This window comes from Colossoma macropomum, unplaced genomic scaffold (assembly GCF_904425465.1).
Source record: "Colossoma macropomum unplaced genomic scaffold, Colossoma_macropomum, whole genome shotgun sequence".
NCBI lineage: Eukaryota > Metazoa > Chordata > Actinopteri > Characiformes > Serrasalmidae > Colossoma > Colossoma macropomum.
Window position 1 is genome coordinate 63333376 of NW_023494792.1, and position 67080 is coordinate 63400455.

At 41.2% G+C, this 67080-nt stretch overlaps 1 protein-coding gene across 1 annotated transcript; it reads right to left on the bottom strand.

Annotated features, from left to right (window-relative positions):
• Positions 1-18334: 18334 nt before the first annotated feature.
• Positions 18335-58863, bottom strand: LOC118811400 (protein bicaudal D homolog 1-like). The gene is made up of 7 exons (XM_036575572.1): positions 58648-58863; positions 37372-37584; positions 35729-35881; positions 30892-31365; positions 25788-26924; positions 19894-20045; positions 18335-19170 (listed from the first exon to the last, which is right to left on the bottom strand). The coding sequence occupies exons 1-7, from the start codon at positions 58861-58863 to the stop codon at positions 18393-18395; spliced, it is 3123 nt and encodes a 1040-aa protein (XP_036431465.1). The 3' UTR covers positions 18335-18392.
• Between the last annotated feature and the right edge of the window lie 8217 nt (positions 58864-67080).

The window sequence follows — 67080 nt, forward strand, 5'->3', positions numbered from 1 at the left end:
CCTCATCTGTCTCTTTCAGCAGCAGCACAGCGACAGCAGGAATCACATCCGAGGCTGACGCATCCGAGGAGCTCACGCTTCCAGTTTTCCGTCTTGTTGGAGTCGTTTGATTGGCTGGTTAAGCCGTAGCTGTATGCCCTCTAAAGCCAGACAGACACTGTGTGATGTTAGAGATCTTGTTCTTTGGTGACTCTCACTGTCCGTTTGAATAGACCATCGTGTTCAGACAAAGCTACGATTTATAAACTCACACTGTACGAAACGCTCCGTCTGACTGACCTGCTACGGGAAACGCTCCTGCTATGGGGAGCGCAAAAAGCCACAGTAGATCACATGTGGCTTGAAATTTACACAAAGAAAGGCAGCCAGATGCTAACGGTAAGTTACCTCAGCTAACGTTACTGTCTGAGACTTTTCAGCTTTTATCTTTCAGCCTGAAAACAGTCAGTGTAGAGGTAGTAAATGGACACCAAGCATGATGAACGATGCTCAACACTCAATTTCAATCAATTTATATGAGTAGAGTGTAAAAATGAACTTGTACCTGGTGTTTTTGGGCTACTGGCATTCTATAGCAGCGCTCTGGTTGGCTGTGGCCTCAATGTTTCTCCTTCACTGCGTTTGCTCATTAGCACAGCAGCTACATTCGGCTTACGGCACACCGTATCAGCTGGTATTAGATGTTGATACCGATACGTTTATATGTTTTGGAGTAAACGAGTTTTGGGGCGATATCTGACACCAGTACCGGCATCGATGCATCCCTGATGTCTCTGCAGTCAGATGTGGAAGGTGTCTTTGGCAGTTTGTCGTATGGCTGTTATCAGTTATAGGCAAGGAGCTAAAATAGGTCCAGAATCAGTAATCCCTTCCAATGTCCACTGCACTGTCCATAGTTCAGTTCCTTCACGTCAGATCTCTGTAAATAGACGTCTTTTTTAGGACTTTTCCTTCTCTGACGACGTGAGAGTCTATATATTTACATCCACTCCTCTACGGTGAAGCAGAGTAAGGTAGAGGGCTGTGAAGAAGTGTTTACCCAGTCCTGATTTCTTCTGTTTTTTGCGTATTGGTCACACCTTATTGTTTCAGTTTTCAAATGAAACTCAAAGCAAGACAAAGGCAACCTGAGTAAACTGCTCAGTTTTTAAACGATGCTTTCATTTACTGAAGGAAAATGTTATTCAGAATCAGCTGACCTGTGTGGAAAAGCAGTTAATTAATCAATTTAGTTGATAATTGGGATCAATTAAACTAGGCACACCCAGGCTTGATTACTGCCAGCCTTGCTGAATCTAGACTTCACTATACTGGTACCAGCACCTTTCCATCGAAGCGTTCTTTTTTTTATACATCATTTTAAAGCATCACACCGTCCAGCAATGCTATGATGCACTGACACTGTTAGAAAGCTTGAAATCTCAGGATTCGATTCCCACAAACCATTTTATGATCCGTTATGAGCAAACGGCAGCAAATCTGTGTGTCCTCACCTTCAGAGCCTCGCCGCCTCAACAGAGACACCATAATCCAAAACATGGTCTGATAACACGACAAGAGTCAGAGATCAGTTTAGAGATCTATGAGTCAGGAGGAAATAAACTCCTCTGTTCTAGACAGTTGTTTCCATTCAAATGAGACCAAGATCATGACTGTGGCCCAAAGTATGTGGGAACAGCGCCCCCTTTATTTTGGGTATGCTGTTTCAGGCAATACTGGGGTGACAGTTAACAGGTTAAACAGAACTTTCCAGCAGTGTGAAAAAGGCTAAACGGTCTCAACCAGCAGCACACTGCACCAGGAAACTTCAAACAGATGAGAAAGTTAATGAAATGTATCAGTCTGGAACAAATCTGTTCCTGATGCTCTGAGACTCCAGAGAACCTCAGTGAGAGCCATTATAAAGTAGAACACTTGGAACTGTGGTGAATCTTCCCAGAAGTGGCCAGCAGCCTAAAATTCCTTCAAAAACCTCTGAGCAACTGCAGGCCTTCCTCACCTCAGATAAGGTCAGCGTTGATTATCCCATCAAGAGACTGTAGGACAAATAAGCCACCCAATGGACACCCAATGGAGAGCTAACTGAGAGGAGCATGAATTTTCATCTCACATGTGTCAAAATGCCTCTCAAGCCTTTTGGAATGTTCTGTGGCCTGAGAAGTTGAAGGTGGAACTTTTTGGAAGACAGGCGTCCTGATGCATCTGGAATAAAGCTATCACAGCATTCAGCATGGTGGTGGTAGTGTGATGGTGAAGGGATGCTCTGCTGCTTTAAGTCTTGGGTGACTTAAACCATGAATCCTGTTCTCCAACAGATGATCCTGCAGGAGAACGTCTGGTCATCGATGATCTGAAGCTCCTTCACTGCGACTGTTCATTAGCGTGGCAGCTACACTCTGCTTACATCACACAGTACCAGCTGGTATCAGATGCTGGTATCAGGGCATTTTTATGAGGTCGAGTAAACGAGCACAGTATTAGGCCGATACCTGATACCAGTATCGGTATCGATGCATCCCTACTCTGACGCTTTTGCAGTCAGATGTGGACGGCAGCTTTGGCAGTTTGTCGTACAGCTGAAGCTCAAGCAGCAAGACAACGACTCGAAAGTCCAGGTCTGATCCACTCAAAAAGAAACACAGTCAAGGCTGCTGGAGAGGCTCAGTCAAAGTCCTGACTTAGATGCTGAGGCAGGACCTCAGATGGTTGAAAGCCCCCCACTGTGGCCAAATTAAAGATTCTGCAAAGAAGAAGAGTGGGCCAGAATTCCTCCACAGCGATGTGAGCCACTGATCTCCAGACTGCAGCCCAGAATATAACTAAGATATGTTTAAAGAATATAAAGCAAGTAGGTCTCTTAGATCCATGGATACAGGTCAGCGAGTCGAGCCCAGACTCTAAACGAAACGCAGTGAAGCAGCATTTAACTGCTACAACTGGAACAAACTCCCAGATCTTAGATGTGCCCGAATATCTACACCCCACCGTCTTTAAAGGTTCTACATACGACATTTTAAACATTAATATAGCAGCAAACAACTATTTTCTATGTAAAGACGTAGCGGTGTAACAGCGTCCTGAGCAGACAATGAAGCCACGCCCCCTCAGTGTTCAGTGTGTGTAATCTGAGATTCTCTGTTTTTTTGTTTTTATAGCTGGTCCACCAAAAATTCCTCAAAGCTGACGAGGCGGAACTTTTCACATTATCCCGTTCCACCTTAAAATGGGCCAGAGGCGCCTGAATATAACTGCTACACCATTTAAGGTGGAACAGGAAAATTCGAGAGTTTAGCGACAGGCGGGCAACATTAACTCATATTTGCTGTTTCACAGAACCAACAGGTCAGTATTGATTTGTCCTGTTTTCTAATGTTTATAATAGCAGCTGTTTAGCAGCAACTGTAGCGACCGTTAGCTAACCCACAGCCTCGCTAACGTTAGCTACATCGCGCTGTGCTGATCGCTCCAGTGTTGTCCTGGTATTTTCTGTACGTTTGCAGAGAGTTGCACAAAGATCTAAAACAAGTTTGCTAGTCCAGTGTCGTTTGACTTGGCAGTGCACATCCCTGAATTTGGGGGGCGGAGCTTCTGAAGGTGTGCTGAAGGGAGGGGTGTGTTTGTTTTGCTATTGAGTTCAAATATCAACAGTCTTTCTCCAGAATCAAACTGTGGGCCTAATTTCTTTTGCTTTTCCGGCTTTATGACCTTATATTTCTTTTTAATTATCTGCTTTATTTCTTTTGCACATTGTATCTTTCAAGCACTTTTATTGTTTTTCAGTTCTAAGCACTTTATTTCTCTTTTGATGTTCTTATTGCTTTTATTTATGTAAAGTACAGTGAATTGTCTTTGTGTATGAATAAACTTGCAGTTATTAAGTTTGGCAGGCAATTACTTTTTTAACTGCAGCAAAACTTTTTCCTTCGATAAATGAAATGATCTTTAAACTGTGTTTTTGTGTTTACTCATGTTCTCCTTGTCATACCTTTATAATCTGGATGAGGGTCTGAAACCACTCAGAGTGACGCATCAGGAGGGGCCAATATTTTTTACATTTCATCCATCTGCAGCACTTTTTAACGGGTTGAGATTAACAGTCGTGGTCGCTGCCAGTGCTGGAATGCTTCGTTGTCTGGTTGTGCTTACAGATTTAAGAGGCGGAGGTGAAAAACAGAGCTGTGAACACTGTGGAGAAACAGGACGAGAGACGACGAGTGTAAATAAACCGTCACGGTTAGTGCGAAGGCATACAGAGGTACCATGCAACATATTCAGTGAGATGTGAGACGGACAGAGTGATGAAGCGTGTTTCAAAGAGAGGTAGATCACTGCGGTGAGGCGATGTGTGGATCTGTAAAGCTCGAAGGACAGCTTCTGTTCTGACACAGTTCTCTCATATTTGAAGGCATTTATGATCGTGACTCGAGTCTGGATCTGTATTTGGTCTGTTGTACAAGGCTCAGAGACTGGATTAAGAGTGAGGGAGGGTTGGCGCTCGTAGATTAGAGGCAGGGAAGCTGGGGCAGATTGTGTAGGCCACAGGAACAGCTGCATCTGGAACAGAGTGTCTCAGTGCCTTCTGCAGTGCTGCCTCCACAGGACACCTGCAAACTGAGACAACACACCAACAAGGTAAATACCAGGTGAAATGGATGTTTGGCACCTGATACCTGCGGCGCATTTGGTAACTGTGAGGCTGTAAGCAAAACGCGGGAATGGCGCCCCCTGGATTTACGTTTTTAAGCGTCCGAGTGTCACAACCATCTACACTGCAAAAAATGACATCTTAAATCTAGTCGATATATCAAAAACTTCTCTTTCTGAGACTTTTGTAAGAATATTAGAAGCTTATTTAACTCATTTCTTTATGTTAACTTGGTTAAGAGGAAATTCCTTCTGAAGAATTCTTAAACTCTTAATTCTTAGAAATGAGTGCTGTGTCTGCGCTGCACTGTCCGGTCTGTTTACTGTGTCTAATGTCTGCTTTATTTACTGTACTGTTAGTTTAATATTTGCACACTCACGTCTGCACGTTTGCACTTTGTCTGTACTGTCTATTTTGTTCCATGTTGCACCATGTTGGTCCTGGAGGAACGTCATTTCACTCCGCTGTGTATTTGTACATAGATGGAATGACAGTAAAAGCCTCTTGACTTGAGGTTGGATGAATGAGGCCCTATGTTATTTATGGATAGACGTCATATTAAAATGATGTTTAGTAAATGCAGGAACCCAGATAAACTTAATCTAACCTTACAGTCTGTTTAAGGAGCTGTGAGTTAGTTAACATGAAACTCTTTCAGCTTCATTATTGAAAGAAAAGCAGCTCCACTTCCAGATGAGTCAGGCTTTATATGCTCCTCACGAACACTGCTCACCCGAATCATTCTGACTGATTTACTGCCGCCGACGTTCTCACTGCAGTTTGTCGTGAACGTTTAGAGATGATTTCCACTGATACATGAACCCGTTTCTCAATAATTAATTATTTTAGGCTCATTGTCGTTTTGTCTCGCCGACTCTTAAAGACTTACATAGAAATACATCGATCAGGCATAACATTATGACCGCCTCCTTGTTTCTGTGCTCATTGTCCATTTTATCAGCTCCACTTACTATATAGGTGCACTTTGTAGTTCTACAGTTACAGACTGTAGTCCATCTGTTTCTCTGATACTTTGTTAGCCCCCTTTTACCCTGTTCTTCAGTGGTCAGGACCCCCATGGACCCTCACAGAGCAGGTACTATTTGGGTGGTGGATCATTCTCAGCACTGCAGTAACACTGACGTGGTGGTGGTGTGTTAGTGTGTGTTGCGCTGGTCTGAGTGGATCAGACACAGCAGTGCTGCTGGAGTTTTTAAACATTGTGTCCACTCACTGTCCACTCTATTAGACACTCCTACCTTGTCAGTCCACCTACAGTCTGTAACTGTAGAACTACAAAGTGCACCTATATAGTAAGTGGAGCTGATAAAATGGACAATGAGTGTAGAAACAAGGAGGCGGTCAGAATGTTACGCCTGATCAGTGTAAATAAATACATAAATAAATGAAATGATTGTGAACGGCTGTGAGGCATATCAGTCATACATTTGCAAATGGTCAATTGTCAAAATTACTACTAAAATTAAAATAAAGTTGAGTTTGCTGCTCTTATTAACAATGATGCATTTACTGCTCAACCTCATCTTCCAGATTACGCCACAGTCTGTTTACTCTGTCAGCTCACTGCAGAGCACAGCCGCACTCTCTCTCTCTCTCTCTCTGACTGCTTTTGATTGGGTTTGTATGTGTATTTAAGTGTATGAGAGACTCTTCAGCTGTTAAACTGTTAAATAAAGTAATAATAGAGTTTTAAATTGCTCCTGTTGATAATGAGTATAATGTTTTTAATGTTCTGTATGTTTATCAGTTTGGAAGCTGCGAATGTAAGAATTAATGTGCCAGATTCATGCAGAGTCAGATTAGCGCATCAATAAGAGTGAATAGCGTGGAGTAAACACGTTTATAAACGAGGATTACCGGAGTGTTTTACCACTTGCGTGATGTGGGGCGTGGCCACACTTTTATCTCATTTACATATGTCGGTAGTTATCCATAACACGACACCATCCCACAAAAAAAATCTGAACTCTGACAATAATTTACCTGGAAAAACCTTCTAACTGATGTTGTAGGAGAACACAATAAACTGAGATTGGATTTTATGGAAGAATTCAATGCTAACATATGAAAATGAAATTTTTACTCGTTTTACTGGTCAAAATTTAATATTTAAATAATTTAAACTTGAATTCCTTATATCAAGAATTCAGTATTTATGTGTTTACCACAAATTCCTCAGATTAAGACAAAATAGGAAATAAAAACAAAACAAAAAGATGTTCAATTAATTTTTAATTGTGTGGGCCATATATTAAACTTTAAGATAATGATTTTTGATCATTTTTTCATATGTCATTTTTTCTACTATCAACACTTTCTGATAAAGAAACTTTGTTCAAGTTTGTTAAAGCATCAGTCAGAACTTCTTACCTGAAAATTGCAGCTCTGTTTCAGAGAAATTCTGTTTTCTTTGTTTTTGTTTTTCTGGCAGCCAACCAGAGCTTCGCTTGGTGGGTCTTTAATATGTATGACCTCATTTACATGTTGATTTTGATTGGCTCTGGCCCAGGACTGGTGAAACACCACTGCGTTAAAAGACACCAGAGCGTTAATCTCCACCACAGTGACTTTATGAACAGCACTTCTTTAGTGCGCTGCACTGCGTGGTGTCGCGCTGTCACCACCCTGTTTTATCAGTCTGTTTCTAGAGGTCCACACCTACGCACGTTTTAACTCTAACAAGTGGGTTGACTTAGCAGCTCTAATGTGATTCCCTTTTGCACATACAGTCACCGTCAGCGCCAGACTGAATCTGAGACTGTAACAAAAGCAGAACCTGTCAGATTCAGAATTTGTTTTTAATAACTTATATTAAAATGCCTGAATAAGTGTGTTTGTGTTTGAGTGAAGAGAGCGAGCGCAGTACTGTAGTGATTACCTGCTGTGTGGAGCATCAGCTGAAGCTCAGCTATGTGGAGGCTGGCGACACTGAGGCAGGAGGCTGCTGACGATCTGAAAAACACTGACACATTAGAGCTCTCACAGACAGGGGGCAGTGTGGAGCTGAGGGACTCACAGCATCAGCAATGCAGTAAACTCTGCTTACCAGACCCAGAGCACAAATAACAACGCTAAAGCCGGAGTTACGCTACACGACCTTCACCCCGGTTTCAGCCCCGAACTTGAGTCTGTCTGAGTCTCAGCCGGTCGGCTCTGGTCTGCAGATTTTTTGGGTCAGTCTGAGTCGACAGTTAGGGAGAGAACTGAGTCGGGTGTGAGTGACCCCAGATTTATTCATCAAATGTTTTTGCAATGTATGAAAATGCAAAAATGTATTTGATATGTTTAAAATGCCTTTATCAGTATTAGTTATTATCAGTATTAGTTATTATCAGTATTAGTTATTATCTGTGTTCAGTTGAGTGTAATGAAGGTTCCAGATGTAACTAAACGTTCTTCTGTGATCTGCACTGTACTTTACATTAACCATGTCCGTCTGCAGTCAGACTCTCACACACAATGTATTTCACATAAACAAGATATCAGATCATAACTGCATTTTCACAGAGTATCAATACCCACAACACTCGCTTCTGTCCTGTTAAAGGATCATCTGATCAGATTTAAAATGAAGATACTGGAACACAAATTCATCTCTAAAGGTATCAGACAGTGAAGAGCATCAGACAGGATTCTGGATATTTTCATACATTTTCAGATGGATTTGATAAAAACATTTACACAGTTATTTTTGCACAATTCTATGTGAAATATGTTTCCATACATTTTTAAATAGATGTGTGTGATATATTTGGTTAATATGGAAATATATTCTGAAATACATGTTAGTGTTTGGAATGTATTTCAGCATCGACTGCAGTGTGTTTGAAACGTATTTTAAATGTATAAAAATATATGTTTATATATTGTTTCCATATGGAGCGCAGAATTACTGCCTCCTGATCGGATTTAAGACCAGTCAGAGTTACTCAAACATGCTTGAGCCGACTGAGTGTGATATAATCGTATAATATAAACTGAACAGACTCCTCCAACAGCCAATGAGAACTGAGAGCATGAAATTAGGAAATACAGCAAGTAAACAAAGAAGATTAAGGCATGAGCACAATCGAGTTTACGTACATTAAAAACTAAAACACACTACACTAATCACATTTTTACATCCACAACCCTCACTTACACATTTATGTGCTGCTTTTATAATAATCTATACCCATAATCTATACCCACACATATAGACTGACATCTTGTACATCTTCTATCCATATCTTGTATAATCTGGAATATCTGGAGTATTGCACCATTCCAATGTAGTTTTTGTACAGTAATATATGTTATGAAATAAATGCTCTAATATGTACAGTTGTACACATTTTCATATATACAATTAGTGAGTCTGAGGTAGATAAATGAGATGCAGGTACACAGGGGATAGAACAGAATATATATATTTATTTATGTATATATGGAAATGTGTAAAACTGTACATATTAGAGCATTTATTTCATAACCTATATTACTGTACAAAAACTGTACATTGGAATGGTGCAATATTGGTGTATATTATGGTGTATATTGTGTATATGTGTATATATTTAGAGTCTAATGTATGTATATATATTATTTTTGTATATTTAAGTACTATAAGGGGGCTACGCACCTAAGATTTTCACTCGCCTTCACACCTGTGTAAATATGATGTGACAGTAAACGTGATTTGATTTGATTTTACTGCACAACAGCGGCAAAACCAGCAGCAGCTCCATGTGTGTTTATTTGCGTCTCCTATTAAGATGAGAATGTGTGTGTGTTCATACGAGTTTGGTGAGTTCAGTTCGGTTCAGCAACAGCTTAAAAGAGTCGTGTGAGTCATGACATTTCAGTCGCCCAAAAAATCTGCAGAACCCAGTCTGACAGTGTGAGACGCGCAGACTGTCTATGATCTATCAGGACTTTAAAAGTCGTGTAGTGAACCCGAGGCTTACTGTGTTCTGTAAGGTGCTTCTGGGATCTACACATCTTGTACTGAACATACAGCACTGTGCAAAAGTCCAGGCACCTGAGCCATTTACCATTTATCTGTGCAGTGAGTGTGGTTTAGCCAGAAATCACCATGTATGATTAGAATAGATATAGTTAAACATTAATACAGTAACAGGTAACAACAATTTCTCCATTTCAAAACAGTAATTCACATCCTGGGAGCTGGTCTGAAGAACAAAGACACCTCCAGTCATCACAGGGACTTATTAAACTCCATCAGCAGCACCTGATTTGCTCGAGGAGAAAACAAACACATAAAATATCCACTTACTGTACTCATATTATTTGTATGTATTGGAATATTAGTGTTTTTGAGCAAAATAAACACTTACTGCCCAGATAAGCAGCTTTTTAATTATATTTCTCTCAGATGCATAAAACTGTTGCACAGTTTACGGACCATTCTGCTGAATTAGTTCAAAGTGCGGTTCAACAGTAAAAAAACAAACAAACAAAAAAAAAGTCAGATCTTAATATTTAGAAGGATTATGTTTTGATCTATTTAAACTCAAGACATGAATCGAGATGGTAATAAACTAAATATAAACAAGATCATCATTTATAGGGTGCTTCCTCTGGGGAGGGGTCTGTCCCAAACCCTCGCCCCTAAATTTACACTTCTGAAAATAATACTACTTTTTTTTGCATTTTTTCATTTTTTAAAGATCGTTTTGAAATCTTTGAAAGTGAAGTTGAAAGATTCAGTGTAACTTTTAAATAAATAACTATTCTAAAAAATACTGTCTCATGTTTTTAAGTCACTACTGAAACACAGAGTTTTAGTCTGTAGGTGGACCCTTTTTTTAGCCACACCCCTGCATTTTATCCCTGTCCCTCATGGCCACATGGTGAGCAGTTAGATCCCATTGTTTTGAAGTAAATGAGTCCCAAAGTCTGAAAATCAGTGTGGAACATTAAGAATCGTCATATTTTCTGCAGTTCAGAACTTTTTAGTGTTTTAATGTAAAATATGATGATTTTCTGTGTGAACAGCTGTTCAGAGCTGTGTTTGCTGGTCATGAACTGCTGAGTTTCTGAGCTCAAAATGAGCTAAAATCATCACTGAAACAGTCACTACTGACACATTTGGTAAAGTTTGGTAGAGTTATGATTGTTTTGGTGGCGACAAAATGGAATGATCAATCATTAGTTTTAATAAAATAAACACTGAATCAAAGCAAAGATCTGTTAAAAGTCCCAAATGTGTTTCAGATCTGACTCTGAATTCATTCAGCAGAATGACTCACAGAAAAAATAAATAAATAACACCAGTATTCACAAAACTGTAATTACCGCAGATCATTTATGTGTTATTTACATTATATATGAAGAAGAATATACAAGACGTTGACTGTACACTGTACTACAGCGTTATACGGTTGTCCTGTATGCTGTGTGGACACATGCTTATACTCAGTAAATACAGACAGCAACAGTCTGTGATAGCAGATAACAGTCTGCCCAGGAAAAGAGCCTCTGAAACTGTGTTAAATTACAGTAAGTGATGGAAATAATACATAATAAACAACAGAGAAGGCAAAGAAACAGCAAATGTAAGACTGAAGTTGCACATTAGTTTCATTCTGAGGATGAAAATGACTGTAAAACCAACACTACAGGGACCTGCTGAAGCATTTGACAGGACTGACGTTCCCTACAGAACCAGGCTTGCAGTAGCCGTTAAATGGAAATGTATTGGCGTGAGCGGTGAGGGACATTTTGGGGTTCGGGGTGCGTGTGTGCCAGGCCTCAGGGGGATAAAGGTGCCACAGAGAGGAGGTCCGAAAGGTTTCTGTCCTAATACGCCAATCAAAACCACACAATCTCTACCTGAACACACAGAACCCTCCATCAAATCCACTACAAATCAGCTCCAGGCCTCTGTTCCTCCTCATTACTGTCCACCATGAGCAGCACAAACCACCACACAGTGATCTCAAACTCATACGCTGTCATAAAGCTTCACTCTTCCCACATTAGTGCAATAAGGAAACTGCGGGTGCAGTCCTGCGTAAGGCCAGCGTTTATCTAAGGCCAGGGAGGTATGTGTAAAAGCTGGTGTCTGCAGCAAGCTAGTCCGTTACGGCAAATTTCTTCTATAATAGCCTACAGATTCATCGCTGTGTCTAGATCAGGGCTTCAAACTGCTTTGAGGAACAAAAATAAAACTGGAAATGTTACTTTTCTAGGAGCAAAACTAAAAAAACGTAATCTTTCCTAATTGTTCCAGAACAGAAAAGCTCAACACAACAAGTATTTACTTGTTTAAAACTGCCTCCAAAGTTTAGTTTCACAGTTTAACAGAATTTCTGTTAATTTTTTCTCTAATGCTTTTCTGTATACAGTGGGATCCAAAAGTCTGAGAACTTATAATTATTATATGTTATTTGGTGGTGTGTCCCTGTTTTGCTTTAGGTACAGTGTGAACACGTTTGTATATAAGACCCCGATAAGCAGATCAAATCCACCTGAGAGTCAGACTTCACTGGAAAACATAAGACTTAAAAATGTGTACAAAGGCCTTTGGGAAGGGGAATTCCACCAAATTTGGGAAAATTCCTCCATAATTGAGTGTTTGAGATTTACAGTGGCGGTGATAGGAACCAAAGGTCGCCATGACTACAACACAAATATAGACATTTTATTTACTATCCAGAACCACCAGTGAACCTACACGAGTCTTCCGAGTTTATATGGAATGTTGATGATGGAAAATAGTGGAAAATCTGAAATAATAAGTTTTCTTTGGGGACTATTTTGCCTCACAGCGCCCTGCATGTATCCCTCCACCATGAATGGAGTTTAAGTTCTCTAAACTATCATAAAACAGTGTCTCAGTCATCAGGCAGTGAATTCATAACCATTTCATGTAGGAACTTTCTGTGAGGGAGCTTTTAGAGGTGGACGTCTGGTTCCTATCACCACCACTGTGAACAGTTCTGACTCTAAGTTTCTCTCTGAACGACTCTGTTTACATCTCAACCAGTTAATTATGCAGAAATTCCTTTTTAACATGGTCACTCATTTGCTTAAACTTGATCAGTGGCCAGAAATAGTACATAATTCGTTTTTACTCATTCTTTGTTTTGAGATTTATTTCCAGGTTCAGTGAGGTCTCAGACTTTTGGACAATGACTATGCTCATGTGTCATATTCTGAGGAACCATTTAACCAGCTAGCACTAATTTGGACAAATCTTGACCATAAATAATTAGTAAATAATTCATGTTGCAATTTTCTGATTCACAAACAAGTTCCACAGCCTTTATGTAGAGACATGACCTCATCAATATAGAAGCAGCTGCTGGGTCTGATCGCTTTCAGCCTGAGCAAAAAGATTTGTTTTAATTTTACTGTTTTTTTTTTTTGGGGTGGAATGGAAAACATTAAAATATTAACCAGCCGTTTAATATTTATTAATAGGCGTTCTGTTTCTGAGTCCTGGTCTAGACACCAAGGAGCCGTCAGAGATGTTCTCTAGCCAGAGCACTGTGTCTTCCGTGGTACTGAGGAGAACCCTGTGTCGAGGCCAGTAGGAGCGCACTGTGGTGCACGTAACATCATTAGTGGACTATGGCGAGTTGAAGAAGTGGGGGGGGGGGTTTGTAGGGTGGGTTCCTGTCAAATGCTTCAGCCTCCGTGTGCGTTCAGACTGGACAATTGCATAATCACAATAGCTCTGATATGATTGGAGAAGGCCAGAGAGTCTTTGGTGCATCAGTGGGATGTTATCACACAGATGGATGCTAATAGTCCTTTTTTCTGAGCACTAACAGAAGGATGTAACGGCAGCTTGAACACATTGCCTGGCATCACATTGACTGGCATGAGACCACAAAGTGTGCCGTCCTTCACCGAGCCTCTGGCTCTTGACTCTAGAGCGCGGCACTCTGCCAGAAAACGCAAGCTGGAGGGGAATCAACATGAGCGCAAAGAAAGGCAGGTAAAGCCAAAGCCAGAAGCTCCAGTGTGGAGGACGCCACAAGCAGACACATCAGTAAAAAAGGTGTGTGTGAATCTTGTGTTAATAATGCTTAATAAATGTCTTTATAAGGTGTTATACGGCATACATACTGCCTTATGATATTGAAATTAAGCCTGTATAATTTCAAGTAGTTAAAGCTATATGTACAACACTGTATAAAGCAAGAGTATATGACTTCATGAAGTCAGGCTCCATAATGCATTAGAACACTGTAGACACTAATAGGGATGGTATCGAGATATTCATGGGTATCCTGACTGGTCAATACCAAAATACTGATAAGCCCCTGGACAAACGGTGCTGCTATCAGTATTTACGCAACATTAGTTCATTCTGTATAGCAGGTATTCTGCATAGGGGGCGCTCTGCTCTGCTCCGTGTGACGAAAGTGTTCTCCTCTGACTAGCTTAACCATTAACCAGTGAGGCTGAAGTCGGCTTCCTATTCGCCAGCTTCTGTTCTAATTCTCCTTTTCCACCTTAAAAGGTGCAGCAGTTACATTCCAGGACGTCAGACATTATAATAATAACTGCTCCATTTAAGGTGGAACGGGAAAATTCTAACAAGAAGCCGACTGACAGGAAGCGACTTCAGCCTCATGTTAAAACCGCAGTAGGATAGTTGGAGAGTCTAAGGCCCAGTTACACTTCAGGCGTCAGAACTGCTGGACTACTTAAGGTGGAATGGGAAAATTAGCTAGCTAGCTACTGAGACAGTAGCATACTATTAGTGATTTTTTATGCTTGCTATGAAGAAAACGAGCACAATACACTGAAACGACATTAAACTAAGATAAAACAGTGGTTATCGTCATTTTTTAATGGAGAAAATACTTAAATTTGTGGGTTTCTTTGGTCTCTTGTCCATCTTGCCAGTTTTTCTTTTTTTCACTAGGTAGGGTGGAGTGTCTCTGTAAAACCTCCGTTTGGAGGGTCATGTAGCCCCAACACTTCACCCCTCTATCTCAACAAGAATCAGGACACCCTACCCCTAGACGTGAACACACAAAACAGAGGGCTAAGGGCTCAGTGGTAGGGGCGAGGGGTGAAATGGGACTGGGCCTTAATGTCCTTTTTAGAAAATGTTACGTTAAAAGAATAATTAGAATATTTTGAGAGCCCAAATCAGCTCATCTGAGAGGAAGCTAGCTTAAAATTTGGTAGGTATCATAGCCTAAATCGCTATAGGGAGGCTGTATATGGCGCTATAGGGAGATGACCGCAGCCTTTTTACATCTTTTCATTTTGAATCTTTTCACATCTTTGTTTTGTTTTTTTTTGCACCAAATTACGGAGAGTAGTCCTGTATTATAGGTTTTAGATGAAGTGAGTTTTCTTTAAACATCATTTAAATGTTAAGGAAATTTCATTTCAGTATTTAAAACTTGCAGAGCTTAATAAGAGCTCTTTACATACGATACATGAAGTGAGATAATCATTGTGTTTATCTTACACACTCTGCTCCATCTGCCAATCTGCTAGCTTAAAGCTATTACTACCATTAGCTGTATTTCTTTTTATTAAATGATTTTTTAAAGAATTTAAAGTAGTGTTAAGTCCACCAACTTCCACCAAGTCCATCAGCTCCTTTCCTCACACTCTATATGTAGGCCTGGGTCTGTTACGATGCAGAAAATATACCAAAATGTTGTCATATTGTGTTGTAGCGCATTACAGCATTCATGTTTACAACGTTCTTATGAACAGATATTATAGTGCGTTATGAAACCCGACTTAATAAAGTTCTGTATATTGTAGAAAATGCTACACATGTAACTACGACTACTTATGAGCAATTATTCAAGCTTATACTGGGCACTATAAGGTGTTATGTATGCCATATTATGCTTTTCAAACACACTTATAAAGCACTATGAAAACAGGATTCATAGAAACTGTCAAACTGGCTCGATGCAACAATAAGTAATTCCAGTAAAGTATCGTTTCAGCACACTGCATGTGTACCTGTACATATTCACTGATAACGCATGACGGATACACCTGCAGAACGTTACTGGTTATATTTCAAAAGAACTTGACTTCTTCCACCTCTCACGACGTGACAGCTGAAAAGAATGCTGTTCCCTGAGATTTGTAGAGTAGATAAACACTGCATCGCTTCGCAAAGCTTACATTCAATCATCAATCGCGGCTCCCTTCACGAAAACGCTCAGGACGTTGTTGCTGTGCTTAAGACGTGTAGCCACAGCGCCCTCTCTGTTCGGCTGCTTCAACTGCATTCATCACTTTACCTCTGCTTTTTCCTTACCGTTACATAAGCAGCGCAAAGCTAATTAGAGATGCACCGAAATTTCAGCCACTGATAATTTTCAGCTGAAAATGGTCAAAAGTGGAACTTTCGTAAGGTTGGGCAATATGACAATATATATCATTATCATGATAAATTATGTCACGGTACAATACAATATATTATTCTGAACGTATCGTGTATATCGTCAGTACTTGTAGACACAGACCAGCTGTATGTGTCACTATAAACAACGTTTTTAAAAGTGTCTAAATGTAGCTCTTTTTTCTCTGTTCCAACTGATCAGATGTCTGAAAAAATAAATATCGTGACATATCGTGTAAAAAAAATATTTAAGTATTGCAATATTATATTATTGCTATATTGCCCAACTCTAAACTCTGGGACTCTTGGACGCATAAAAAAGCCAAACTGAAAGAACCAAAAAATTAAATAGGTCTACAATAAAATTTCAAAATCTAACACTTTATTTTAATGGTAATAAAAATGAGAAACTTATTTTAATGGTAATAAAAATGAGAAACTTATTTTAATGGTAATAAAAATGAGAATCTTAAATCACTTAATAAACTGACTCTGCAAGTTGTTGCTGTAAATGTGTGTGTTGGTCAGATCCTGCTGGTGTGGGCTCGCGACTGTTTTGTCTCTAAATGACGAACATTAGAGCTTTTTGTGTTAATAGCGCCCCCTACTGCAGAAACTGCTAGAGGAGAATTCCATGGCCACGCCCACATAAAAATAAAAAGGTGTTCTTTAGTAAAGGCAATGGTTCTATTTAAAACCATAAGTTATTAAATTAAATTACATCATCCTCTGCATGGTGAAATGGTTCTTCAGAAAATGTTTCTTCTATTGTTATAAGTTTGACACCATAACAATAGCAGAAACCTTTTTGGTGCTATATAGAACCATATACAACACATTCTCCATCAATCTGAAGAACCATTTCACCATGTAAATATTTCTTTGGGTGTTCTTGGCTCTATATAGAACCACTGTCTTTACTAAAGAACCCTTGAAGCAGAAGATCGTTACGTACGCGCTCTGAAATTCAGCTTTAGAAGCCATAAAGTGTTACGTTTTCATAATTTTACTGCTTTTAATGTTTAATATTATTTAGCAACCTGTTCAAAGTCAGTCCTCCAGTTCTCTAAGTTCTCTTACCCAACATGGCGAATACAGGCTTTGAAGCATCATTAGCATTAATTTTCTTTAAAAAGGTAAATAACATGGCAAATCATGCATAAAGAACCCATTATTTTGGTTTTCAGCCGAGTGTGTCCTAAATTTCAGTATCAGTTTCATTTCGGTGCATCACTAATGCTAACAGTGCTAACAAAGATTTAAAGCTGCGAATAAGCATTTTACAAATGATATCATGCTAACTGAGGACTACTAGCCTCCATTCATGGTTAGCCAAGCTGTTCCTTAGATTACGGACGTCATGCTGATCCTGAACAGATTACCGAATAAACACAAAGGTTCTGGAAACATGAGCTGCAGAGGATATATCGGTAAAACAGTACGTACTGACGGCCCTACGAAACAAAACTGGATGCAGTTTTGCTTAGACAGAAGTGAAGAGAGGTTAGCTGACAGAAAGGCCTCGCTCACTATTCACAATCGTAAAAGAAGCGCTACGCAAGCGACAGCAGTAAAAAAGCTCAGACGGCTGTTACAGCGAGGGATTCTGCAGTGCATATTTACGCATTCAACACTTCAAACCTGTGAATTGTGTTGTTTTTTACAAAGTGCCTAAAACCAACTCAGCTAAAGTAAGGTCCATTTACAGGGGAATTCCACCCATTTTTCAAAATTTCTGCATAATTAAGTGTGTGAAATGTAAACAGAGAGATTCAGAGTGGTTTGGTGTGAAATGGTTCAGATGTCTTTACAGTGGTGGTGATAGGAACCAGGGGTCGCCATGACTACAACACAGATATAGACATTTTATTTACTATCCAGAACCACCAGTGAACCTACACGAGTCTTCTGAGTTTATATGGAATGTTGATGATGGAAAATAGTGGAAAATCTGAAATAATAAGTTTTCTTTGGGGCCTATTTTGTCTCACAACATCTCCGCCATGAATATATTACATAAGTACAGCTTTAGCTTTTAGAGGATGACGTCTGGTTACTATCACTCCCACTCTCAATGACTTTGTTTACGCCTTAATGATATACTTATGTAGGAATTCCCCTTTAAAAAAAGACCCTCCAGGTACCGAAAGTTCCACATACACCTACGTTCTCCTCAGAATGAACAGAGCATGAGAGGTGAGAGACAGAGAACACAGTCCTGAGAGCTGATCTGCAGTATCTTAGAGGAAGGCAGGGCCACTTGTGCTCCACAAAAAAGATCCCTGAGCGGAAAACAGTCAACAAACGTGTCAAGTGCACCAGGAACTACGAAAGAAAAGCAGGAAACCAGTCTGTCCTCCTCTCTGCGCCACCCTGCCAGGCCGGTCAGTAGCGGTGGTGCTGGGAGCTGTAGTTTCTGGTGTACAGCGAGCTGTAGGACGTGGATGGGGACGGGGAGGTGTATCTGGTGGAGTGGGTGGAGTGGGTGGAGCGCGTCAGGACGCTGGGGAGTGGGCGAGTTCTGGGCGAGCTCCAGACGGAGCGGTGGGTGCCCAGGACGGGCGAACGATAGGGCGAGGAAGGGGCGGAGCCGGAGGAGCAGTGCGGCTCGCTTACGTAGCGGCGGGCCAGGCTGGTGGCGCGGGACAGCTGAGTGTAGTCCACACCGAAGGAGTGCGGCTCCACCACGTATGCCCGCATCCCCACCGTCCAGTGACAGTGGCCGGCGCGGTAAGGCACGGCCGGGGGAGTCCAGGAGGATGAGGCGGATAAGGAGGACGCAGGGGAGGAAGGGGCCTCCAGCAAGGGGGGGCTGCCCGGGTCGGACGGGAGCGAGGGGCTGAGGAGGGCGCGGGCGGGCTCCGTGGGAGACGTGACGGCGGAAGCCGCAGCCAGCACCTCGTCTACTGTGGACGGAGTGTTGGTGAGGGACGAGGTTTCTGTTCCACTTACTTTGGGAGTGGCGGTCCTCAGTCTGGACGTCTTGCCGCTGCGAGGGCGGTGCGACTGCTCGTGGTCAAACTCCAGGTCCTCCAGGCGCTGAGTCAGGGCCAGTTTCTGCTGGATGGCCATGCGCAGCAGCGAGTTCAGGGTCTTCTTCTCGTCCTCGGCCGCCGCCAGCTGCCTCTGCATCTCGTCCAGCTGAGTGACGTACTCGTCACACCTGGAGGCAGAGAGAGAGAGAGAGAGAGAGAGAGAGAGAGAGAGGGAGGAAGGGAGAGGGAGAGAGTGTGAGAGAGAGTGAGAGAGAGAGAGAGAGAGAGAGAGAGAGAGTGTGAGAGAGAGAGAGAGAGAGAGAGAGAGAAAGGGAGAGGGAGAGAGTGAGAGAGAGTGAGAGAGAGAGAGGGAGAGGGAGAGAGTATGTGAGAGAGAGAGAGAGAGAGAGAGAGAGAGAGAGAGAGAGAGAGAGAGAGCGAGACGCTGCACACCATCAAATACGTTACTGCTGCTGTACTGAATTCATTATTCAGCTTTGTGTCAAATCGCTGGGATATTTTAAAAAACAGCGCTGACACAACACCACTTCTTCTCTAATACCGGTATAAAAATCTTGAGTATTGACCAATATCTGATACAAAAATTACTCAAACTAAGCATTCTGACAATTATATCCTACTAGCAGATAATTTGGGTTATTAAAAATAAAGAAGAAAAAATGTATCTTTAAATCAGGGGTGCCCAAACTTTTTCAATACTAAATACTGACCCACATAAAATACAAAATACTGACCTACATAAAAATCTAAATACTGACCTACATAAAATACTACATACTGACGTACATAAAGGAAAGAGACACTTTCCAAGGCTACTTTTGAGCGCTCTCTCTCATGATATCATAACCTGTAACCTGGCACTGATGAGCTTCATGATGCTGTGACATTACCGTGTGGCGAACATGGCTCTGAGGGAGGAGAAGGTGGCAGCGTCCTCTTTCAGAGCCTTCAGCTCATTACGCAGCTTCATCATGGTCTCGGTCACCATGCTCTTCTCCATCTCATACTTGCTCTTCAGGTTGGCCAGGGCCACTTCTGCAGTCTGTCACATGCAGCAGAAACCAGGTTTACACCGGTTTATAAACGTACTTCAGTTACACAAACACGAAATTCGTTTTAGAACCTCACTGTCTGGGAATTGAGCTGCTGTGTTCTTGAGGGCTACAACTAAGGAATGTTTACAGTTTAGAATGTTTTATCAAACATTATTTGGAATATTATAATATTCTGTAAGAATTGAAGAGCAAATGCTGTGTTTCACTTTAAAGGTTCAGTGTGTGAGATTTTGGGGGATCTATTATCAGACATGGACTATAGTACAAAGCCATGTTCTCATTACTGTATAATCAGCCGTAACTCTGAATCGCTGTGTTTTCATTCTACTAGAACGACCCTTCATATCAACAGCAGCTCCTCTTCAACAGAGGCGCCATGCTGCGCCACCATGTTTCTACAGCAGCCCAGAACAGACAAACCAAACTCTGCCTCTAGAGGGCGCTTTTCACGCTTTTACACTGAAGCAGCAGCTTGAATTAGTTGGCGCTGTAGCTCCGGCTGGAAGATGTAGAAAGAAGAATCAGTGGAGCTGCTGGTTCTGCTGACCATTCTGTGCTGTGAGAAGTTTGAGAACCCAAATTTTGACGAAAGGAGGATCAGATTTATTATTCAGCACAAGAGAAGTGAGAGAGGGAGAATCCTCACAGACAGAGAAGAGAAAACAGGAAGAAAAACGAAATGTACTACACACTTAAAAAGGGAGGGGTGAGGGAGAGGGATTCAGTTGGTTGCAATTGGCAACCTCACCACTAGATACCACTAAATCACACTGCACCTTTTAAAACTAACCCTAGATAATTAAAATTATGACATTATTATGATTTTTAACAGAACTATAGACTACAAGGTACTGGAAAAATATCACTGATAAACAAGTAGCACATAATGCTATTTTGGGGGATCCTGTCCAATCAGGTTGCTGAGACAGTGTGAACATGTGTCTATAACCTTTATACCTGAGCTTCATGTTAAACCAATCACCTGATTCAGTTGCTAAGTTACCCAGTAAACTCTCAGTTTTATCTGTTTAAAGTTTAAGACGCTTTAACATAACATAAAATTACTTAAAACAAGTAAAAACCTTTAGAATCAAGTTAAATGATCTTACAATATTCTTACATCAGCCTCACGATGAGAAATATTAGACATTTTAACTATATTTAATATGTTTTTACTTGTAAAAATGTCTAGAAATAATCATATAAAAAGCTTCCAACAATCTCAACTTGAGAAACAGATATATTGACTATTTTTAAGATAATTCCGTAGACAATATGCTATTTTCGCAGTTCTCTCTCCCATAAAATGGCTTAAAACCCGTCTAGAAACAGGTGGAATAATCAAAACGAGGAATATTAGATGTATTAACTACATTTAAGTTGTAGTGCTGAGATTTTTTTGCAGTGTAATTATTTCACTTTGTAAGCTCTGCTTGGTTTAATACCCCTGTTTTCCAAAGACCACGCCAGATTCATGATTCTGAGCTACATTAAACAGAATGAAACAGAGCAGCTCAACCTCATCCTGGTCTTTCCACTGAACTGAACTGAAAACAGTGTAGCACACGTTAATGGAGCTCGTAATTACACTGAGTTCCCATGCAGCCCAGCACTTTCCCCTCCAGTGGGCAAATCTATAAATCGCCACTCCCATTAATCACTGCGGGAGCGCAGAGGCCACTGAGCGCTTTTAATCACAAAGCACTAGACAAGAAGACGGAGAAAGCCCTTCACATAAAAGCCTTTCTCAACATCGGAATGCATTACTCATCACCGGGCACTGCAGCGAACCTGGAGAGCAGATCCGCAACCTTAGAGACTTCCAGAAGGAAAAACAGAAGGAAAAACACGGCTGCCATTTGAAGAGGACAATAACAAGCACTTAACAAACAAAATGTTTCTGTATCTGTTTGTGTCTCTTTGATGATCCATTTTAGAAATCCAGTTCAGACACTTCCTGAATCTGTAGAGTCGCCCTTTCCATTCCATCTTATCACGAGATCATACGACACTCACATCCGGAGTTATGAGCCTATGAAGAGGGGCTGAGATACACGTCATCTGCCTCTCACCGTGTGGAACTGGTGGATTGGTGTGTCCGTCTACATTCTGTGTGAAACTGACCAATGGACACTCAGGAAATCACCAAGGACTGACCATCACGCCGGAAACCCTTCATTCTTCATTCAGTCCACATCGGAGACTCGTGTGAAACGGCGTGCAGAGAGTTTACAGCTGCTGAAGCTGCTGCAGCGGTTTTGGAAAGTAGTGATGAAGATAACGGAGCATTTAGATATGAAACATATGAGGATCATGATATATGAAGAGCCTTTAAAGGAGAGTTTAAGAAGAGATGAACACATCCAGAAAATGACTCAGAGGGTGAAGAAACCTGGAAAGTTATTCATGCTTTTATTTCCTCACGTATCGATTATTGCAGCTCGCTGTATTGGGATTCTGTCAGTCGAGCTTGACGCCTACAGCTGACCAAAACGCAGCTGTGAGACTCCTGACTGGTACCAGTAAAAAGGAGAACACTGCAAAAAAACAAGTAAATCAAGCAGAATTATCTTAAATATAGTCTATATATCTACTATTTCTCAAGTTGAGATTGTTAGAAGAATATTATAAGTTACTTCTAGACATTTTTACTTGTTTTAAGTGATTTTATCAAGTAATTTCTCTCATCATTTTCACTGCAAAAAATTATAGCAAGTGAAAACATCTTAAATGTAGTTAATATATCTAATATATTCCAACAAAAAATGGTCTTAAACTCTGGAATTAATGTATAACTGCTATTTCACCCTTTAACCCTGAAGATCAGCGCAGACCGCTGGTCGCCATAGCAACGCAGACAGCAATCTGGCCTAGCTGGTGGCTAACGAAAAGGCAAAGAAAAGACAGGTTACTGAGACGTGTGCGTACGTGTGTGTGTGCATATGCTGGCACAATATGGCTGCTGCTTGACACCTTTTTTTGTTTGTTTTGTTTTGTATTGTTTGTGTGTATGCTTTGATGTTTCCCTGCTGGCTGAGGAGTTTGCCATCATTCCACCAAGATAGCGGCCAAGAGCGATCTTCCAACCGCGGCTTGGTGGCTTCTTGCCCAGGCCTTTTGGGTAGTGCTGCAGCTCAGCTGTGATGAGGCCTGGACTGGCCGCTTGGGTGATGCTGTCTTGTGGCTACGAGGCTGCCTGGACCGGGACCTGATCGATGCTACATCGCAGCTATGTGGCTGCTTGGGCCAACTGCTTGGATGACGCTACACTGCAGCTGTGGGGCTGCCTGGACTGGTAGTGTCCGGCTGTGCGAGCAGCGCTACACCATGGCTGTGAGGCTCTTGGGCCGACTGCCTATGCAACAGTATATTGCAGCTACATGGCTGCCTGGGCTGGTGGTGTTTGGGTGCAGGAAAATGCTAACCCTTCACGGCTAAGAACATTTTCAGCCTTTAAGGTGTCCCGGGCCGGACGCCTGTGTGACGCACCGTAGTTGTGGAGTGAGACTTTCCCTACGGCTAAGGACTCTTTTAGGGCTAGCAAAGTGACTCTAGTGGTCAGTGTAGCCCCCCTTGCTGTTGGAACTCTGGATATGTGGACATCGATAATTTGGAGACGAATGGACTTATTTGTGTTTATAATCACTCCAGCTGGTTTCCCGATACGTTTAATCTGCAGCGAGAAACTGACAAACACTGAAAAGTCGTGAAGCTGAAGTCAACTTCTTGTTCGCCGGTTGGTTCGGATTTTTCACGTTCCACCTTAAATGTTGCAGCGCCTCAGGCACCACTTAAAGTGGAACGGGAAGATTTGAACAAGAAGCTGGCGAATGAGAAGCAACTTCAGCCTCGTAGAAAGTTAAACAATGACAGACATTTTGCAAGAAACTGTTTTACTTTTGAAGAAAAGTTTCCTGCCAGAGATGTGAGAAAAGCAGCTATAGCTGAGCTGAAGCTTAAAGCAGAGCAAAGTAAGTCTGTGTTTTCATTTATATTGTGGTTTTTGGCCTATACTAGTACATCAGCACATACTGAGATTTACAGCCAAGATGGTGAAACATTACTTCAATAAAATAGACATAAAATGTTGTGGCTCCCAACGTTGATCCCAAGGTTGATTTTTTGTTGAAAGGACAAAATGGCTCTTCCTATCATTTGGGTTGTGACCCCTGATCCAACACAGTCTCAGTACTAGGAACGCGACTACATATCCTAGTTTGCAGTTTAATACGATTTGTGGCTGCTTAAAATTTTGTGCTAACTGAACATCAGATAATAAAACTGATCTGACGTTCGACCTTAACTTTTAAGACAGCTGCGTTACTTTAAATGAAATCAAATCTTAGTGAACATTTTAGACATGTTGGCTTATTTTGGAAAGGCAGGCGCATAAACAGGAGTATCAGAGTGGTGCAGTAGGCTAAACATTCACTCCATCATCAGGAGGGCACGAGTTCAAATCACATCAACATCACAGCCGTCTGCAGCTGGTAGTCAAAGAGGGTGAAGCCCTGCCAACCTCCATTCCCTAAGCCTGCTGGCACTGTGTGACACTGGAAGTCCCACCCAGCAGGGCAGCTGTTGTAACGGTCTGTTTTTTGTGCTGGTGGTTCTGAGTGGTGGGTCAGTTCTGGCAGTGCTGGTTTAAAAGGGGCTGAAATACGGCCCTCTAATGGCAGTAAACAGGGTGGGTTTTGGTAACCTCATCTGGGTCTCTCCTGGGCCATCGTTCCAGCATGTGGGCCGCAAGTAAATGCCGGATGTGGCCCAGATTGGGCCGTGTCAAATGTGCTGTCTGGGGAGTTATATGATGCAGATCACCCCACCTTAAACTCTAAGTTTCTCCAGCTACACACCCACACACACACACACACACACACCCACACACACACACACACACACAAACACAAACACACACACACACACCCACACACACAAACACACCCACCCACACACACCCACACACAAACACACACACCCACACACACCCACACACACACACACACACACACCCACACACACAAACACACACACCCACACACACCCACACACACACACTCACACACACACCCACACACACACACCCACACACACACCCACACACACACACACACACACACACACACCCACACACACACCCACACACACACACACACACACACAAACACACACACACACCTTTGCCTTTGTGAACATAACTTTCTCAAATATCTGTGCATTTTCATCTTATTTTGTTCCTCTTATCTCTTATTTATTATTTATACGCTACACTGTAATAAAAAAGGTGGCCAGATAGTGATAAAATGAAAACTGATGAAAGGTTTTGTCTTAAATGTAACATAATAATGACAGTTATTATGCTACAAACCATGCAAACGACTCCTGAACTCTCAAAATTTTCATAAAGGAACCCCCACAATAGGCATTTGTAAGTCAAATTTAAAAACCGATTTATTCTCTCAGACGTCCGAGTCCTTTTAGAGACTGTATTCAGTCATCTGTCTCGGTTTGTTCTGTCAGCAGCTCAGCTATTTTGTGTTTGTAATGAATTTTTATCTGCTTGTTATTTTCCTCTTTGAATTCCTTGTGCTGAGTGGCCATTGGTGGTTATTTTGGCTGGTTTTACTGTGCAGCACTTTGTTGCACACTTGTTGTCTTTTGAATGTGCTATATAAATAAAGGTAACTTGACTGGCTGTTTTCCTCAGCCAGCTGGTGAAAATCACCGACCTGTTTGTTGGCTTTGAGGACGAGGCGCAGGGTGGCGATCTGCTCCCTCTTGGTGCTCAGCAGGGATTTGAGCTTGAGGATCTCCTCCATGCAGGCCTCTTTGTCCTTGTCGAGCATAGGTGCCAGTTCCTGGGCGGCTGCCCTCTGGCGAGAAAGCTGCAGCGAGCGGTCCACAGCCTTCTGCAGGTGCTTGATCTGGTCCCGGATGATGGCGTTGAGGTGGTGGATGTTCGAGGGCTCCCGCCGGGGCTCGGAGCCCGTGGACGACTCGGGCGCTGGAGACGAGGAAGAGGACGACGACGAGGCACTGATGGCAGGGGAGCCCAGCGGCGTGCGGACCGGGCTGTCCTCCGCATTGAGGGGCTCTTTGGAAGGCGACTCTGAGGGGCTTCGAGAGTCGCTCGGCGTGGAGGCTGACGTGGCAGCGTTGATGGAGGCCAGGCGGCGTGCTAGCCGTGGCGTCAGCAGGACCCGGTGCTCTTCCTGCGCCTTCAGGCCAGCGGGGGGAGCACGCAGCGGAGCGCGGCCCTGCCGGTAGTAGTCCAGCATGACGCGGTTGGGCGTCTCGTTGTTGCACAAGCAGACGTGGTGGTAGAGCTGCGCCAGCTCCTCGCTGAAGGTGGCCAGCTCCTCCTGGGCCGTGGCCAACGCGCTGTGGTTCTCTGAGACAGCGCTGTTCGCCGCCTGCAGCTCTCGCTCCAGTCTCACCGCCTTGTCCCTCGCCTCCCTGCAGCTGCGCTCCAGACGAGCCACCTGGGCCTCCAGAGCCCGCAGCTGGCCCTGAGCTCGCTCCTCCACCCGTGTCGCCCCCTCCATGCACTCCTTGTGCCTCTCCTGCAGCTCCTTCAGCTCCGCTTTCAGGCCAACCACCTCCGTCACCGCCAGCCTGTACTTGCATTGCAGCAGCTCCACACCCAAACCCTGCAGGCTGTTGGACACCCATGAGGGGCTCTTCATCTCCGGCTCCTCCTCCCCGCTGTTGGCCTCCGAGGCGCCGCCCTGCCGGCGGAGGGTGCGGACGCGCTCTTGGAGCCGCCATGCTCTCTCGTGCTGTTCTGTCAGGGCGCTTTGTGCGTGCCGCAGCTGCGTCTGGCACTCCTGCAGGCTGGTCTGCGCAGACACTTTCTCCTGCTCCACCTGCAAAGCAGAACATGCAGCGCATCCTGACATCAGCCAAGTTTGTTTACAGTCATTTTATGTCAAGATGACACACTTTAGTTGCCTTGTTTTTCATGTGCAACTACTAATTACGATCCACATGGGCACAGATTTTCATAGCACTTCTCAGGCCTGTGGCAATCATGAAATTTTAGATTAACTTCCTTATAAACCATTTTAATTACTGTATGCAACTATGAAAGTGCAACCTTACAGTAGGCAAACTGGCTGATTTAGCTATTTTGTGCACAGTCAATGCTTAGTAGCTCCCAACTGACATCAGAAGACGGAAACAGCTCAAATAAACACACATTACTCACTGCTGCCCTCTAAAGGTGTTATAGTGCCTAGGGCTGCTAAATTATGGCAAAAATCATACTCACGATCATTTTGCATGATACTGAAAACATGATTAGTTAACATGATTACTCATCAACTTTGGAAAAATCATGCATTTATTGAACTTTAAATTTAATTTGGCTAAAAAACAAACAGCAAAAATAAACATAAAAAAGATAAATAAATAATATATGATACACATATTTATGCATTTAAAAATAATATGAATATAATAAATAAAATCAAAATAAATAAAATCAAAATAAATAAGATCATCTACGTGGTAATGCACTTTCACAACCTCCTGAAAACTGCTAAACATATATTAAAATAATAAATAAAAATAAATTAGACAAAATAAATTTCATTTTTAAAATTAGATTAAATTAGCTTTTAAAGAGGAGCGATATAAAGGAAAAGGGTGCGCTGGATTTATAACACAAGACAAAACGAGAGCATTGTTGCAAATCAGAATGCGGCACAATAATTGTTTTGTTTGATTATTTTGTTTTCATATTTTTGGAAGCCAAATCGTAATTGATAAATTAAAAAAAAAATATTAAAGTTTGGACAGAAGTTTTGTTGTTTTCATAACACCCCTGATGTGTCAGAATGTCATACTGTTTGAGATGGAAACTGTGTTCGAAAATGAAATTTACTGCTCTCTTTTCACCTTTCAGTAGCAGAAAGTGAAAAGAGATGATTCAGATAAAAATGAAATACTGCATCTGTAAATACTGAACGTTTCGTGAATGCTACTTTTTACCTCTTAATCATGATGGCATCACCTGTTACGTGTTCACCTGTTTACCTGTGAAAAGTTCTAAAACGGGTTTTTTATCATTCCACAAACTTACCTTTCCGCTGTCTTTTTCGGAACACGTTGCAGCCTCTGGAATTAGTGTACATTTTAAAAAATCTAAAGTTGATAAGGTAAAATACTAAATATATCTTCTTTGTGCGGTTTTCAGTTAAACACCTGTAAAAGATACTTTGATAAATCACTTCTTTCTGTTTTGCTTCAAATGTAACCTCCTGGATTTGGGTTTGTGCTTATATACCTGTATTATTAATTACTTTAGGCTGGATATTCACAGAATCCACCACGCGTATGAGAAAGACTGCGAACTAGAGACAGCAGTCATTGATCTCTTGTGTCCGGGAGGTTATAAATAGTCTCGTAGCGTGACCCATTAGTCTGTATGTATGGGAGTGCGTATTTTATGGCTCCAGTTTCACTGCAGCATCCAACTATAAACAGATCCAATGCCCAAAACCCAGTGCAGCAGTGTTTGTCCCTCCCTCACTGTTATTAGCAACGCAATGCATTTACTCCAGCCTAATACAAAGACACAAAGGCTACGTTCACACAGCAGGTAAATGCAGCCCAATAAACAATCAAAATGGAGTCAACAGTAAGAGACACAACCGCTCATCAAATTCTCTGTGTCTGTATCTGTGTCTGTATGTTTGTGATGATTCAGCACAGAAATCCAGTTCAAACACTCCCTGAATCTGTAGAGTCGCCCTTTCCATTCCATCGTATCTCGAGATCATACGAGACTCACATCCGGAGTTATGAGCCTATGAAGAGGGGCTGAGATACACGTCATCTGCCTCTCACCGTGTGGAACTGGTGGATTGGTGTGTCCGTCTACATTCTGTGTGAAACTGACCAATGGACACTCAGGAAATCACCAAGGACTGACCATCACGCCGGAAACCCTTCATTCTTCATTCAGTCCACATCGGAGACTCATGTGAAACGGCGTGCAGAGAGTTTACAGCTGCTGAAGCTGCTGCAGCGGTTTTGGAAAGTAGTGATGAAGATAACGGAGCATTTAGATATGAAACATATGTGAACAAATCCAGAAAATGACCTCAGACCACAGAGGGTCAATATCAGTGAAAGTTTCAGTTTCATCTTCTCCAGCATCGCAGGAGCTAAAAAGAAGTTCCAACAGCTGACGGCCGGGCTCATCACCCAGAATGCGTCCGAGCTTGTTATTCAGCCACAGCCACTTCTTTGGTTTGTGTCCTCAGTTTCTTTAAACTTTGCTTTGAACTCTTCTGACGCTGCAGCCTCGTTCTCTTACAGCTGCGTTCGGCCATTCCTTTCTAAATCCCTTTGAATCTGGAGCGGTTTGGATAAACGTTATCTAATTTTGTTTGTATTGAAATGTTTATGAGGTCTGTTATCTCACAGTCCCACCACTGAAATCCTCCCTCGCTGTTGCCATCCATCTTTCCTTCTTGGCATCACAAAATCACGATGAATGAGGTAAGAGTCGCCAGAATTTTGATCTGTCTGTTCAGAATGAGCTTCAGATATGTATGAGACTTCAGTACCACATGTAAGGCTATGTTCACATTACAAGTCTTCTTGCTAAAATCTGATGTTTTTCTCAGATCTGATCTCTCTGACATGATAGTTCTCACTAGTTTAGGTAAGAAACTTATTAATCGGTCATTAATGTGACGAACCGGCGTCCTGAAATGACCCTCATGAGCTCATCCTACTCAGTAACGTCACGTGAATGAATCACGTTCATCATCAGCACAAACTAACGAGCAGAACGAGCTTCGCTGAGAAGATCATTAACTCTGATCAGCTCTCAGCTTCATTATTAGAGCGAGACGAAGGAGAAAAAGGTGAGATGAGCTGCTTTTCCACCGTTTACAGGCTTTAACTTCTGTTTGGTGCTGCTGCCATGGTAACGCTGAATGATGGAGCGAGCAATGGAAAAACACACGGGTTCTGATCTGAGCTTCTCACTAAGGTCGCACAGCCACGAATCAGATACGTATCTGATCTAGGACCACAATGTGTCTCAGGTCGGATTTGAAAAAGATCAGATTTGTGTCCACACAGCTCTGAAAACATCAGATCTGAGTCACACTGGGGTAAAAAATCAGATTTGTGCCACTTCAACCTGGTAATGTGAACGTAGCTTTAGGCTACCAGCATCACAGGAGCCATCATGAAGCTTTACTGACTGACAGCTGAGCTCATCACACAGAATGTGTTCAGCTTACCATAAAAAGGGCGCGGTCACTTATTTGGTTCGTGTCCTCGGGTTCTTTAAATTAGCTTTCAGACTTCAACTGTTCTTTGACGCTGCAGCCTCGTTCTCCTACGGCTGCGTTCGGACGTTTCTTTCAAAATCTCTTTGAACACGGAGCGGTTGTGATACGTGCCTTATCATTTTTTGTATATAAAAATGTATAATTGTATATAATATACGAAACAACAGCTTAAACGTTTATGAGTCTCAGCAGCGTGAAATGACGAAGAATGTTAAGCTGGATTGACGTAAAAGTCGCATGAATTCCGATCTGGCTGTTCAGACTGAGTCGCACTGCCACAGATCGGATACGTATCGGATTTCTGTACCACATATGAAAGTGTCTCAAATCTGAAATTGTCGGATTCAGTGCTTCTGCTGTTCACACTGCCACACAGACACACACTTGTGCCACACTTGAAGAAAAAGATCAGGCTGCTTTTACCTGCTAAGTGAACACAGATAAGAGGGTCCAGAGCTTCATTTCCCAAAAAATAAACCCTCTTAAAGACCGTCTGAGGGGCTCGGTGTGAGTATGTTACCTGCTGAAGCTGCTGCTTGAGTTTTTGGATCTCAGTGAGGTTCATCTCGCTGAAGAGGTCGGGAGTCATTGACTCACTCTTCTTCGACCCCGCTGCTCTGAACTCCCCGTTGAGTCGGGTCAGTGCCGCGCCGGCTGCGCCCTGCAGCAGTAGCCCGTTGCATTTGCCACCGTCCTCGCTGCCCGGAGAGCTGGCAGCGGTGGGGGTGGCACTGCCACTGGGGGGCGCCGAGCTGAGGGCCAGCAGGTGGGCACTGGCCGAAGCGAAGGCTCCATCGCACACGGTGAGATGCTGGGCCAGCTCTTTACGGAGGCTGTTCTTCAGCTCGCGCTCGCTCTTCAGAGCGTCCAGAGCCTCCTCCAGCTGGCTCTCCGAGATGTCCTTCAGGCGCAGCGCGTCCTCCAACTGGCTGTTCAGCAAAGCTGTCTCCTCCTCCAGCACCTTGATCTCATGTTTCAGGCCTTCGTACTCCACCTTTATGGGAGAAACAGCCCACACAGGTTCGGGTTAATTCAGTTCTAATTCAGATCTATACAAAAATTTCAACACGAATAGTGGGCTGATCTTTTTCATGTTCATGTCTGCGATCCTATGATCCTATTACATAACCATTTATAAAAAGCAGAAATTGAGACTAAATCTGTATATACGTCCTGCTCTCATGGAATTAGTCTGAAATATCAGCCAAATGTGAAGATCCATTTAATGTGTGCCAATACTGATACATTTTCAATACCACTGTGTATCCCTAGCATTTTGTGAGATGGATAGTTTTGAGTGTCTGGCTGAATCACATTCAGAGTCACAGTAAAATACTCTTTTGAGTGCTGCTCACATCAACTGAGTCCTATAGTAATACACCAGGTTATTTAACCTCCTGTTATCGTCAAATTTACTAACATCTTTTATCCTTGGGGTCAATTTGACCCCAGCAATTTAAACCTATTAAAGTTCTGATGGGAATTAAGATTAAGATTAAGTGAACCTTATTAGCCGTATCCCACTACGGGGAAATTTCACCTCCGCATTTGACTCATCTGTGCAGTGAAACACCACATACACACTAGTGAACACACACACTAGGGGGCAGTGAGCACACTTGCCCGGAGCAGTGGGCAGCCCTATCCACAGCACCCAGGGAGCTGCTGGGGGTTGGATGCCTTGCTCAACGGCACTTCAGTCACGTACTGTCGGCTCAGGGAACCCGGAGGGTGACAACCAATCAGAAAAGATGTTCTCACTTTGGAAAATGCTGTACCGGTCACAAGGCTGGTTCCCTAACCTTCAGCCCACAACTGCCCCCAAACTGAGTTCTGTTCTCCGCCCCCATGTGGTGTGAACTCTCGCACTACTACAGGTGTGGTTAAGTTAGGTTAGGTGTGTTACAGGTGTGGTTAGGTTAGGTTAGGTATGTTACAGGTGTGGTTAGGTTAGGTGTGTTTCGGGTGGGGTTATGTTAGGTTAGGTGTGTTACAGGTGTGGTTACGTTAGGTTAGGTATGTTACAGGTGTGGTTATGTTAGGTTAGGTGTGTTACAGGTGTGGTTAGGTTAGGTTAGGTGTGTTACAGGTGTGGTTAGGTTAGGTGTGTTACAGGTGTGGTTATGTTAGGTTAGGTGTGTTACAGGTGTGGTTATGTTAGGTTAGGTGTGTTACAGGTGTGGTTAGGTTAGGTTAGGTGTGTTACAGGTGTGATTATGTTAGGTTAGGTATGTTACAGGTGTGGTTATGTTAGGTTAGGTGTGTTACAGGTGTGGTTAGGTTAGGCGTGTTACAGGTGTGGTTATGTTAGGTTAGGTGTGCTACAGGTGTGGTTACGTTAGGTTAGGTGTGCTACAGGTGTGGTTACGTTAGGTTAGGTGTGTTACAGGTGTGGTTATGTTAGGTTAGGTATGTTACAGGTGTGGCTATGTTAGGTTAGGTGTGTTACAGGTGTGGTTAGGTTAGGTTAGGTGTGTTACAGGTGTGGTTATGTTAGATTAGGTGTGTTACAGGTGTGGTTAGGTTAGCTGTGTTACAGGTGTGGTTATGTTAGGTTAGGTGTGCTACAGGTGTGGTTATGTTAGGTTAGGTGTGCTACAGGTGTGGTTATATTAGGGTAGGTGTGTTACAGGTGTGGTTATGTTAGGTTAGGTGTGCTACAGGTGTGGTTATGTTAGGTTAGGTGTGCTACAGGTGTGGTCAGGTCAGGACCCTAGAGCAGAGGAAAGTTTTATGAAGATTATAAAATTGTATGTTATACTGACCTCAATATCATCCAAAACCACCAAAAGAAATGTGTGTAAAATGCTGATATTTCTCATGTTATAGGCAGCTAAAACATCCTGGGCTCAAACTGACCCCAAAGAACACCGATGCACACAAAATGTGTACAGGACACTGAAAACTGTGTTAATTTAACCTTCACCCATTTGACCCCATCAAATGAGGAAATGTCATTAAATATGAAGCAAAAAAATGTCAATCATTTATTTAGAGACGTTAAACATTGAAGGGGGTCAAACTGACCCCAAAGATAACGTGAGGGTTAAATGTTGCTTGGGAACCATAAACTATCGCTAACAATCAACACTGCTTGGCAGAAGAACTATTAATTTGGATTATTATTAACTATTAATTACATTATTCATTGTTTATTGGTATACTTTATCAAATTGTACTGTACTGCAGTTTATAAAAGTGATAACTCACCTATAACCATTTTGATGATTGATAATCATTTTGATTGTCCTGATCATCAGAATTGGCATTTTAATGTATTTTTATTGCCAATAAAAAGCTTATATGTGAATTCTGCCCTTCTCCATGGCAGCCCCAACTAAAAGAAACTCTCCTGGCTCAGGGTCCCTCCCACAGCCTTACTGGATTGGTCAAAATATGTGTGATGCTTCAAGTACAACCAATCAAAACGTCAGTAGCCTCAATGGCCAACGCAAAGTGTTATTGATAGGTTGAAACGTGGGTTTCAAATCAGTGTGAAACGGTGTGCAGCAGCTTTGAGGTGTTTTCTCCTGATTGGTGGGCGTGTCAGAGGTGTTACCCAATCAGCAGCGACATGTATATAAACACTGCTGTATTAAAAATGCAGCACACAATAGATTCTAATAAAGTCTCTGCACATGCGGCCGCTGCAGCTTGGTGTACACAGTTACTGAAGACTTCTGAAAGTGTGTTCGTTAGATTCATTTGTTAAAGCCAGATTCAGATTCTTTTAATTCTTTGAAAAGAGCTCCAGGAATGGCCTTCCCAGCTGCTGGAGTTGCACAGCTTGTTCGACGCTCCACCTTTTCCGTTTAATTAAACGTTTTTCTACGCTTACTTGGGGCTGAACGCAGCCCTGGACCAGGTGTTGAGAATGAAACCAATTAAACTCTCTTTTCTCACCTGACCTGTGAATTAGGGAGTCACTCAGGTAACGAGCAGTGCAGTCGTTGGGCATAAAGCACGACTCAGTAATATAACTCGCACTCTCTGTTGGTAGATTTTGGAGTCGATTTTTGTTGTGATGTGTTTTTCACAGTATCTAAACAAACAGCACTCATGCATGCAGCTCACAAACTGCCCTAGACAGCAGAATTATCTGGTGAGAGTGATAAACACACTGTGGATGAGAGAAAACAGCTTCTCTCCTTCCTACATTCCTGTATCTGTAACGTAATTTTGGATATCTGTGCTTTTTCAGCACTGTTTGTTGGTGGATTTATATCTGCACGCTTGTTTTACAACTAATAATATATGAAACAGACTAAAGGCTTAATGAATCAGTCTTAATGATAACAGACTGCAGAAATAACAATATGGAGAGAAGCATTACATAATCTTTAACGCAAGTTTTATATGAGTGCTTATTACAATTTACAGCATCTCGTGATCTTAAATGTAAAGATTCATTTTAAAATGTCATTTTCTCATCATCATTTCCAAACTTTTATACTGCCTTTAATGTTTGTGTACTTTATTTTTATAATGTTTATAATGTTTAGTGTCAGTGTTTATGTTCATTTACTGTTCGTTTTGTGTTTATGTACATTTTCACACTTTAAAACTAAATTTATGGTAAATAAATATCAGCCACATTGTCAATGCTTGGTCACCTTCGCTTACTAATAATCGGTATCAGCCCTGAAAAACACACACTGGTTCTTACGCCTCACAGAGAGAGGAGAGATCAGTAAAGTTAAGGACATACAGTATAAGCAATAATTTAAGGGGAATTCCACCAATTTTTCAAAATCTCCACCATAATTCAGTGTGTGAGATGTAAACAGAGTGATTCAGAGTGGTTTGGTGTGAAATGGTTCAGATGTCTTTACAGTGGTGGTGATAGGAACCAGGGGTCGCCATGACTACAACACAAATATAGACATTTTATTTACTATCCAGAACCACCAGTGAACCTACACGAGTCTTCTGAGTCTATATGGAATGTTGATGATGGAAAATAGTGGAAAATCTGAAATAATAAGTTTTCTTTGGGGACTATTTTGCCTCACAGCGCCCTGCATGTATCCCTCCACCATGAATGGAGTTTAAGTTCTCAAAACTATCATAAAACAGTGTCTCAGTCATCAGGCAGTGAATTCATAACCATTTCATGTAGTAACTTTCTGTGAGGGAGCTTTTAGAGGTGGACGTCTGGTTCCTATCACCACCACTGTGAACAGCTCTGACTCGGTAAGTTTATCTAGAACGGAGCGTTTCACACCAAACCGCTCTGAACGACTCTGTTTACATCCGCACTGTTTAATTGTGTAGAAACATTTGTGGAAATTCCCTTTAAACTGTCTAATATTTCCCATTACACGCGTGAGAGAGTCGGTGTGTCAGTGCTGAGGTACCTGATTCTGTCTGAGTGTGGACACCAGTTTCTGCAGTGAGATGTTCTCCTCCTCCAGCTCAGTGTAGTCCTGCAGCAGCCGCGCCTCCCTGAACTTATACTCCCTCACCTCCTCTCTCATCCTGCTCGTCTGGAGCTCCAGGATCTCATTACTCTGAGAAACAAACCGTGAGATACAGAAAGATTTTAACTGAACCTCATTACAGAGTTTGTTGAGTAATGTAACAGTGTAATGTTACTAAAGCTGGTTGATATGGAACAAATATAATATACTTTAAGAACTTTTCACGAAACACAACATGCCACAATTTAATTTTTCAGACATCTCATGAGTTGGAACAGACAAAATAGAACCAGAAGTGCCATGTTTAAAAAATACTATCAAAAACAATTAATACAAAATTTGTATTCAACATTTCACATCCTGCGCTGCAGTAATTCTAATTAAAGAGCACTAACTGTAATAATTCTAATCTCTTTGTAGTGAAATATGCGGCTATTCGTGTTTTTATCCATATTTCGGGACTATATCCACGATATATCTCAAAGAAGCATATTGTGACATGATTTATTACAATAACAGTTAATTTGTCATATCGCTCAGCCATAAATGTCGCTATTAAAAGTTACTGTCATGACAGATGCTGTAATGTTTGATGTGCGCCCCTTGTGTGTGAGTTAAACATTCATGGGACAAACTACTGCAAATCTACGTTAGTTGAGGACCCTCTGGCTCAGGGGGGTCGTCTACTGGTGGATCAAAAACTCTGAAAAAAAAAATAAGACTTTTTGAAAAAAAAAGTTTTAAAATACGATATTTATCCACACAAGATTAAATAAATAAATAAAATAAAATAATAAAAGACTTCTTAATGAGCATTTCAGGCTCGATGGCTGAGCGCTCTAGTGGATCTTTCCTATTGATCTTTGGCTTTTTGTCAGTAGGTGAAAAAATTATATCACGACACTTCAACAATGTTACACGATACACAATGTGCCATTTTTTTCTGATATCAGATGGCTCTAAAATAGAACCAGAAGTGCCACTTTTTTGTATTCAACATTTTGCACCGTGTGCCGCAGTAATTCCCATTAAGCAGCACTAATTCTGCTCCTTTCGTAATGAAATATGCAGCTGGTCTTCTGGTCATCAAAAACTGTAACCCTGCGTTCACACCAGCAGCAACGTCATTCGTTTTAAACAGGAGGCGGCGACACAGCCAGCGACGCGAGGCATGCGATCAGAGCGACGCGAAGACGTTCAGCTCTCCTCAACTTTATGCAGCTGAGCAGTGATGCGGAGGCTGACAACCAATCAGAAAAGATGTTTTCACTGTGGAAAATGCTGTACTGACCGCTTACTGTCGGTAAATGTTAAATGCTTAAAAATGCGTACTGACTGAAATGCAATCCTGATCAATGTTATCCATTTTTGGGGAGCTCTGACAGAAGGCCTAGCAGTTCATTCTTAGCTAAAGGAAAACAGAAGAATGTTGAAATCATTTTCCAAGACACAAGATTTTCCAGGGCATTTTACTTTTTCTCTCATTTTCCATGACTGGATAATTGGTCAGCTGTTTTCCAGGTTTTCCTGGACCTGTGGGAACCCTGTGATTTGTAGGAATCAGTGGACGGCGGTTCTACCTCTCTGAGTTCCTGCAGGATGTTTTCGAGGCGCTCGTTCTCCGCCTGTGTGTTGGAGGCCTGCGAGCGACTGTTTTTGAGCTCGGCCTGCTGCTCCAGCAGACGACCCATATAATACGCCTCCTTAGTGGCCGACTCCTGCAGCAGCACCTCCTCAGTGGTCTCGCTATCCTCCGCTACCTTTCTCTGGATGGAGTACGCCTGGCTGAAGGCCTGGGTGGGATGGAGAGAGTGAGATAGAGAGAAAGAGAGAGAGAGAGACAGAGAGCGAGAGAGAGAGAGAGGAAGAGAGAGAGCGCGAGAGAGAGAGAGACAGAAAGTGAGAGAGAGAGAGGAAGAGAGAGAGCGCGAGAGAGAGAGAGACAGAAAGTGAGAGAGAGAGAGGAAGAGAGAGAGAGCGAGAGAGAGAGTGAGTTATAAACAGACAGAACATGAATAGAACTTCCAGAACAGCTCTTTTCTCTGTGGGCTTGTGCCAAAACTGAGAGTATATGTTCAAATTCATCACCTTTAACACTGAAGAAAGTGTACCGTAAGTTGAGTTCCAGAGAGAAACAGATGGGAAGCTGGTTCCTGTACTAATAATCACATATAAAAATCGGAACCCAACTCCAATAAACTTGGGACAGTATGTGAAATGCAAATAAAAACAGAAAGCAATGTTTTATAAATTCACTTTGACCTGTATTTAAATGAAAACAATACAAAGACAAGATAATTTAATGTTGTACTTTATCAGCTTAATTATTTCATACAAACATGATCATTATGAAACTGTACCTGCGACACATTCCAGACAAGTTGTGACAGGAGCTATTTAAGACTAGAAACATTGTAAAATGTTCAGAACACATCTTAATCAGGTGCTATAATCATGCTTGGTTATAAAGGGAGCATTAAGGAAAGGCCTTTGTGAGTGAGGATGGGTCGGGACTTTGCCAAAAAATGCATCAGCAAAAAATCCAACAGCTTAAAAATAATGTTCCTCAATGAGTGATTAAAAGGATTTTAGGTGTTTCACCCTCTACAGTGGATAATATCATCAACAGATGCGTAAAAGAAAAGCCTGAAAACCACAACTGAATGACCTTCGACCCCTCAGACAGCACTGAATTAAAAATCTGCATGTTTCTGTGATGATATCGCCACATGGGCTCAGGAACACTGTGAAAAACAGGCTTTCAATAAACACTGTCCATCGCTGCATCCACTAATACAAATTAAGATTGTTACCAGTGTAAAGTTCAAAATTCCTGCATGTGTTATGGTGCTGGGGGTATTAGTGGAAAACCTGCACATCATGAATTAGCATATTAAAATATGGACTAAGTCATTTTACATGCTGCTGGTGGACCGGACATTGGGAGGCGCTGCAGTAAGAGACTACACAGCTATGTTCAGGACTATTTTTGTACCAAGTGCAATCAGCAGTGACAGCCCATCACTCTAACGACGTTTAGCCATGTTTAGTTGAGTTTAATGATTTACTTAATGGCTAAGACAAAGGTTATAAGTGGTGCAGGTAATCTGACATATTTTCATCTGTCCAAAAAGGTGTCCATCTTAAACTAGGTTTCATACAAAATAGAATAACCAACACCTGTCCCCAGGTAAGAGTTCTCATGAAGATTCTAAAGGTATATTTCCAAGTTTTAAATTCATTTCCAATAAAGTCACAATCGTGATAAATAAAAACTGTGATAAAAAAAGCACAAAAAAACAAAAACATGGACACTAAATTACCAGAGCAGGCAAGAAAATGATAGTAATTCTTTAAAAGACCAGCCCTCACTAAATGAAAGGACATTCCACTGCTCCCGTAAGAGCAGCAGGACATTCACTGCTCCTCTGAAAGTGGCAGCTGGACGATCAGTACTTTCTCCCAATGAGGTTAGTGGCTGAAATGCCCTTAAAGAGAAGCCGACCTGTCTAGATAATTTAATTCTGTTTGAAATCCTATTACACCTTCTCTGCAAATCACACCGCCAGTCTGGGCTGCTGCACCAGGTTTCTTTAAAGAAACATGAAAGTTATCATCCTTACATTGTTAAACCACTACGGTTTAAAAATACTACAAAACGTACACCTATAGGATGTGGTATGAGTTTACTGTATGTTATTGAGTAGGGCTGTGGATTAATTAGTGTTAATTAGAGTTTTACCATAAAGATGAAGCATATGGTGAGGACGGACCTGCCTGCTGTTCCAGTGGCTGTGTATGTGCCTTTTCCACTGGTGTTAAAGAGCTTCTCACAGCAGAAATCACGGCCTCTCCTGTGTCTCCTTCTTTGCAATTTGGCTACATGTGGTGTCAGAAGTGGGATAGCGCTCCCCTGCGGCAAAGAGTGGAAAGGCGATTCGATGAACTTCAAAGCAGACGGTGGCAGAGCCCGGCAAAAGACAGTGATGGGGACAGTGTGGCGAGGCTCAGCAGCGGAGAATGAGCGACGAGGCTTGACGATGGAGAAGCTGGAGAGAACAAAGCTGGTGAAAAAGAAGCGCCATGGCGAGCGGCACAGCTTTACGTGACAGAGGGGCATGAATGCCCCTGAACAAGCGCTTAGTGTGCCGGCGCTGCTGGAAGAACAGACACTGCAAACCTCAGCCGGGGGGAAATGGAAGTTGGCTGAGATGACTGAGATGCGTGTAGCATAAATGGCAGGCGGCTATTTGTTCTGACTGAAACGGGCTCGTCAATATCCCTACTACGACCAGGTGAGCTCAAACACACCAAGAGAGGCACATCAGACGGTTAGAAGGCTCAGGTCAGTCACCAGCAGTGGAGCCGAGGCAGAGTTGGGGTTCCAGTGTGCACAAGAGGCACCCTCACCAGCATCGACGGCGGGGAAAGTGGAGGGAGGCTGAGAGAAATGCTGTTGCTGCTGTCGCCGTCCCCAGTGGCGTCAGACTTGACACGGTGAGCTATGAGGAGTCCTGTCATGCTCAGGAGGAGTCATGAAGGCGAGGACGTGGCCCTGAGCGAGGATGGGAGTACTCGCTCCTAAGCAGCGTGATGTTTGCGCTGTCTGGAACTCCACCTGCCCCACGGACTTGGCTCGGGCTGTGGGAAGGATGACGTATGACAGGAGGAAGCTGGGGGCTCCGGTTCGCAGAGGGGCTGAAAGGCAGGGTATGCAAAGCACTTAATTTATATTTAAAAGTGTAAAAGTGCCGTTACATAAAAGCATTCATGGCGTCTCATCCTGCATTACTTCAAGATTGAAAATAATCAAAAAGTTTAGTTAGCATGGTAACAGCTCTGCTCAGCACAGAACATGTTCTATACTGGCTTACAAAAGCACTGAGAGTTCAGATGATAATTCAGATCTGTGGGACTGAAGTTGGCTGGCACTGAAGGGACACAATGCAGAAATCAAACCGGTTTTTGGATCTGTAGCCTAATCGACTAACTTAAGGCTACCTTAGCGAGCAGCTACAGACCCCAACGGAGCCTCACATCGCAGTACAGGTCTGATTGTGACTAACTGCAGCTCGAAATCAAACCTTGTCTGTGTTTTTTGGGACTGTAGTGTTTTGGCTAAGCGAACGGTAGCTTAGTTAGCAGGCCAGACGTGCTACACAGTACAGCACAGGCTTGGTTCCAGCTAAGTGAACCTAAAATGACCCGTTTAGAGGACATGTGAGGGTGCAGAATGGAGTGTCTGGTGTTGGAGTGAAAGCTGAGTGTGTTCTGTGGTGAGTGTTCAAACTAAATACAACCCGGCGTGTCTGACGGCACAATATTTATAACTAAACAAAAAATAAAATGAAACAAGAATATGTATTTGTTCCTGTGTGCCTACATAAAAAATAAATATGTATTTTTTTGGCTTTGTAATCTTTATAAAAAAGATGTTGAGGTAATGCTGAATGTTTCTCAGCCCTTCAGTGCACAAAAATATATTTAATTCTGATGTAAGTAGCTGTTAGTGACTCATTATTTTAACAGTAATTTAGCGCTTCTCAGATCGTCATCGTGATATCCGATAGCTTCATCGAACATTGCGTTTTATGTCACTATCAGGGGCGACTGTGCTCCAATCCGCCCTCACGCGAGTCTTAATGACATCCTTTATAGAGCCAGTGACTCAGCAGGATGCTGAAGTCAGTTTTATGGTTGAGTTAATAAATCGCAGCACAGTTTTCAGGTAATGTGAGTCACTGACAACAAACAAGACACTGAAGTTGACAGTCATCACTGTGCATGTCTCTCATTAATCTAGCTTTCACTGAAAATCCTCAGCTTTGTCTTTGTGTTTCTGGGTGAATACAGACGATGTGAAAGTGCCCTTGACTTCTACGTCTTTCTGCTTCCAGCTCTTTCGCTCACTCTCTCTCTCTTGAATAAACCCCACCCTGCTGAGAGAACGAGAGAGAGAGGAAGAGAGGGAGGAAGAGAGAGAGCTTTCATAGATTACCAAACCTCTCAGGAGAAACAAACCCAACAAAGAGAACACTGTTTTCAGTGCTTGTGCTCTATACTCTATATTTTGAGCTACAAAATGAAGCAACTAAATGACTCTTTCACTCGTATTTGATGACTGTTTCTGCCACAAGGGGGCAAACGAGAGCACTAAAGGAAATTTGTCCACAGTCACTCAAGACATCTTGTTTTTTCCCCCACTCTTCTTCATTGGTCAGTCTGTTCATGCCTTATTTATATTACTGAACGTTATGTTAGCATTTCTTGTTGCCCAACACTGCAACCACAGGCAACAGTAATGCACTCACAAAGATAGTTCTTTAAGGGTTCTTTAGTAAAGGGAAAGGTTCTGAACTATTTGCATGATGAAATTGTTCTTTGCATGGTGAAACAGTTCTTCAGATTGATGGAGAATGTGCTGTAGATGGTTCTATATAGAATGAAAGTGGTTCTATATAGCACCAAAAAGGGTCCTTCATCAGTGGTCACAGGACGCTGCCCACAGGACGCTGCCCACAGGACGCTGTTGGCTGGATATTTTTGGTTGGAGGACTATTCTCAGTCCAGCAGCGACTGAGGTGTTTAAAAACTCATCCACTCAGACCAGCACAACACACACTAACACACCACCACCACCACGTCAGTGTTACTGCAGTGCTGAGAATGACCCACCACCCAAATAGTACCTGCTCTGTGAGGGTCCATGGGGGTCCTGACCACTGAAGAACAGGGTAAAAGGGGGCTAACAAAGTATCAGAGAAACAGATGGACTACAGTCTGTAACTGTAGAACTACAAAGTGCACCTATATAGTAAGTGGAGCTGATAAAATGGACAATGAGCGTAGAAACAAGGAGGCGGTCATAATGTTATGCCTGATTGGTGTATATATATATATATATATATATATATATATATATATATGTATTAGTTTATTAGTATCAGTGTATTTAAAGCAGTATGAGTGGACGATGTAAGGGACCAGTGGAGAATAATAAGTGCTATCTGGCTGTATACTTTGCTAATCCCGTAACAACTGATCCAGAGATCTCACTGTATCACTAGCCTGTTTAGGAACCTCGCTAACTCCTCAGAGTGACATTGCCGGGTCACTTCTGGGGCTTTACCGGTGACCGAATGGTGGTTCATTTGAGCAGCGCTGCTGTAAACTGAGCTTCAGCTCTGCTGAGGAGAAAAACACACTCGAATCGATGCAGTTCTGCCTCAAGCTGCTCACCACACCTTCATCTCTAATCTGTAGAGTCGAAGCCTGGTCTCAGCCAAAAACAGCCAAAATGAAACTCTGTGAAGCTGAAACCCAACCTGAGAAACGGAATAACAATATTACTGTTCGTTTGGTCTGTTAAAAGAAACACTTATGCTATTTTAATTCCTGTGTAGGGATGAGCGAAACCACTCACTTCATCTCTGATCCGATACCAAATAATTACCATGGCTAATATCCTCTTTAAATGGTTATAAAAGGATTATTGGTAAATTTCTACAGTAAAAACCAGTAAATAGGTGACAATAAAAATTATATTTGAAAACCTTTGCATTAGTTTTAAATAAACATTTTAAATGTAGTTAATATATCTAATATTTCTCATTATCAGGCTGTTGTTAGAATATTATAAGATTACTGAACTTATTTCTAGAAATTTGTACTTGTTTTAAGCAAGTTTATCTACATTCTTGAAAAAGATGGTTCTTCATGGGATCTTTAGTAAATAAAACGTTTCTATTTAGAAACATGAACACTCAAAGAACCCTCTGCATGATTAAGTGGTTGTTTTTATGGTGAAATGGTTCTTCAGATGGATGGAGAATGTGTCGTGGGTGGTTCTATATAGCCTGGATCAACAGAGGAGCCCTTTTTGGTGCTGTATAGAACCCTTTTCCATACAGAGCTGAAGGAAAACTATTCAGACAGCACCGGCCGCTAAGGCTGAGTTCAGTACTCTCTTATGAAGCGATTCTGAACGGCTTAAAAACCTCCATCACCCCCCCCCCAGCCCCCCCGCTCTCCCATCACGGTTCATTCTGAAGAGGGGAAACAAACCCCGCAGACCTCTGTGTTTTAGGGCAGAATGACATCACAGCTGGAGTGAATTATGCAGTGAGCGTCTCTCTGAGTGGGAGATCCATCCCGACACGCTCGAGTCTTTCTGGCGCTCTCTAAAGAGCCACGGGAGAACCAGCCTCGGCTCAGCGTTCTATAATTCATACACGCAGCACGGGAACATCTCTGAGCTCCACTGCAGCAGCTGAAGAACCCGCCTGAGCTTTCCATCTCTCAGAGCAGAGGGAGATCACAGGCTGTTTATCGGGGGGCTTTACACAAATGCAAATGTAAACAATTAATGGAGGAATGACATCATGGTGAAGAAGCCCCGCCCCCGGACGCTTTTAGCAGCGAGGCAGAGTGAGAAACACAACACTCTGCGTTTTTCATTCTCACTCCTGCATCACACATGACACACAGATATCACTCCTGCACTGCTCACTGACGAACGAACGACTCCAGTCAGGTGGCATCTGGTATGCTAATTTGGTTTGTTGAATAATAAAAACAATTAGCATGTGTAATTAACGGTGGGCAACGTGACTATATTTTGTCATTATTATGATCAGTTACACCACAACATGCTTTTCTGAGCATATTATGGACATCGTCAGCACTTAGACCACACTGACCCCATGTTTCATTACAAAGAGAGCATAATTAGACCTGTTTAACTGGAGGCAGTGTGTAAAACGTTGAATAAACATTTTTAAATCATTGCATTCATTATTTTTTTAATGCAACTTATCCAGCTCAGAAAACAAAGACTGACACATACTGTGTAAAACGTTTTCAAGTATTGTGACATTATATTACTGCCTCCAGCCATATGTGTAATTATGATTATGAAGTATTGCTATACAGCGTCTTAAATGGGAGCTACGGCCAAAATAAAAATGAAACTACTTCTGAAAATGTTTGGTAAACATTGGGTAATGATATGGTAATATTATGGTAGCAAAGCATACTAACATCAATGTTACGTTATTTTTGTAGGTATTACTAAATTTTTAGTAATTTAGCATAACTACAGCATAGTTTTGGGTTAATAACCCTAATATTAGTAAACTCAATAATGAGTTATGTAAGAAAATGGTTTGTTAGCTTTATTTTTCAATTTTATTACCAACTAGTTACCACTACAGTTTCTAGCTTATTAATTAACAAGATATTCATTATCATTTTTAGATTAGTGTAACTTTTTTCTATTTTACGACAAACTTAGCACTGCTTCATTTTACGAGGCAAAGCTGTGCTAAAGAATATTACATAACATAACATAAATAAATGCCAGTTTTAGGCTAAAATGCCCCTTTACTGGTCACCAAATTGGTCATTCAGTACATCAGTGATTAATAGATTAAAAGGGGAATTCCACAGATCCGTTCTAGATAAACTTACCGAGTCAGAGCTGTTCACAGTGGTGGTGATAGGAACCAGACGTCCCCCTCTAAAAGCTCCTCACAGAAAGTTACTGCAGTAAATGGTTATGAATTCACTGCCTGATGACTGAGACACTGTTTTAGGATAGTTTAGAGAACTTAAACTCCATTCATGGTGGAGGGATACATGCAGGGCGCTGTGAGGCAAAATAGTCCCCAAAGAAAACTTACTATTTCAGATTTTCCACTATTTTCCATCATCAACATTCCATATAAACTCAGAAGACTCGTGTAGGTTCACTGGTGGTTCTGGATAGTAAATAAAATGTCTATATTTGTGTTGTAGTCATGGCGACCCCTGGTTCCCATCACCACCACTGTAAAGAGATCTGAACCATTTCACACCAAACCACTCTGAATCTCTCTGTTTACATCTCACACACTGAATTACAGAGGAATTTGAAAAACTGTAAGTGGGGAAATGATGACCAACAGGCACCAGACAGCAATAAAAATACAACACATTTTATATACGTCTCTGATAGAATCTCTTATTGTATATTTATTGAGGTAGACCATGTTCTTCATGGGAGAGATCGAAACTAACTTTGATATCCAGGCAATAATATTCATCCTGACTCAACACCAAACTAGAATTAGTCATAGGACGAGAGTTTCTCACATACAAGTGTCTTCTGGAAGATCAAAATACAGGTTCATCAGTTAAGGTAATGTTTACCAGCCATCAAATCAGCAGGTGAGGATGAGGATAATTCTGCAGTTTTCAGACACCTTGAGTGTAAAAGCCTGTTCCAGAACCTGCTTTCCTGTCTGCTCATCACTCAGAGATAAAGACTCAGACAGATGAGGTTCAGCACGTCTTCCTACCAGACATCTGAGTCAGGATCAGTTCTTCACGCTATCAAACCACCAGGCGTGTCTGATTCTGAGCACAATGACTCAGATATACGACCTGACAGCTCCGTATACTCACCTACCGGCCGCGTCACAGCGACACGTCAGCCGGCTGCAGATGATTGACAGACAGACAGGCGGTCACAGTGCTCGGAGAAGGTGCAGTACGGCTCTTTGACTAATACAGAAGATCTCTGAAGTCGTGAACTTCACGGTCCATCTGTTATACTGGTTAAAATTCTTTTTAAGCTCTTAGTTTTGTCATTACTGCTATGCAGGTATGCACAACAATGCAGATAACACATCTGGTGAAGAAGCTGACTTTACCTCCATGCTGTTTTTGCGGCGCTCAGAGAAGCCGCTGTGGGCTTTATGTAAACTCACCTTTGTCTCTTTAGGGTTAGGAAGCAATACTAAGGTTTTCCTATATATTATTTATTTCTGTTTTCACCCAATAAAAATATTGTGACGCGTGGTTTTCTCCAAGAAACTTGGGTGAGCCAGGGTCTTGGTCCATAATGCAGCTTTACTCAAAACTTAACTCAAAAGGAAGCAGTTACAACGGATAACACTTTAGCTTAGCCGCCACTACTCAGGAATGACTGCCTAGCCTAGCCTTGGCCCTCCTTTGTTTACAACTAGGCTATGTGAAGTTCCTGTAAACAACCCCCCCAAAAAAACAGCCCCTGTCCGACTGTCACGCATCCCTCCAGCCATGACTCTCTCCAATTCCCAGAACCCTCTGGGTGAACACATGACATCAATGTTGCCAGGTTCTACCTATCAGAGATCGGTTACCCTGAGTATTGATGTTCTTCACCTGTTTTATGTTAGTTTGTAATCCCAGGCTTTAGGCTGGGTTAGTTGTGAGGTATAGTTCTTGTCCTGATCTAGTCTTTGTGTCTCTGACCCATCGTTTGTATTACTGACCCTCCTTTTTGCCTGTTTCCTTTCTGGACTTTGGTTGCCTGGATTCATCTTTGTTATGTTTGTATATTGTTGGCTCGTTTTGGTTTTGACCTTCGCCTGTTTTTCGACCTTGGCTGAGGATTTTGGACAAACTAATAAAGCCTCTTTTTCACATTTTTACCACATGCTAAGTCTAAGACCACCACAACATTTTACACTTACTTCAATTGTTAAATATGGTTGTTATTGAAAGTGAAGGGACGTCCAGAATAATGCGCCACTGTTAATCTACAAAAAAGTTTTCCCTTATTTAAGCAGCCAAAACGGTTTTATCTAAAGAGAAACACCTAAATACACTGACACTGTAATCTTAATAGTCCTGTGATATAAATCTTTGCCTGTGCGTCCCTCACTAGTACAGCCCAGATGAGGAAACTGAGTCTGAAGTCTAAGCCCCCCCACAGCTGACGAGATCTGTTCAAGCGCAGAAGCCAGAACAAACCAAAAACACGTTTTGATGTGTCCTTTGAACCAAACACTACAAACTACTTACAAGATTTTTGTCAGATTTTATCAGTGATTTCAAATCTGTTTCTGAATTTTATGGCTGGAAATAACTGAGTAAACAGACTTTCCTATAAGGACTCTGCTGATACCCAGTGAGCTAGCCCATTAGCCTGTTAGCCTGCACTGTAGAGCTGGGCAGTATGGCAAAAATATAATATTGCGATACTAGAAATTTTCACGATACACGATACGTCACAATATTTATCTGATCAGTTGTAACTGAAAAACCCAGTAGTGCTACATTTTAAAAAATACTATCAAAAACTGTGAACACAATGATTTTTAATCAGTATTTGTCACTAAATCAGTTAAACAGGACTAATTTTGCTCTCTTTATAATGAAACATTCAGTTGGTCAGTGTCCACAAGCACTGATGTATATTCGATTTGTTCAGCGTAATGCGTTGTATTGTGGCATAGTTTATCACAATAATGATATATATTGTCATATGGCCCAGCCCTACTGCACTGTCTGCTGAATGTGGTTTATTAATGGTGGTAAACAAGGATGAAGAAGGCTTCACAGTCAGTTTTGTGGCTAATCATAATTGATCCATCACTCCTTACTCATCTCCACAGACTCCTGTAAACCACAGGACGGGTTTCTATGGAGCGCAGCGGGAGATTAGATTATGATACTGCATGATTCATGTGGCTGACGCTCCACAAACAAACAACTTCAGACTCACTGCAGCAAATCAGCATCAGCTGAACCGAAATGCTCAGAAAATACAATATTTACTTTGAAAAGACATAAAAAAGGTAGGATTTGGCTTTGGGCCCTTTGTCTACCTTTTCTGAACATTATCTGATGACAAGTGGAGAATGGCATTTTTCACAAATTATATAGTTTTTTTAATATATTTTTAATGGAATTTCAGCTGAATTTGGAATCTGTGACCAAACACAAAGCCTAATTTCCAGATGGAAATCAAATCAAAGTAAGGATGTACTTTAGGTTTTATAAAAATACAATAATACTGATTTACAATTGCAAATCGTGGGTGCAAAACATTCATAAAGTGCTGATTCAGACATTACAACGTAGGTTTTATTACGCTGCACCGTCTGATTGGAATTTGTTACAGAAAGACTTAAAACTTTCAGTTTCATTAAATAGTTCATTAAATAGTTTCAAAAACATTCTTCAAACAGTGGAACAGGGTAGAACTGCTGTCAGTGTTTTAAATGATTTGTTTGGGGTGGCTGATTATTGATTATTCTGTCTGATGTTTGAAGTGTGATGTTTCTCAGCCTGGACTCTCCTGAAGTTAATAATAATAATAATAATAATAATACTAACTGTGGACATGCTGACCACACAGAGTATCTTACCACTGTACAGCGTATCACCACAACAGGCGTCAGCCACGCAGACATAAACCTGATATATTACTCTAATTTCTGGCTGAATCACTGGAGACACTCAACATTACTCCAGCATTCGCCTTACGGGTAAAATCAGCAGGTGATAAATAGATTTTTAATAAATGATGAAGCCTGGCAGCGTCTGAGGTTGATGATCATTACTATTTCATGGTAGTCAAGGTCATCAAACGTCAGCTCTGCTGAACCTTAACAGACAGAACCAACATTCTCACCTGAGTTACCTACAAACAACCACAGGACAATATTAAAATATGTCAACACAGAAAGCGTCAAAAATTGACCTGAATATTGCATTAAAAAAAACTACAACTGTGTTTTAACAGTTCAAACACAACGTAAAGAAATATATTTTAAAATGAATCTGTGGCCTTAATCAGTGTTTGTGAATGATTACACTTCATTTTAATAAACTCTGACAAAAGACGAATAACGGTAAAAACAGAAACATCTGGAATGTCAATTTTGTCTGCTAATTAGTTACTGAGATCATACCAATTAAACAATATTATGCAAATTCATTTAATCATAATTAATTAATAATAATAACAATAATAATAATAATTATTATTATTATAGTTATTATTATTATTATTATTATTATTATTATTATTATCATTATTATTATTCTATGCTGAAAGTTTGTCAGCCTTTTATAGCCCACAGGTATCTACAGGCATATATACAACTAGAAAATGCAATAAGATCCATCCTGAGATAAAAAGGCAGTGCAATAATGAAAGTACAAGGAGGCTCAGGTAACAGCATATAATGACAATACTATATATGCTATAATAAATATGTGCAGATATTGGTACTGAGATAAAGTGTCTAAAGCGTCTAGGTGTGGAGTGACCATACCAACCGCTTAGCAACATCATAATAACCACCTAAGACACCACAGCAGCTCTGTAGTAACGCCCTAGCTACCACCTAGAACACAATATCAACCAATTAGCAACCACCTGAGGTACCATAGCAACCACTGATTAAACAACCAAACAACGAAAATAAAAGCTTTAACTTAAAATAACCCACAACCACACAAACACAGCAAAACAGCCCCCTCGCTTCAACCATTCAGTACAGAAACCTAATTAAGGGAAAAACAGAGACGAATATTTAACTCTTCACTGTTATATTAGCTGGTTTTGTCGAGCCAAACTTAACATTTCTTCAGAAACTTTCCTTTTCTTGTTATTATAATTAAAGCAACAACAACAACGACAACAACAACAACAATAATAAGAGTAATGATAATAATAACAGCAACAATTTAAACCAAGCTATATCATTCAGTATTGATTGATAAGAGTAAATGATTGTTGTACACATATTGTGACAGAACAGATCAGGTGTTGATGGAATTCAGCTGAGCTGTAAAATTCACACAAACTCAAACTCTGATCTCCTGCGAGGCGCTGAAAATGTTCCCTAATTCTAGCTAACAATCGCTACAGCTAGCATGTAAGGCTAATACTAGCTAGCCAGTGAGCAACTTGGTGTCTTAGTATATTTTTGGGCACTAAAGGAGGCCTTTTGGGGGACGTCTGGCTCCTAAGATCTACCTTATCTAACATCCTCATTTTTAAAAGAGGACAAAATCCCAGGAATGCAGAGGTCTGGATAAAATTTCAGAATTCAGAAATATATAATCAGAAGATGCTCAGAAGTGCTGAGATTAGATTTGGCCCCATCATTCCAACAGGAGAGAAAAATAAGAGAAAATAACTTCCTCCAAGTCACCCAATATACTTTTACTGTTATATCAAAACCTCATTTTTATTTGCTTTAATTTTTTTTTTTTTACCAAATTTTCCCTTTTAATGCATGTATGACAGTTAAAAAGCGTATATATTGAAAAACTTAATTTTCCTCACTTTTTTAAATAAGAAAGTTTGATGTAGTGTGTAAACCAGGGATTCTTAACCTCCATAATTGGTTCTATAATGATATATACCTTATAAAACACAGAGGAAAAGCCAAGTCACTTGAATAGGAAAAGACATGAGAACGCAAAAAATTGAATGTTTCTGGGAGTGTTACATTTCCCTTCGCGCTGAGGCGAACTTTAATCCCACAAACATGCAAACTTCAGAAGCATCAGCCAACAGGAAACAAGCAGGCGAGCTGTGGCATCACCTTTCTGAAAAATACTAAACGTTTCGGTCGATATATGGCTGCTCATCAATCACAGGTGCGAAAAAACAACCAGTCTCAAAATATTCTTAAAAATGGGCGCACTCTGAGCACCTGATGTAAAGACCTGCTAGATCTGCCCCAGAACTGTAAGTGCTGTTATGGTGAAATGGAAGCGTCTAGGAGCAACAACAGCTCAGCTATGGTAGACTACACAAACTCACAGAGCGGGACCACCGAGTGCTGGACCGTGTTTATCTCAAGTTGCATCTCTCTACAGAGCTCCAAACTATGTATGGAAGTAACATCAGCACAAGAACTGTGTGTCAGGATCTTCATTAAATGGGTTTCCATGTCTGAGCAGCTGCTCACAAGCCTAAAATCACTATGCTCAATGCCAAGCGTCGGCTGGATGGGTGTAAAGCGCCGCCACTGGACTCTGGAGCAGTGGAACCGTTTTCTCTGGAGTGATGAATCAGCTTCTCTATCTGTCAGTCTGGTGATGAATCTGGGTTTGGTGGAGGAGGGATGATGGGCGGGGCTGTTTTTCAGGGTTTGGGCTCTCAGTTCCAGTGAAGGGTGATGTTGATGCTGCAGCACAAAGACATTTTACACAGTTATCTGCTTCCAGCTTTGTGTCAGCAGTTTGGGGAAGAGCCTTTCCTGTTCCAGCATGACTGAGCCCCTGTGCACAAAGCAGCTCCATAAAGACATGGAGTGACCAGTTTAGTGTGGAGGAACTCCAGTGGCCCTCACAGAGCCCTGACCTCAACCCCACTGAATACCTTTGGAAAGAACTAGAACAGAGATTGTGAGCCAGACCCTCTCGTCCAACATCAGCGTCTGACCTCACAAATGCTCTTCTGGATGAATGGGCACAAATTCCCACAGACTCTCCAACATCTTGTAGAAGCTTCACAGAAGAGTGGAGGCTGTTACAGCTGCAAATGGGGACCAACTCCATATTAATGCCTATGGCTTTGGAATGGGACGTTCAACAAGCTCATACAGGTGTGATGTAGTGAAGTATGTGGTCAGGTGTCCACATACTTTTGATGTTTATACACTCATTCAAGTTGTAGGGAGCGTTTCAGACCACACTGCTTTTTGAACAAGGAACAATACAGGACAGCCAATCAGAACAGAGCTAATTTACGTATGTCAGTGTTTAAGACTTCGTAACAGAAACAGCTTGTTTAATTACAAGGGATAAAGAGAGGTTAGAATATGGTCAGGTAAAAATAAATGATGATGGTTTTTAGTACATTAAACTTTTAAATTCGTAAGTGAACCTCAGAGAAGTAAATAAAATATAGAATAATAGAATAATGTAATAATGTAATAATGTAATAATGTGGGCCCTCATTTTGGTGAAATGAGGTTTTGTTACGACAACAGCAATACATAAAATGACTATTTGTTCATTGTTTACAGAGTTAATGGGTTTGTGTTATTAGTATTCAGCAGCTGTGTGGGGTAAATACAGCTGTAGTCCAATCTGAAGCGAGTGAAAGTGTTTAGCTTCAATACATCACCTGTAAAGCCCTATTAGAGCTGGATTATTTTGCCCAGAGGAGGTCCTATAATGTAATATGTGTGATTTGATTGGTCAATTCGTACAGGATAAAGGATCCTGTAATTTCCCCTAATTACCCCAAATAGCCCAGATCCAAACATCATCACAGGCTCCACTCTTCCCAACAACAGCAACACACTGTGCGGCTAAATGATATAGACTAGCGTTAAGATAGTGAAGCCGGTTCATTCAGCTCACCAAACGCCACCCAATGAGACAGAAAACACTGCTTTGCAGGAGGAGCTTTAAAGCTCATCCTCCTTCTCCTTTAATTCGTCCATCACCAAAAGTGTTGTGGATTTCAGTCTCGTCATGAACTTGAGGATAAAAGGTCAAACTAATGCTAAACATACACAAGACGACTTTGAAAAGACTTTGAAAGACTGAAGTCTGACACCCTCTCACATCTAAAGACAGTGTCACGGTTTTTAGTCACATGATTTTGCAAAGACTGGGAATCTTTCAGTGTCACTATTTACAAGACTGCAACTGGATTTTAGAGCTGATTTCCCATCATGCACCTGGTGGAAATTTAGAAGCAGATAAACACTTTTCCTTCCACTCTGTAGTGGTACAGATGGGAAGATGCGCTGGCTGGGCGTGTAACGATCTGGAGCTCAGTTCACTGTAGAACCGTTACAGATCATCACCCAGAATCTTTAATTAACCTGTACTTTTTAAATTTGATATGAAGATTTACACATCAACACAACATGCAGCCATTCAGCACTGCTGACTGGGTGAACTAAACCTTATTTACTAAACCAAAACAAACAAACAAAAAAATAATAAGAAACCACTGTAACAGAAAGCATAAAAATAAAAAAAATTGATGATTCTTCAATAAAGCCGTTATTAAAGTTCTCTGTACATTTCCTTACTTCACCGTTACACTCAGTGAACCGGAAATATTAAAGCAGCCAGTTTACATTTTCAGTTAATATGATTATTGTTTTAAAGTTGAGCAGATTTGCCTTTTTACAGATTTCAGGCTCTAACGCATGCATTCTCCTCATAGGGCTCAACACTGTAGAGATATCAGTCCCAATGCTCTGAACCACACTTCAGCAAACTGAGTCTGAATTATTCACACAGAAACAAACCCTGACTCAAAATGCTGACGCGTACGCACTCTGGGGTTCTTTTAGTTCTGTAGGAGAATCTCAGCCAGAACACAGACAAACAGAGAGATCACAAAACCCCACGAGGGAACGTCCCCCCTTGCCAGATTTGCGTAACCCGTTTCTAACAGCCGCCAACTCAGGCATGTGAAATAAAAGGCCTCCTTTCAGAGTCACAACCAACAGCAGACTGGAACAGCAGATTACACTCATCACGCACTCCAAATAATCATTTTAGGGTGAAGACTGTATTCTAGGATCCATATTTAGAAGCAGAAAACAAAGCTGACTGCAAATGATGTCATTAAAGTACAGAGTGTCGCTGCTGTACAGCTCAGGCTGATCACAGTGAGGCTGTAGTCTGTGTCCGAACTGTGAGTCAGCGTCCTGTTAGTCCATACACAGCCGCCCAAAGCTGCACTGATGTCATCTCATCACCCCGAGACCGTCTCGTCTCAGACGCTCGCGCCCTCCTCCGCCTGCTAACCTTCAGAATAGAGATATCAGAGTAGTGCCAACGCTGCAGGCAGCAGGACCTGAGAGCGAATAGTCAACTTAGTAAACGGCCGCAATGGAGCAACATGAGCAGCATAACAGGATAAAAATGAAGAGCCTTAAGACTCTTAGTTACACACAGAGCACGGCGCGAATAAACAATGGGAAAATACGACATATTTAAATGAGACTTTTCCACAACAGTGCTATACTCCCCGGACAGGACGTGTTTTTGATTACACTGTGAAAAAATGGGCAGAAAAGCCATCAAAAGTTTGTGCTGGGCAATATGACGATTTATACAACACGTTATTTCGCCATAACACCATGAGGCTCGGACCCGCATTTCTTCTGATTTTTTTCTGTAAAGCTGCTTTGTGATAACAGCTGCTGTAAAAAGCGCTACATTAATAAACTTTGACTTGACTCAACTAACTCGGTGGGCACTGCAGAGGGGTCTTCTCTGCTCTCTCTCAGTACCTCCCAATAACTTGCTAATGGCCATGAAAATTCCCCTTAGCAAGGGAAAATGAAACGGAAACTGGGTAGCAGTGAAACAGCAGCACGTCTCAGCTGTCACGTATCGTCGGTTGCTCGGTAACAGACCTAAAAACTTATTATCTGTCTTGATTGAGCTGTTTCCATGTTTTGGTATTCCCACCACGACTGTGTTTCGTCTCAATAATCCACTTGCATAAAAAAGGAGAAAAAAAACAACACAGGAGTTTCCAAAACTGATTAAAAGCTCCAGAGAAAATGAGGCTCCTAACAACCACCTGGAAGAGCTGGTCGACCCCAAAACTGCCCCATCAGATAAACAGCACTTAAAGCTTTCATCTCTGAGAGAGAGGAGAAAATCAAGCTGATCGGATCTGAAAACATCCACAGGTGTTTCTGTCCATCCTTCCACTGTGAGAAGACGACTCAGCGCTGTGGGTCTGAAAGGATGTGTAGCTGATCAAGAAGAACCTCACTGAGAAAAGGAGACGGACACATCAAACAAAGAAGCTGAACGATGGACTGACCACCCCAGAGTCCAGACCTCAACACCACTGAATGTGTTTGATTACTTCAGAAAATGATCAACCAGCTTCTAAGACTGAACTTTGGAGGCGTGTCTGCAGGTTCTTTGAGTCTCCTGAGAAGAACGGAAGCTGGAATAAAGGTGAAGAGTGACTCACTGAGACTCACACAGCTGAGAGTAGATGTAGCTGTTGAGGCTTTAGTGTTATTTTCTGTGAAATATGTTTTCTACTTTTTCCTGATGCTGAAAAACTTGTATTTAATGGTCATTTTGACTGGACATTAAATAAATGTTGGTTTCTCTCTGACGTTTGCACAGTGCTGCACATTAGAAACACAGAAGCCCAGAAATTGGTGAGTGAAACCAGAACGTGTGCTGTTTTACCGGACGCCCCTCTGCTCACGTCCACTTCACGCCCACACCGAGGAAAACAGCTGACCCTGAACTCATGGCGGACGTTGAAGCTGGTCAGCTCTCCACAATGAACCACCAGAGGAAGTGACACGTCACTGTCATGACGGTCCACCACCGACAGGCAGCTGTCACTTTTACAATAAGCAGGAGGCCCAATAACGTGTCCCCCTGATGATACATTTACAAATATGCATGTAAAGTGACAACAAAGGAAATTTTAAAGACCAAAGAAGCCTAAATCTGTGTTTACTTTCTAACCAGATCATTCTGTGCCACATTTAAAAATACTATAATAATAATAGTAATAATAATCATCATCATTGTCATATATCTGCACATATTAGTAGTGTAGATATAGTCATGGTGACCCCTGGTTCCTATCACCACCACTGTAAAGATGCCTGTAGATAAGTTTTTTATATCTATTTTTCTTTTTATATTGTATCACCCGTAATATTATAACTGTCCTGTGTTGTGTGACTGATACTGGCTGCTGATTTTCCTCTGGGATCAATAAAGTATCTATCCATCCATCCATCCATCCATCCATCTATCAAAAATTTCTCATTCTGAGAATATTGTAAGATTATTTTCACTTGATAATTTCTATACATTTTTACTTGTTTTAAGTAATTTAATCTTATGAAAGTGTCTGATTCCATTTGCAGATCATTTTACTAGTTTTAAGTATTACTTCTTGAAACAAGCAAATTTATCTTCATTTTTTCTCAAAACAAGTAAAATAATCTGTCACTTTCACTACATACAATTACATACAACAAGAAAAAATGTATAGAAAGAGGTGGAATAATCTTATAATATTCTTACAACAGTCTCATAATGAGAGATATTACATATATTCAGTCCTGAAACTGGACACTTTAAAAACAATGTTTTGTTATGAAACATGTTCCCTGCTGTGTACTAAATAATATGTTGGATTATTATTTTTTGTTTACTGGGAAACATATAATATTCAGTGTTCCGTATGCTGGACATTTGGGCTTTTTGAAAAATAAACATATTTATTATGACCAACATCCACTTCTTCTGTGTTTACTGTGTGTACAGCTGCATGATAATAATTTTCATAATAATTTTTATGTCATAACAATAAACAAAGAGCTTTTTAACCCAAAGCATATACACTGATTTACATCAGTATATCTAAAATTTAAAAAAATGGTTTAAACAATCGAGGTCATTGATAAAAAACATTACATAAGCCATATAACACATTACATAGATTTATATGCTTTAATAGAAATAACATTTCTGAAACACAAGCAGTGTTCAGTTGTTTGTTTGGGTGTTTATCCTGATGATAATAAATATTTTCATCTTTCAAACTAACGTGACTAATTCCAAGGTCCAGTATTCAGGACAGTCAAATCCACTAAAATCACTAAAAACTAATATTATCTCCAAATTTATTATCCATAGAACATCATCTACTGTCACTCCATCTTAAATAAACATAAGGTTCTACTTTTGATTGCGTTTGTAAAGCATGAGTCTATTAAACTATTCAATTATCTATTATGCTAATCAATTATCTGTTGTATTAATCTATTTTACTAATCAACTATCTATTATACTAATCAGTCATCCATCAAAAACCTGGGAAACAATGTTCAGCATACTGGACATCAGAACGAGAAGGTTATATCGCAGTACTTCAAGATGTTTCATGATACACATCACGATATTTGGTTTTTCTGAGATTTAAAAAGTCAGAACAGACAAAACAGAACCTTTAGTGCCACATATAAAAATACCTTTCTTACAAACGTACCTCAAAAATACTTTTATACTCCACTTATTGTTATTAGAGCAGGTTGTAACAGTGGAACTCCTTATGATGACATAAACTCACTCATTTTCTGAGGAAATGATGAATTGAGATTTCTACACTGTTGACAAACTCATATTAAAACAAATATGAGTGTCTTAAATAAAAGTTTATGAGGTTCAGCAGAAACAAACAGGGACTTACAGAGGCTGAGACACTGTTTATACTGCAAGATGACGATGAAAACATCTTAAATACAATCAATATATCTAATATCTTTCATTATGACTGCTGTAAGGAGATCGTAAGATTACTTCACTTATTTCTACTTCTTTAACATTCTTTTATCTAGTGAAAGTGACTTATTCCATTGGCCGGTACTTGTTTAAAGCATTATCGTTATTTCTTGAATAATTTATAAATTAGTCAATACATAATTTTTTCAAACAAGACCACTTCATTAGATACAATTACTTAAAACATGTAAAAATGTCTAGAAACGGGTGGAATAATCTTTTTAATCATTCTTACAACAGTTTCACAATAATGAATTAGATATGTTTTCTGATTTTAAGATGATTTCGCTAAAACTGAGCGTCCAGGACAAAAATACATCTCCACTGATAATAACTACACTTATCTACACTTCTAACCACAAAACTGACAATGTTTACCTCAGAAATTACAATTTTAGGGCTTTTAAAAGCTGCTTATCTCACCGAAGCGCCACGCCTCGTTATGATGAAGCAGAGTAACTAGCTAGCATAACAGCAGCGCTGATGCTAACGCTTATTCACGGCTTCTGCTTCGAATTTTCCGTTCCACCTTAAATGGGGCATCAGCCACGTCCTGGAGCCTGAGAACAAGAGGCGCCAGAATGGAATGCTGCACCATTTAAGGTGGAACGGGAAATTTCGATCAATAGGCGCCAGAGTGTAATAGCTCCGCCGTTTAAGATGGAACGGGAAAATTCGAACAAGAGGCGCTGCACCATTTAAGGTGGAACGGGGAAATTTGAACAAGAATCTGGCGAATCCAGTCTGTCTGTCTGTCTATCTGTCTGTCTCACCTCCTGCAGCTGCTCCAGCTCCTGCCTCAGGGTCTCCTGCTCGGCCTCCAGCTCGGAGTACTGCTGCTTCAGGGTCTGGTTCTCCTCCAGCACCACCAGCCCGCACTCCGCCGCCCGGACCTTCTCCCGGTTCGCCTCCGCCAGCTCCCGGCTCAGCCGCTCCACCTCGGCGCGGTAGTGCTCCACCGTCTCCCCGCATCCTCCACCAGCAGCCATCGCCCCCTCTCCTCCTCCTCCTCCTCCTTCAGCAGAGGGCCGTTTTATCCCGGGTTCCCCGCAGTGGCAGTTGGGTAAACCGAGCTCGCATCCCGGCAGCGATGACAACAAGCAGCGTTAACTCATCTCCTCTCAGCGGCCCCGCGCGGCGCTGTGTGCGGTCAGGGCGGCGGCCTAGCCCCGCTTCCTCCTCTTCTTTTTCTGCTTATTCATGGAGACTCTCTCTCTGAGGAAACACACCGGACCGGGCAGCCGAATAACGGGCTGCTGAGGGGTGCCGTCCGTCCCTCCGGCTGGCTGTGACGTCAGCGCATCCCGGCGCAGTCAGTCAGTCCGCGCGCTCCCCTGACAGTAACAGCAGATTAAAGGGCCCGCACCGCTGAAAACCACACTCACCTGTATGGCACACCAGAGTGCGGTGAGATGTGTCGGTTAAAGGTGCAAACGGAGGTGGGCGATACGGCACATGTAATATCACGATACTTCAGGAGGTCTTTTACGATCCACGATGCGTCACCACATTTATTTATTTTCACATCTGATAAGTTAGAAGCCCCTGCAGAGCCCCTAAACCGGGGGTGCACAGCTCCGGGCCTGGAGGGTCGGTGTCCAGCACAGTTTGGTAGTTTTCCGACCCAAACACACCCACTAAACCTGCCAATTAACCAATCAATCGATTGTAATCAGGTGTGTCTGAGCAGGTGAATCACCACACGGTGCTCCAGGACCAGTGTTGTTCACCTCTGCCCTAAAGGTGATATAGTGATTGTTTTTTAATAAGGTGTGGCTACTAAGTTATATATAAGTGTCTCATAACTCATAGCCTCAATCTAGTAATTTGTGACCTCAATATATTATTTTGTGGCCTCAAAATAGTCATTTTTGTCCTTAGTATATTGATTGTGGCCCCAATATATTTAATTGTGGCCTCAATATAGCAAATTGTGGCATCGATGTAGTAATTTGTGGCCTAAATTAGTAATCTATGGCCTCGGTATAGTAATTTGTGGACTCAATTTGTTAATTTGTGGGCAAAATATAGTAAATTGTGGCCTAAATATAGTAATTTGTGACCTCAATATAATAATTTGTGGCATCAATATAGTAATTTGTGGCCTCAGTATATTAATTGTGACCTCAAGAACAGTAATAAACCACTCTTCCGCTCACCAACCAGATATATCATCCATAATCTCGAAATACAGTAAGAACACGGAAAAATTAAGATGGATAAGGAATGCTTCAGCTCGGACTGCTTTCTAAACTATGTACAATACAGGACAGCCAATCAGAACAGAGCTCGTTTACATATATCAATTTTAAAGGCACAGAATCATAAACAGCCTGTTTAATTCTGGGGATTGAGCGAGGATGGAAAACAATTATGACTCTTTTGGTGCATAAAATATGGAAACCCCATAGATTTATATGTCTTTTTCTCTGTTTTCTCAAAATCTCGCATTATTTATATAATTATCACGACACAACGAATGTTGTTTTCTATAAATAGTGAGATATTTATGCCATTAAAACAACATCAGCATAACACAGCAAATGTTATCGTGATAAAACAATGTCCATTATGTTGTTATACTGATTTTACTAACTTGAGATCTCAAGAAAACATTATTTGCTTTCCTGTGATAATGGCAAATATCATCATCTCAAGAAAACAAATAAAATGAGAAAACATGCAAACCCATGGCCCTTTAGAATTGTTCACAGTGGTGGTGATAGGAACCAGACGTCCCCCTCTAAAAGCTCCCTCACAGAAAGTTCCTACATGAAATGGTTATGAATTCACTGCCTGATGACTGAGACACTGTTTTATGATAGTTTAGAGAACTTAAACTCCATTCATGGTGGAGGGATACATGCAGGGCGCTGTGAGGCAAAATAGTCCCCAAAGAAAACTTATTATTTCAGATTTTCCACTATTTTCCATCATCAACATTCCATATAAACTCAGAAGACTCGTGTAGGTTCACTGGTGGTTCTGGATAGTAAATAAAATGTCTATATTTGTGTGTATCAGGTCAGATACTCGCAGTTATAAGCAAGCTTTCAGGCTTTAATGAAAAGCGGACAATCCAGATTTGTGGTGATGAAACAGGCCAGGGTTTGAAAGATGGGTGGACTTCCCCTGGCATCTTAAGAGATGCTACGCAGTCATTACCAATGAATCAGTGATAGATCAGTAGAAGATGAACAAAGTAAACAGTGATCTGAAAAGCCAGACTGTTTAAAGTTCAGCTGTGTATCAATAATTAGGCACTGACAGTAAATATGATCCAGTCTGATGAGACTTCATAGGACATCTGTGCCGTAAATGATTCTATATAGAACATTTTTAAAAAGGGTTCTATATATCACCAAAAAGTGTTTTTCTACAGTGACAAGCTTAACATTGTAACAATAGCAGAACCCTTTTTGGTGCTATATAGAACCCTTCTCAAAAAGGTACTATGTAGAACAATCTACAGCACCTTCTCCATCAATCTGCAAAGAACCCATTTAATCATGCAAAGGATTCTTTGAGTGTTGATGGTTCTATATAGAACCATTGTCTTTACTCAAGAACCCTTGATGAACCATCTTTTTTAAGAGTGCAGAACCATATACAACACATTTTCTGTCAGTCTGAAGAACTTTTATGATACAAAGAACCATTTATCATGCCAAGGGTTCTTTGGGTTTTAATGGTTCTATGTAGAACAACTTTTTACTAAAGAACCCTTGAAGAACCTTCTTTTTAAAGAGTGTAGAACCATATACAACACATTTTCTGTCAATCTGAAGAACTTTTATGATGCAGAGAACCATTTAATCATGCAAAGAGTTCTTTGACTGTTCATGGTTCCATATAGAATCATTTTCTTTACTAAAAAACCCTTGAAGAACCTTATTTTTTTAAGAGTGTAGAACTGTATGCAACGCATTCTACGTCAATCTAAAGAACACTTTCACCATGCAAACAACCATTTCACCACACAGAGGGTTCAATGGGTCTAAATGGTTCTATATAGAACCATTTTCTTTACTAAAGAACCCTTGAAGAACCATCTAGAGTTTTTAGTGTGAAAAAGGATTTAGTTTTAGTTTAGTGGTGTAACTGCTGTCTCATAGACTGTTGTTGGGGGAGGGGGGTCAGAGTGCACTTTATGTTGCAGTGCATGCTGGGAATTGTAGTGCAGTGCATTGTGAGGCTAATATTAATAAAAAATGTAAATAATTCCACGGGCTGGAGAGGATTGAGCCGCGGGGCTTCTGGCAGACACATGGGTTCTACATCATCCTCACAGCTTTATTGCTAACAGAAGGTACAGCTGACAAAATCAGGTCTTGTGAAACACTCAGATTTTACAGCCAATGGAATTTAATGAAGCTTCGAATCAAAGAAAACCCTGAACGTTTCAGTGCCGCAGTCAGAGCTGAGCTGATAAGCACAAGGTAATGCAGAGTTCACCTGAGAGTCAGGTAGCTATAAATGAAGATAAGGACAGGTTGAAAAGGTGAGCACTTAGAAGAGTAACAGTGTCAAGGCAAGACCACAGTTATAAAAACACAAACACAGCTCCGCGCCTCACCAGCACCGCCGCACTGATTTATATGGCAAGAAAACATCGTTAATTGCCTGATGAACGCAGTGACCTGCTCGCCAGAGGACCAGGTGTATCTGCTCTGTCAGATGAGAGACTTCCAAAATGTTTATGATATTCATCATAAATTTCACATTTTCATTTCAGGTCATAGTCCTGACAGCAATTTATGATTTGAGATTAAAGGTTAATAAGAATATCAGTCAGTGATCGAATCACTGGAGTTATTTGGCTTTTAATTGCACAATTATAACTAAGACTGCTTCTCCTTAATCAACTGCTGGGCTATTAAAAGCAGCCGAGAACCGGCATTTTGTTTATATGCTCCTAATTCACGACCTTCGACATTCTTAGACAGTCATCACTGATCATACTTTAGAAAACAAACTTGTCAAATGTTGCATTTCATTTCAGCGTTTAATTAGGGCTGATTTCAGCTTTTCATTCTTGTTGTGTTCTTTTAACTTATTCATAACAGAATTGTTATAAATTATTATTAAAATAATTATGCATGAATTTTGAGAAGATGGTGGAATTCCCCTTTCAATGCCAGTCACTTTAAGAGAAGTACTGTTAGGTTATAGAACCAGGGAACCACAGTGGCCAAAACCAAAGGAAAGCTTTTTTATCTTAATATGTGATGTGACCTTCATTACAACTTTAGCTTGATTAATAATTAATGTAATACTTGTTTAAAGTGAACTGTCTGACCTTGTGTGAGTGTATATATATATATATATATATATATATATATATATACACACACACACACACACACACACATACACCTCCTTGTATCCACCCTTACTGTCCACTTTATCAGCTCCACTGACCATAAAGTTTCACTCTGTAGTTCTACAGTTACAGACTATAGTCCATCTGTTGCTCTGATACTTTGTTACCCTGTTCTTCAGTGGTCACCTTGTAGATGTAAAGTCAGAGACGATAGCTCATCTGCTGCTGCACAGTTCGTGTTGGTCATTCTCTAGTCCTTCATCAGTGGTCACAGGACGCTGCCCACAGGTTCTCAGTCCAGCAGTGACACTGAGGTGTTTAAAAACTGCAGCAGTACTGAGAGTCTGATCCACTCGCACCAGCACAACACACACTAACACACCACCACCACGTTAGTGTTACTGCAGTGTCTGATTCACTCGATATATTAACTGCATTTAAAATGTTTTCACTTGCTAAGATATTGTTTGCAGTGCTGGCAGATAATCCCACCCAACATTATCTGCCAGTATTGTACACTCTTTAAAAAGATGTAAGAAGGGCTTTTTAGTAAAGACAATGGTTCTATATAGAACCATGAACACGCAAAGAACAGCTTGCCTGCTTAAAGGGTTCTCTGCATGGTGAAATGGTTCTTCAGATTGATGGAGAATGTGTTGTATATGGTTCAATATAGCACCAAAAAGGGTTCTGCTATTGTTACTTCACATTGTAACAATAGAAGCTGTATAGAACTGTATACAACATATTTTCCACTGATCTGAGGAACTATTTCACCATGCAGAGAACCCTTAAAGCATGCAAATTGTTCTTTGAGTGTTCATGGTTCTATACAAAATCATTGGGCCTCATTCACCGTTCTTAGGAAGAAATGCCTTCTTAAACCCACTTACGCAGTTTTAACGAAGACTCTTCATTCACCAATGTTCTGTTATGTGGGATTTGTTCTTAGGTAAGAACAGAATCTACACACACTCAAGAGCACAAAGGAGAGAACAGTTCTGCGCTTTAAGAACATGACATGAACCTGATGCAGACTTTTTCTTAGGATCTTTTTTTAAGAACACACTTAAGAACAGACTTAGGATACTGAGGATACTGGAGAATAAAGCCTACAGTTTTTACTATGGAATGCTTGAAGAACCACTTTTTTTAAAACTGTAAGATAATTTTACTTAATAAAATTACTTAAAACAAGTACAAAATGCCCAGTAATAAGTTAAGTAATCTTATATTAAGCTTAGAACCATATTAAAATTAGAAATAATGAATATATCGTCTGGATTTCAGGTGTTTTCACTTGTTAAGATATAATTTTTTGCAGTGTACTTAACTGAATGTAGAAATCTTGATGCTGATTGGTCGAACCAAACAACAGGCCCGAGTGTTTGTGCTGACACAGCTTGTGGACCAAAGCACCATCACGATTTCCACTGAGGCCTTCAGAGCTCCACTGTGTGGGTCTGCTGTGCTGTGACATAACCATTCTGAGAAAATCTAATGACTATTTAAATTTTTGTCATTTTGACCTTCGTTATCAGAAGTGAGTTTAAGTTCTGCTACAATCACAGAGGCACTTCTCCTTCTCTCTCAGGCCTGACCTGCCTCTGAACCCTCACAAATTAAGATAAGCTCATACTTTATCGTTAAAGGGGTCATAAACCAATTCAGCGATAATTAGAAATCTCAACAACAGACTCCATGTGTAACAGCGCGTCCGCTGAGGAGCGACTCATATCTCACAAAGCTGGAGATAAATCAATGAACACAACGCTGGCAATAAATAAACGTTAAGCTGATCTAGTTTGCTGTCATTTGCAGTTCTTTTACTGCCCTGTACAGCGTATATAGGGACGCACCTCCATGCGCTCTATCTGTACTCATTTTAAAGAGGAATTCTAATCATTTTTCTAATTTTGGTTTGGTGTGAAAGGGTTCAGATGTCTTTACAGTGGTGGTGATAGGAACCAGGGGTCGCCATGACTACAACACAATGTAGACATTTTATTTACTATCCAGAGCCACCAGTGAACCTACACGAGTCTTCTGAGTTTATATGGAATGATGATGATGGAAAATAGTGGAAAATCTGAAATAATAAGTTTTCTTTGGGGACTGTTTTGCCTCACAGCGCCCTGCATGTATCCCTCCACCATGAATGGAGTTTAAGTTCTCTAAACTATCATAAAACAGTGTCTCAGTCATCAGGCAGTGAATTCATAACCATTTACTGTAGTAACTTTCTGTGAGGGAGCTTTTAGAGGTGGACGTCTGGTTCCTATCACCACCACTGTGAACAGTTCTGACTCTGTAAGTTTCTCTAGAACGGAGCGTTTCACACAAAACCACTCTGAACCTCTCTGAATGACTCTGGTTGAATTTTGTGGAAATTTAGAAAAGTGGTGGACTTCCCTTTTGAATGTTTTAACATTATAATTTGAAGTGACACTGACTGCTTTCATTAAAATAAAGGCTGCATTGGGATTAAGGGTGGGTGATATGTTAAAAACACATGAAGACGTCTTAACGATGCACAGCATGTATTGCAATATTTCATTTTTCTGAGGTTGTATTTCATTTTCTTCCGCTCGTAAGTGCAGCAGTAAAACCTCCGTGCCACGTTTAGTAAGGAGTACACAGACTTTTTTACTTCAACATTTGCAACTATTTAAGAAGGAAGAGGAGAAAAAAACACATAAAGAGTAAAAATCAATTTAAAAAATAAGATGCTGTATATCTGATCTCAGTACTTGATTGTAACTGTATGTAGTAGCAGTACATTTGTAGAGGTGAACTAAATAAAGTAAACATATTTAGCAGTAGAATTATGAGGGACTCTTATTGTAAAAGCATTATGGTTCCTGCTGAATGTGAGTGAAGCTCTTGTGAGTGAACTCCATTCATTTCTCAATCGTTCTGCTCATCTTCTGCTTTTTCCTGAATGAATCCACAAAGGCAGATTTAACTATCTAAATCAGAATAATAGCAGTTAAGCTCTATTAGGATGGGATTAGTGTACAAACGTAGGTGGGTAATGCAGTTTTTACTGGCATAAAGTGATTTTAGCTCCGTCTGAATACACCATGTCAGTCATTTTTACACACTCCCACATCAGGAAAGATTCCAGCACCTTCTATAAAACGCGCCATAAAAATGATCTCAGATTACATTACTATGTAGGTAAAAATGCAATAACATCCTGTGAAACAGATGGTCTTGAGGCTGGTATGGTATGGAGGTATGGAGGCTGGAAGAAGCACTTACTTGTGTTCTCTGAGGCTAAAATCAGGCCCATATGTAAGTTGCTGTCCTGCCTCATGTGTACAACTCAGACCACGTAAACATTACAGAAAACAGTTTGATGTTATGCAGTGAAGTTGACTGTTTGCTGTGAATTCCAAACTAATGGTGATGCAAATGATGCACTGCATTCATTTAAGACAGAAGGTTAAACCGTGAAAAAGTGTTTTAACATCTTTTCTGCTCTTTTCTGGAGTGAAAGTGGTGTGTAAATTGAGTAGCTGCTCCTTCTCTGTCATGTATACTGAGATTTCGTATCCCGTGCGAATCGTAAACATTACAGATGGCCTGCGGTGAACTGGCATTCCCGCCTCCTCATGGGAAACTAATCCTATCCAAATAGGGCTTCAGCTGTGGCTAAATTACAGTCATGTACGCTCCGTGTGCAGCGCTCATGCTGTTTGAATGCTCCTCTTGTGTGTTTGTCTGGTGGAGAAGCTGATCTGTCTCAGATGGAAATATTTAAGTGCAGAAATTTAAGGACAAATTGTAAATTTACACTGTTAAGTATTACCAGGATTTCACTATATTTAACGTTTTCACAGTAAAACACTGCATTTATCATTTTATCTTCAAGTCTTAA

Coding starts and splice junctions, on each gene's coding strand:
- LOC118811400 (XM_036575572.1), bottom strand. CDS start 58,863: ATGGCTGCTGGTGGAGGATGCGGGGAGACGGTGGAGCACTACCGCGCC. Junction 31,366..35,728: donor CCACACTCAGACAGAATCAG/GTACCTCAGCAC, acceptor TCTCCCATAAAG/GTGGAGTACGAAGGCCTGAA. Junction 26,925..30,891: donor TCAAGCAGCAGCTTCAGCAG/GTAACATACTCA, acceptor TCTGCTTTGCAG/GTGGAGCAGGAGAAAGTGTC.